The following is a 72,089-nucleotide window of genomic DNA, read 5'->3' on the forward strand; positions in this document are numbered from 1 at the left end:
GGTACTTCAATTATCGATTTCTTCTCAATTTATTCAAAGAGTTAATTGCACCAAAACTATTCGTTTAATTGTTAAATGACACGTCAAATCTAATGTAACTAAATTTAAAATGAAAATTTTAAATAAATAGTTATAGAATAACATTTAAAAGTAAAAAACTTAAAATAACAAAAACACTATAGTTTAAAGGTATTTTTACATTAAAGCAAAGTTATTTGAACAGAATCGAACTACTTGATTGGACCAATTAAACTAAAAACTAGTGACTAGGATCCGACATAGAAAAGCCTTGTATCTACGAAGAGAGCTTAAGATGGAAATACCAAAGGATGAATTCAGATTATCAAAATTTAATTAATTTACTTATATTACGTTATGTGTTAATCAGTGTGTCGTGTTTTGGCATCCATGCATGCTTCAAACAATTATCCCTAACCATAATTATAAAGGGAAAAGGAAAGGTATGGGAACACTGTTGAACACTGCAAGTGCATGTTGTCTAATTATATATGAAAGTGATGCTTCATCTATCTATTTTGCCTTTCGTTTGGGGGGTCGAAGGCAAAGGTGACCATTTAATTGTAGTAATTATTATCGTAATATTATTTATGATGGTGACTTCATCCCCTGTCATTGCAGCCAGGAAAAGCTTATCATCTTTTTATTTTTGGCACCGCACGAGTGAAATGATTTAAATGAACATATAGGATATATCAAAGAAAGAAGAAAATGGTCCCTAGGAAATAATCATTTTGAAGAACCCAAGAAGAATTATGCTTTTGATCCCCAAGCCACTTCGGATACATGAAAAGAAAATTAGGAAAATCATCTCAAATTTTATATTTAAAATTTATTAATAAAAATACCTTAATTCATCAATTTTAACTCTTATTTTTAGCATTATTTTTAATCAAAGTCAAGGCTTTAACTTTTAACTTTTATAAAACAAATTTAATGAACGAGTAAATACCAACTTTGATTTTATGTAGTTTTATATGTGAAAATTTGATTAGGATCAATTTTAAAACCACTAATAACATTATCAAATTAGCACTGCTTTTACGTTGATATATTGCATACAAGAGCTATTATATTAAACCAATATAAAAATAAATGTATTAATTTCTCTAAATGTTTACAATTTAATCAAAATCAAAGTTTCATTTATACATATGAAACCCACTTTAAGTTCACCAAATCGAGTATGTAATGAAACAAAGTTAAATTTTACCATTAGACCCTGTACTTGGCGTAATTGGTGAATTTAATACTTATACTTTAATTTGATCAATTTTAATTCTTTTACTTTTTGAGTTGGTCAATTTAAGTCATTGTATTTTTAAAATTTTTAAATTTTAGTCTTAACCAAACGATAGCAATTAAATGCTTGGTTAAATTCGCTATCGACCCTATTTATGCGTCTTAATTGCTACATTTTTTATTTTCTAAATTTTAATCTTAATGTAAATAACAGTTGGTAAATCCATTAACTAGTCTTTATTAGTAATATGTGTAATAGTAAACCGACATGGCATTATACATGTAATAATATGTTTAACACATCAAATTTTAAAATAACATAACTTATGAATTTAATAGCTACTATTCAATCAAGACTAAAATTTTAAAACTCTAAAAGTAGATAGACTGAAAACGATCAAATCAAAGTACAAGTACTAAATTCACAACTTATGCAAAGTACAAGATTTAATACTAGTATTTGACCTTTTAAAAACCTAATACACTCAAAATTGCAAAATAATATATAAGAAACCAAGTCGACTGAGTCTTAGTTTGGATGGTATTAATATTGTTGTCAGAGTAGGAGGTCATAGGTTCGAGTACGCGAAAACACATTTATCACCCTATTTAAGGGTGAGAAGAGGTTATGGGTAGTTCTAGGCCCATAGTATCATTTGAAAAATCATTTAACAATTGAGTTTAAATGTAATTACTTATAAAAATATACACATGTGATATTACACTTTTTAATTCTTAGGGAAAAGTAAGAATCAAATGTAACTACACTATGACTTTCCAAACACACATGTATGTTGTATAAGTTAAAGGAACGATTTTGATACTATAATAATATTATTTTAATTTTAGGATATGTATTATTGATTAAGTTTGACATCGTTGTTGCTACAACATTATGGTGAACATGGATTCAATCGTGCTTAATCTCATAATATCTATCACTTTAGGAATTATATATTATTTTACTAATATCATTGAAATAATTTAAAACTTTTACTAATTTCTCATATATTTTCACCTACTAAATATTTAATTAAATTATATATTTTTATACCAATTTAACTAAATTACATATTATATAGTATTGATTCTTTATTTAATCAAAGATAACTCAAAATGACAATGACTATATGTTAAATGTTAGAGATGATAGAGCCCACCAAATATGAATGCTAGAATAATTAAATAAAGTTGTATAGAATGATTATTTGTCTTGTTAATTTTATTAGTAATTGCATTTATCGACTATATTTTTGGGCCAACATATTACATATGCAATTCGATTTTTTTAACATTAATCTCATTATAGGTTCTTATCATATCTGCTCTTTTTTATACAACGTTTAAAACTACCTATAACCCCTCCCCAACCCTTCAATAATAAGATAATACACTTCAACACATTCGAACTCACGTCCTCCTACACCAACAACAATACCAATACTAATCAAACTAGGACTCAATTAACCACCCTTAATGCTTTTATTTTCTCAACAGAATCAAAATAAAAATTACCTCTAAAGCCAAACACCTAACTTGCAACAATAATGAAATATTGAAACCAACTTGTAAATGCCGAAATTGTTACCAAACCTTATATTTTGGGCCTTTAACCATTTTCACTTTGATTTGATTCTATTATAATTCTTCAAGGGTAATATAATCCGAGAATAGCCTTTTGCTAAAAGCCCTAACTTGTTCACTGTTTTTTTTTTTTTCTCTTTTAAATACCATTTGCAGTGTTTGAAGGATGGAACACAATGGGGGGAAGAGATCATAATCCATGTCAATTTCTTCTTTCTATTTTCTTTAACACTCTTTACATTCTTCACATACGTTTATCACTGTAAAAACCATTTTTTTGAGACAAAAGAAGTCATCTGTTTTTTTCTCTTTTTTTTGTAACATAACTGACACCCCCCGGCAAAACAGAAGAAAAGAATTTGCAGCTTTGTACAATACTAGTAGATCACTATATATATAAACACTCACTCAAATTTGAGAGGTTTGTTTGTTGCAAAAACATAGCTAGCCTTGGCTTGATGAACCATTAGTCCAAGTCATCCCCACATGCACATCATCTTCCCTTTAACCGCACCTTCAAATGCTTACTAATTTAGACCATACAGAAAGAGGACAGCCGTTTTTATTCACTTGCATACAATCTCAGGCTCAACTATATATAACAATTAAACTAGAGCAGGCAACTAGGGGCAGATATAAATAGACAGATTCTTACTGTATACTTCAAACTTCGCTCCCTTAAATTCTGCTCGAGCACACTAAAATACTAAGGTACCCAATGCAGGCAAATTGCAGAAAGCCAATTAGCGACCTCTGCCACGACCACGTCCACGCCCCCTACCCCGACCACGTCCCAAAGGCCGTCCTGAATAGATGATGGGCAAAATTAGTAGAAATGAGTAAATGATGCACACAAAAGTAACGAGTGTTGAGATCAAAATAATAGAAGAGTGAAATGTATAAATACCTGCAGCTGGCTTCTTAGGTTTAACTCTTGGTGTCTCCTCCACAAGCAAAGTTTCCAGATTCAAGCTGTCAGGGAGAATATAATAACGAATGTTGTTACCCCGGACACTCAGATGGTCAAGAGTAACGGGGTTTTTTCCCTTGAGCGTTAGTTTCACCATCTTCAAATGTGTATTCATGCTAACATCAACCCCTACAAGATTCCAGCAAAGCCACTTTTCACACAGTGCATTTAACAGAGAGAATAGCTGGAAAACATTATTAGAGAACGGAGGATGGACACTAAAACAGCTACATAACAAAAGTCTGAACACTATCTCTAGGTCATGTTAAAAATTTCAGTCGCCCAGCTAAAGCTTCCATCATTTTAACATGAAGAATCAAAACACAAAACATGGTACTTGTTAGCTGTTACACAATTTTCTGAGAAAAAAAATTGGCATATGTAACATTCTATGAGTCCACTATCAAAATGTGCTCATCCTTGATGTTGAATATTAGATCGAATCAAGCAAATGAAGCTTCTGCATGCTAGTATTTTCATATAGTTTTCCAACTACAAGCCTAGTGAAGTGGCAATAAAGAAAGAAAAAATAAAACAAAGAATCATGCCGATTTATATAAAGTTTTAAAAATTGACAATCAACGACATATATTCAATAAAAAGGAACAGCAGAGTGCAAAATAACACAATTAGTTTATGTGGAGATGAACTGAAAATGGGAAAAGCCCACAGTTCTTTTTCCTCACAATTTGAAGAGCCAATCACAATTAATGGTCCATAAGTTCGTATTAGTTCATTCTTAAAACACTAGTAGTGAAGGTATTTTCCTACTCCACGAGCGGAATTTAAAGACCATGAAATTTATTTATTTTAAATAATATGAGTAAGTCATTTATGTCACCATGCTAAGCCTACTAACAATGTGGATGAGATAATTTCTCTTAACCAAAATACGCAATATTTTGCCTCTTTCGGCAAATAAATGAATAGAATGCAAAAAAGGGATAAAAAAAAAAGTAATGGCAAAAGCAAATAAGAGCATCAATCGAGAACAGCCTATATATAAATTAGATTGATTCTCATTAAACCATTACGTATAAAAATCAAAACCTAGGGCTCATTGAAAAGCCCAAAGGAGAATAATGAAAACCATAAGCTTGAATTGAAAATGTATACTAAATAAAGAGAGATACGAACCTGTGATGGTGCCATGGACGACAGTTCCGTTCTTGAGCTCGATGGAGACAGTCTCGTTATTTAACTTCATTAAAAACCTTTTTTTTTTAAGTAATTATTTACATTAATTTTTTTTAATGAATGTTGCTTCTTAGTTGAAAATTAAAGAATAAAATAAAATGTTAAACAAAAAAGGAATGAAAAACAAGGAAGGATGATTACCTCACGAGCTTCATGTTTGAAAATTTTGAGCAGTGAAATGAGAGTAAAGCTCCAGAACTAAGCTCCAGAACTGAGTTTGATGGCGATTCAAATTTCAAATGCAAAACCCTTTCCTCGCCCCCCCCCCCCCTTTTTTTTTTTAAAGTACATTTTACTATTTAATTATTAGAAAAAAAAATGGGAAAGGCTCATTCATTGTTGCATGTAAATTTGGGCCTAAATATCTTGGCCCATATTTACCCCAATCATGCTTTAATTTTTATTTTATTTAAATCACTACACTCTTCAATAATAACATAAAGAATGAGTAAATATGAGGAACTTTTATTTTCCTAAAACGAAGTTGAAATATATTATAAAAATATTCAAAGTGAACAGAATTTTTAGATTTTAAATTTAAATTTTATTAGATTTAGATTTTTTTAATAATTAGTATTAGTTGAATTGATCATTCAATTACAAAAATAATCTAGTAAATTATATATTGATATAACTAGTTTTACAAGTCGATTGTGTGTTTTAATGAAATAATAATAAATTTGTGTAGTTATTTTAACATTTATATTATCTTTTACATATTTGTACGAAGAAAAGAATTCATGCATACCATCGATAGAGTTTGTAAGATTAAAATTGATCTTAAAAGGAGTGGATGGGAAAAAGGGCATGTCGTACCAATGAATAATTCTAAAGATATTTTTTCCGATTAATTTTTAAAAAATGGTTTTGAATTTTGTATTCAAAAGTTAGATCGAGTGAATAAATAGATAAAACTCTATGACCCCAATTATAAGAAAACAAAAGTAACAAACTCCTATCCAAAACGTAAATGATATAATAAATTATAAATTAAACGTTTATTTAATTATAATAAATTGAAATTTTTAAATAATATATTTATTTTTAATTAAAACTTAACAATAAACAAATAAGTAACAAATTCTAACCTTTAAAACGATAATTATTCTTGAAATTATAAATTAATAGTTTTTGAAATCTAAAAATATTCATGCCGAAGGTGGAACATTATCATTTCAAACTTCTATTTTTAATAAAATATAATATAATTTTTTTAAGCAATGTGTAATTGTCACATGTTGCAGTTTAAAGCTCATGACCATCGCACAAAATGCATTCAATAAAGGTCTATCGATTAGATGGGGATTATTAGACTCACGAGAGTTGGCCTAATTCGAAGAGCTATTGAAGAAGCCTGTTCATTTGAAGCCTAAATGGCCTAATGATTCAGATATGGAAAGATGGACTACATTAGTAAATAAGGGAACTAATCTTAGAAGATTGAAGGGAATTATATCTTATTAGATTTGATTTGATTATGTAAATATTGTAAATCCTTTGATTATAGGGATAGACTTAATCTCGTCCGTCAATGTAACTTGATCTAGACCGTCGATTTTGGGGGAGCTCAACTAGAAATAGAGAGTCTCCTCCGCACTTGTAGATCATTTCATTCTTTATTGTTTCTTGTATTCTTTTAGATAAAGTAATACAATCGAGAGCATTTACTCAAACACTTCTCGTGCATAGTTTTTGTTCTTTTGTGCCTTCTTTTAACTAGAGTTGCTTCTGCTATATATATAAATTGGTGTCTTAGAGGAATTTTTTGTGAATCCTCAATTATTTGGTGGTTAGACTGACTTAGGCGTGTTAACATCGAAAGGATCGTCTAAGTCCGCACGAATTGCAAAACTAAAGTTCTAGCCCGTGAAACAATAACTTGCAAATGAATTGACAAAATTGTATAATAAACATGTTAATTTAAATTATAAATGCAACCAAATTTAGTAAAAATATCATGGTAGTCCTTATATTTAAGGGCAGAATGTATTTCGACCATTCTACTGAAAAAATAAATAAATTAGTCCTAACACATTTCAAAATAAAAATAAATAAATTTGTTGAATTTTAATATTTTTACTTTTTTATTTTATTTTAATATTTTTAATTTTATAGAATTATTATTAGAAATTTTAAAAATCAAAATAATATTTTAATTATAATTAAGGGTTAAATTAATAATTAACCATTTAAATTAACATTCCACGCCATCTTTTAACAAATAAAATTTAACGAATGGGCTAATTTATATATTTCAAATGTATAAAGACTAATTTATCTATTTTTTAGTAAAAGAGTGGAAATACAATTTATTTAGAGTTACTATTACTTTTACCAACAAAATTTTGGTTTTGTAAAAGCAATTGCTTTATTTTAATAACATAAACTATGTTTACAGAGTTTTTTTTAAATATTCTTAATGTGACATAATTTTTTTACAAAATTTTTTATTTAATATCATTTTATTTTTAATTCTATTTAAAATATGTAATATTTAATTTGATTTTTATTTATTATTTTGAAATGCAAAAGCGTTTTCCAAAATTATGTTATAATATCAATATTGTGTATATATTAGTGGCATCTATACTGTTAGATCAAAATAAATAATTTTAATCTTTAGATTTAATATTTAATTTATTTCATTAAAATAAAAGGTTTAATGACAAATTTGGTCACTAACGTTTACATGTTTTGTCAAAATGGCCTTAATTGTATTTTTGAGTCTTTTTTGCTATCAACCTTTGTTCTCTTTTCAATATGCTTTTCTAATAAATTTAATGAAAATACCATTAAAAAAGTTAACAGGATGATGTAAAATTTCATATGTGGTATATTTTAATTAGATATAATTTACTATTTAGATAATCCAACAAGATAATTACATGTGGAAAATAATAAAATAAATAAACAAAATAATAAATTAAAAACTCTTAATTTAAAGAAAATAAATGTAATTATTTAAAACAAATTAACTTAGTAGAAAAACTTCTCAAGAAACAAACTTATGAAAGATTGAAACCTTTTGAAAGAATAAAAATTGAAACCTTTAATTTATTCATTAACTCTGTTAGAATAAGCGGATTGAAAAAGAAAAGAATAAAGGTTGATGGCCAAAAAGGTTCAAAATACAATTAGAATCATTTTACAAAACATGAAAATGTTAGTGGCAAAATTTATCATTAAGCCAAATAAAAAGCACAACATTCAATCTTTCCTTCTCTTTTTTTCTTTTAACCGTGTAATACAAGTTTTAAGTTGAAAAAATTGAGTAATCTCTTAGTTTCAAAAAAAATTTTAAGAAAAATATTGGAAGCAATTTTACAACGAGATTGAAAGCAATATCAAGACTACGCAATTTAGGTATTTGATATTTGAGATTTTTTTTTCTTGGTTGATGAAAACCCAAATATCTAAAGTGAAGTTCTCTACATTTTTTTCCAATGTAAAAATAGAATGTCGATAATGACAATAAAAGAGAGAAAAGAATAGAACATATAGATTTTACGTGGAAATCTTTTTGGGAAAAAACCACAGACAGAGAAGAAGAAAATTCACTATGTCGAATTCGAATGATTACAATGAGTATAGACCGCGTCTATTTATAGGTTTAGAAAATTTTATTCTAATCAACATCTAATAGAAGTAATGCAATAATGTTGAAACACCTTATTCAAATCAACATCAAACAGATGAAATAAACTTCTATACGGATTATTCTTGTGCAGCATGTACCATACAGCAGGGGCCGACCCCAGTCCAGTATCTTGCTTATTGGGGATCCACAATGGCCTGCGGCATTCGCTCTCGTGGATCCCCTTATCTTGACATTTGTATTTTATTTTAATAAGAATTCGGGTCACAACTCTAATATCTTACTTTCTATCCCGTTGTAAATTTGCTTCCAATTTTTTCTTCAAAAATAAAAATTAAACCTAAAGGTAAGATATTATCAAAATCGTTTTTTGTTTCTAAAACTTGCATTACACGGATAAAAAAGAAGATTAGGTGTTGTACTATTGTAGATTAAATCTTAAATCTAATACTTAGATTTATTCATTTTGATCTAAGGGCTGAAAACAGTTTGGTTCTCATCATTGTCGTTTTAAGAATTCTTACTATAGTTACCATCATTTTAATATCTAGTATTTCAAATATTAATTTTAAAGTGTTTTTAGAATTGTTTTAATTAAGTCAAAATGTTAAATATAAAAGAAATTAAAATGAAAATGAAAAGGTTAATCAATAAGTTGATTGCCATACAGGCATAAATTAAAGCCACTTTATATATAAAATAATTTTACATGGGAAATTTTAAAATGTAAAAGGATGAAAGATTGTGTTATGTATCAATATCCAAATTTTAAAAGGAAACAGATTTTAAATATAATAAATAAAAGCCTCTTTTATATATAAAAAGAAGTCTATATATAATAAAAATAACAAAAATAGAAATTAAAACCAAAACAGTCATTTTGTTGATCTCGGGTTACATTTTAGTCATTTATGTTTAAAATGTTACATTTTAGTCAATTACGTTAACATGTTGTAACATTTTAGTTACTAAGCCGTTAATTGCGTTAGCGGTGTAATATAAGTTGACGTGGCACGTTAAATCATCATTTCAAATAAAAATTATAGGTTAAATTGTATAATTGATCCCCATATTTTTTCTTTTTGAACAAATTTTTTTCTTTTATTTTTTTTAACTTTTCTTTTTTTTCCCATTCTGTTCTACTTCTCCCTCTGTTTTCTTCCCTTCTCCATCTTTTTTAACGCAATTTTTCTATATTTTCTATTTATTAAAACTTCTTTTATTTTTATGAAAAAAAAGACGCAAGCTGAAACCAAAATAAAACTTGCTCAGTATATTCTCACCCCACAATTACAAACTCTCATCGTCCATCATCCCTTTAACGAACCAATTTGGATCCTTCAGTGACCTAGTCCACAAGCTTGCCTCACTCAAAGATCTCGTTAGTCGTGACTTATAGCAGTCCACCCTCAATACAGTTTCTCGAGCATGTTCCCTTAACCTCCTAATCAATCCCCACCACCATCTTATCTATCTTACCTACAATATTATTGCCCTCTCAACACTACATTATTTCACGAATTCTTCAAACGGGCTATGCACTCTCAATGAATAAAATAATCATCATACAAAACTTACCATCAACTTTACCCAAACCGGTTTGGTTCTATGCTCCCTTTCTCTCTTCGGTTCATCCATGCTCGGGTTTCAATTAAGTTTGCTTGGAAATATCCAAAAAGTTTTAGATCAATTTTATCATTTGCTTAATTTTATTTGTCAAAAAATAAAAGAAAAGGAAAGCAAAAATCTGCTCTATTCTGTAAAAGATTGGAAACGGAAGAAATGTTTTGAATATAAAGAATTCAATCTATGTTTAGATTTGATTGAGCATATGGTTTTTTTATATTGATTAGTTAGATTCAATTTTAGTTTCAAAATTAGGTTATATTCAAATCAAGATTTAATTAACAATGATTGATATTTGATTTTTAGTGAAATTCAATTTAGGAATTATGTGAAAAACAAGGATATGGATTATTTGGTGGGCAAAGATTATGTTTCTACAGTGAAGAATATGAGAAGAGAGAAAAATAAAGGGAAAGAAGAAAAGGAAAATAAAGAAATAAAAAGAAAAAATTAAATTGTTCAAAAAAAATAAAAGTATAGGGTCTAGTTTTAACAAACGAAAATTTTTAATTTAAAATGATGATTTAACATGTTACGTCAGCTTACCGTTATGCCGTTAACGAAAATTAACGCTCAGTGACTAAAATGTTACAACATGATAACGTAAGTAGCTATAACGTAACATTTCAAATATAAGTGACTAAAATGTAACCTGAGACAAACAAAAGTGACTATTTTGGTAGTTTAACCTTATCCAAAATTTTTGAAGTTGAAATTTTGTTATTTACAAAAAAAAATTATTATAAATAAAATAGGGTTTTAAATGTAACAGCCTGATTTTTGGGTCTAGTCGGAATAGTGGTTTCGGGACCACAAATCCGACGAGAAAAATTTTATTTTTATGGTCTACAATTTCACGGAATGATTTCGTAAAAATTTCGTTCGAAAATTTTGAAGTTTGAGCTCTCAATTTATTTAAAAAGTCTAAATTGATATGCGATCCCGAAAATTATTACAGTAAGAGAGTAGGTATTCTTGATATAGTAAAACAAGAAAATTTCGAGGACGAAATTTATTTTAAAGGGGAGAGAAATGTAATACCCTGAAATTTTTTACAGTAATATATTATCTTTGATATAGTAAGGAAATAAAGTGACAAGTGATAAGTGGTAGCTTTAGCTACACTTATCTGATCAGTGACAAGTGACAAGTGACAAGTGATAAATGTGATCCGTGTAAGACCATGGCAGGGCTATGGCTTCAAAAAGTGCTAAGTGATCATACGCAAGACCATAGTTATACTATGGCAAAGTGGAAGTGAAGTACTCAATTTTCCGTAACGTTCCCTAATTTGATTAAGGATGGTAAGTGACAAATGGGCCCAAAAGAATTATAGTAAATGGATAAGTGGTAGTGAATTTATACCAGGATGATGAGTTGAATTGATGTTGTTATATAAGCTAAAGTGATATTTTCATTGCAAAAATTGAGAATTTCATAAATGTGTTAATGAATGGTATAATCAATAAACGTTGAGTTAAATGATAAATACGTATTAGTATTGAACTTAATGATTTGAATTGTGAACATGAGAAATTTTTTGAATTGAATGAAATGGAAATGAAGCATTGAATTATTAAGACTTGTGAATTGCATGAATATGTATCGGGTCTCGTAGGTCCTATTTATTATGAATATAATATTTTGAGGATATATTATGAAGAATTATAAAAGCATGTTAATAATTTGAAAGTTTTAATTTAGATGAAGTTTTATAACTCGGTTAAATACGTTTACAAGTGTATGTGTTCTGGTAATACCTCGTACCCTATTCTGGTATCGAATACGGGTAAGGGGTGTTACATTAAAACTATTTAAATAATTTCTGTATAACTCATTTTCCTAAATTTTATTAATATCAAATTGAAACAAGAATTAATTACAAACAACATTCTATCATATCTATTAATACCGTTATTAGACTAATATATTTTAATTTTAAGATGTAAATTTCGATTATCAAGTGCTAAAATTTTAAATTCCAAATGAAAATTAATTATAAACAGTAGTTCTAAATATATAAAGTAAATTTCATAACAAATAAATATTCATTTTACAAAACATAAGTCTATGTATTAATGTTGATTCAATTAGTAAGTTATTATTTGTTTGATTTAGTCCACTGCGCTTTTTAATTGTTTTAATCCCTTATACTTCTAATTTGTTCAATTTAGTTTCTGATTCAATTCTCATTTCTCCGTTTTTATCAGTCATCACTAGTTTGTATATATATATATATATATTACTATACACTTGTCAATCTTTTAACTTCACTTGTGGAGTCTACATTTTTTGGCAATGTACAAAATATTATTCTTTATTTAATACTTAGATAAAAAAATATCAAAATATTTTAAATTGAGAGCAAAAATTAAACCGTGAATTAATTTATTGTTGATGTATCAAAAAATTAAATATGGCATTTACCAAAATTTTAACTATGCTAGAATTTTTTTTTTTTGATGAGATAAACAAATAAGCAAATATTACATCAGATTAAGTTGATCAATCGCTCTCCTAGCTTTATATTGAATGAGAATTTCTGAGGCATCATGAAGACACTCGTCATAAACTTGGAGACCTGTCATCTTTTCTCAGCTCAATTTAGCCAAACAATCAGCAACACGATTATCTTTTTTGGGAACATGTCGAATCATTCAACGCCCTTCCGTATTCATGATCTTTTGGACTCTCCTGAAAATTGTAATGCCTGAATCTCCCAATAAATTATCTTGTACGGCTTGAGCTACTTCCAAATTATCAGTGTAAATCACAACTCGATTAAAACCATTACTAAACGAAATAATCATGCATTTTAAGAGGCGTTTATTTAAATAATGGATATAATACAGTACTATAAATAATGAATAAATTTATCTATTATTTTACTCAAAAAAAAATGAACCTATTCCATAATTGGCTTCTCCAAAACCAACGGTTAGTATAAGATTGTTGCAGTAGCAAATTATAGATTTGAAAGTGTATATCAACATCTCCCTGATTTATCGAATGCCGTCGACTTCAAACCTCGATTAGAATGTACAAATCCCCTGTTTTGTTTTTATTTGAACCCCCACCCCATCTCTGATCCACTCCCGTCGGCCCCACGCCTCTCATCGCTATCAACTACTTCCACCAAAACAACCGCACATTTCACGAGTCTACTTCATCTAACCCACCCGCTGCCCTAAGCCCGTTGCCGTTCCATCCCCATTTCTGCATTTGCTTATTGAATTTCTCTTCTTCTTTTTTTGGAAAATATTTGGTAGCTAGAGTAGAGTTTTTAGACTATATAGTTGATAAGTGTACTATAAGATCATGGTAAAATATTTTAAAAAAATTAAAACTTTTTGTAAAATGAAAAAAATATACTATTGGTATATCAAATACTAATTTTTTTCATTCAAAATATTATATTTTAATTTCACATTTTATTCTTATAATATAATTATTTAATTCAAATTAAAATTCTATCAACCCATTTGTGTATGAAAATTATGTATTTAAAATCTGACGATTAGTTTAATAATGACATATAATAAATAATGAAATGGATGGTTTGAAATAATAACATATAAAATGAAAAATAAATTAAATTATGTATAAAATGAAATTTAAATAAGTAAATACATGATATGAAGAATACTAAATGTGTTACAATTATTTATTACGGCATTATTATCAATTTTAATTAGTGTGGAGTTGACTTATAGCGCCAACTCAATACTAGATTTTATCACCCTCAATATTAAATTGTTTTATTTGAAAATTATCTAAAAGTATGAAAAGACTAAAATATCATTATAAAATATTAATTACCCTTTAAAATAAAAATATGTTAGTAATTTTATAATTGAATGGGTGTCAAGTTGACTTATGATATCAACTCGGTCAATTATTTTATATATAATATAAATATGCAATTGATGGAGGTAACAGAGTATGTATAATACAATTAAAATGTAATTATAATAAAGTTTTGATTTAATTTAGTGGTAAATTTAATATTTTATTAATGTACATAGCATGGGTTCAAATCTCACCACACCAACTCAGTTAAAACTTAAATAATAGTTTAAATAGATAAAATTTTAAAATGCAAATACCTTTAAACTATGTAAATATTTAAATTAATGATATTATAACTATAAAAATATTAAATTATTAGTTTTTACACACGAGTTTGATTATATATATTAATTAAAATATATTAAATTTATTTTATAAATTTGTATAAATTTAATTTTATTAATGTTATTATAAATAAATTTAAATTATTTTATTGCAAGTAAATTTCTAAATATTAAAAAAAATCTTTCTCTAAGTAAAAAGAAATACATACCTTTTGAATAAATATTTTACATCGAAAAAGAATACACAATGGATGATGACGTGAATGATTAATGATACATGTCTGTTTTAATTTATTTTTAATTTTTGTAATATTACCGCTAAGGCTGATCCTTGACGTGGACAACCTTACCCATCTGTTCACCATTACTGCTGGCTTGGCCACCACTTCTCTTGCCCGAGAACCTTCATCTCCTGGCCATTGTTGCTGCTGTTGGCATACTTTCACAGTTTCTAAACTTAAGGCCATTTCATGAGCTGTGCTAATTTAGTTGAGTTGTGTTTTCGTTGCTAACATTGAATGTTTGTGCAGGGTCCATGAATTCGATGGTGATTCTGATGCTAGCGCACAATCGGGTGACTCGGGAGAGGATGTCCCTTCAAATTTCCAAAACTAGGGAGGAAGTTACAACTAAATTCTTCTAGGAGGATAATACGGTGTTGGATTTGCTGTCTAATCATCTTTGATAGGACGAGATTTTTGTGATAGGACAAATATTATCCTTCATTTTTGTACAGGCCCATTTTGACCCAACAACCCAACAACCCACTTAAACAGAAACCCAAACACGAATCGCCTAATAGCAGACCCAAACATAAACCCAACAGCCTAACCCAAATACCAACCAAGCCCAAAAATAATTTGTCAAACTAGGGTTTCAGCTTTTCTGAAACCCTAGTACTGCCGCCGACCCTAGCCTAGCACCGCAGCCACCAACATCATTACCTGCCCCCTGCTACCGCCGCAACCACCACCAACAACTCCTCTGGCACCTGCAAAGGAGAGCACGCGCAACAACAAGTACAATAACAGTAGGAAAATTAAAAAAAAAAAGGGATGTAATCGGCTATAAGGGCCGAAACTATCAACTTTGTAAAGGGGGGGCTTTTCGGAAAAAAATTTGGAAGAAATAAAAAAGTTTTTAGAAGGTGATTTACTTCGATTTTTCCGACTTCTTTTTCTTATTTTCGTTCTATTTCAGTTTTCTATATTGTTTCTTTCTCTTTTCATTTTCATTAAATCAATATACATAAAAATATATAAAATAAAAACAAAAGGGAAAGGAGAATTTTACCTGATTTCGGCGGCGGAGGAGGAAGAACCGAAAGGTCTCTTCCATTTTTGACCCCTTTTCGCTTGGATTTCGGCATTTCTAGCCTCGAAGGTGAATCCTACTCGAAAAGGGGGACAAAATAGGCCGTTTTGGACTTTTCCGGCCACCGCGGACGGCGGCGCCGTCGCCGGCTACCGGCGCGGTGGTAGACGACCGGACCTTAGGCCGGAAATCAGATTGCCCCTAAAGGGCTTGAGAGAGTTTTTTTTTGAGTTTTTTTAAAGAAAAGTGAATAAAATGAGAAATCTGAAAAAAAAAATTGTTTTTATAGCGCCTGGAAACGACGCTGTTTTGGCTTGTTTCATCTGGCCCCAAAACGACGTCGTTTTACCCCATAACCCGCGCGTTGACCCGACCCAGGGGAGGATCTGCGTGTTTTCGCCAAATGGGTTATTTATGCGCGCAGTCTCTCTAATAATTAAGCGCATTGCAATTCGGTCCTTTTCGCTATTTCCTTTTATTTTTAATCTAGCCTTATAATTTTAATTTTATTTCAATCCGGCCCACTGCTGCGCTGCGTTTTGAGCCGGTCGGGTTATTTGTCCATTTGATCCCTTCCCTTTTGGCGCGCTTTGTAATTTAGTCCCTTTTATTTTGAATTTGCCCAGTATTTTTGCTTTTATTTTAATTTAGTCCTTTTTAGTAATTTATGACTGTGTTCATTATTTTAATGTTATTATCGTTATTGTTATTCATTGTTATTGGTTTTATTTCCCATTTATTTAGTCATTACAATCTTATTAATGCCTTAACTAACTTTTATTTATTTATTATTATTTTAGCTTTATTTTCATAATATATGTACATATACCTATGTATATTTTATGTATATGCATATGTCACGGGCCGCAGTTCAAAGCCCGTGACCAGCGCACCAAATGCATCCAATGGAGGTCTGTTGCTCAGATGGGGATCATTTGGCCCACAAGAACTAGCCCGATTCAAAAAGATATTGGAGAAGCCTGTCAGATTAAAGCCTGGTTGGCCCGATAGCAAAGAGATGGCAACTTAGGCTAATATGGTAACTAATCTTAGAAGATAGAGGGAATCATATCTTGTAAAGATTAGATTAGATTTGATAAGGCTTATCTTGTAAATCCCTAAAATTAAGGGATATGGTTAAATCTCATCCGTCGATGTAATTGTATCTTGACCGTCGGTTTTGGAGGAGCTCAACTATAAATAGAGAGCCTCCCCCTCATTTGTACTCATTCCATTGTATTCTGAATTCTTAAGAGTAATAAGAGTTCTGAGAGCATTTACTCAAACACCTTGTGTGCATTCTTTTCTGTGGCTTTCTGTTGTTCTTTGGCTTAGCTTCTTTTGGCACAATCGCTTCCGCTATACAAGTTGGTGCCTTGGAGGAGTTCTTAAGGAATCCTCATTCGAGTTAAGGCTGACTTAGGCGAGTTTGGACGAACGGATCGCCTAAGGCCGCACGGTTTGCGAGACGAAAGGTCTAGCCCCGTGACACATACACATATTTGTTTCTATATTTTATTTATATATACCTATATATATGTCTATACTTCATTTTCATAAATATATATATACACTTACATATACTTTATACTTTCAAAATATACCTTGTATATATTCTTTACATTTTACGACTAATATATACTTACACATATATACTTTTATATATTTAATGATTATTATATATGTATATATGTATGTACATACACTTACATAATTTTTAATGTATAATAATTCAAATATGTACACATACACATGTTTTTCATATTTTCATTGTTTTATATATATATGTGTGTGTTTATATATTTTATATTTGCATCATGTTGTTAATTTTGCTCATTTATTTGCATGTTTATTATTGTTTGGTCTCTTACTTTAGTTCCTAATTATTTGTTACCTTGCCCGTATGATTGTTTTTATTATTTATTGTTTTGCTTGTATCATTTTATTTACATTGACATCATTATCATTATTTTACATCCATTTTACTCGAATTTATCAAGAACAAAAATTTCAAAATAAAAGTAACACTCGGTATTTGGGATCTTCGAGAGAATCGAGCCATAACGTATTGGGTTCCGATTTTCTTTGTTGAATCTAAATAATCGAGATTACTTTTTTAAAAATAAATAAATAAAAGCTTATTATTGGGAATTCAATATGTCGTGTCCTAACGCATTGGATGTGACACGTTGTTTTTTTCGAGATGAGGATTTTCTTAAAAACAACCAACGCAATATTCAATGTTCGAAATGTTGAGAAATGGTGCCCTAACGTATTGGGTTGCGATTTCCTCATCTAACTCGAACAATTGAATATCCTTTTTTCAATTTTTATCTAGGAGTTTTTTATAAGCAACCTATTTTATACAAGTCATTTTTAAGAAAGGATCGTATTTTAAATTTCTTTAAAGTTTTTTTTTCGACATTAAGATATTAAGTAATCAATCTAGAAAAACGGTTGGGAGGTATAAACTGACAGGAAATGTATATATTTATTCATATATTATCATTATTATTAATATAATAAAATGATATGAAAGAAATCTAGCAAAGTCACGTGGACCAATTTTAAAAAATTATCAGCGTACACGTGATTCATGCTCTTTTGCCTTCACTTTTCACATGCATACTCTAAAGAATTGCAATATAAAAATATATTTTATAAACTATTTATAATTTCTATGTAATATACTCAAATATATCGATATAAATCGAATTAATAAAATAATTGTTTAAATAGATGATATATTATAATTATATTTTTATGTAAAAAATTCGACGGGTTTTTTTATTTTTTATTTTTGGTTTATTACTTAAAATGAAAAAAAAAGTCATAAAACGGACGGTGTCTAATGTCTCTGATCTATGCTATAATCATGTGACCGATGTCTGCCTGCGAAATGACAGCCACCCAATTATTAATTCTTAGTCTTTTAAAATATCAATTTAATTATTACATAATTACAATAACACCCTTCTTCTGAAACAAATCAACCATCTTCTAATAGAGGTGCTTATGAGCCGGGCCGGGCTTGGGCCGGGCCTGGCCCAGCCCGAAATATGGACCTAGAATTTTTCCCATGCCTGGCCCGGGAAAAAATTTATAAGCCCGGGCCCGGCCCGGCCTGTTTTTTTAAATAAATACCAAAATTTTATTTTAAAAATTAAAATAAAAATTTAAAAAAGTATTTTAAAAATATTTTAAAATTAAAAAAAATTTAAAAAGTATTTTAAAAAAATTTAAAATTTAAAAAATTTAATAAAAGTATTTTAAAATTAAAAAATAAAAAATAATAAAAATATTTATTATATTCAGGCCGGGCCCGGGCCAAAAAAGTTGTGCCCGAGGCCCGACCCGTTTTTTAATCGGGCCTCGATTTTTTACCCAAGCCCATATTTCGGGCGGGCCGTCGGGCAGGGCCGGGCCGCCCGGCCCATGAGCACCTCTATCTTCGAAGGTGAAGCTTGTAATTTTATCAAAAAATAATGGCAAATCCATTCCCGAGGTGTGATCGATTTCAGATCCTTTCCTCTTTCCACCTTAAAAATGCCACTCCACCTGCATCTTTTAGTAGCAATTAGAGTGAAATCGGGGCAAAACAAATGGTGAGCATGGCTGCCATCGGTGATTTGAGGTTGCCTTCTACAGCTTCGTTCAATGCTTCTTCAGTTTGTTCGAGCCGTAAGTCATCGGCTCCTCGGAGCTTGTCGTTCTCGGCGTCTGCTCTGTCCGGTGATAAACTTGTTTTCAAAATAGCCACTGGTTGTAGCCGAACGGAACGGACTGCTTCAATTGTTTCACCGAAAGCAGTTTCAGATTCCAAGAACTCGCAGACATGTCTTGACCCCGACGCTAGTCGAGTAAGTCTTAGCTTATCTCTCTGAATCTTTTGTCTGATCCGAAAGTGAGACTTTTTTCTTTTTTGTTGTTGTTGAAAATTGGAAATTTGATTGTTTTTGGCAGAGTGTTTTGGGGATTATTTTGGGAGGTGGAGCAGGGACAAGGCTATACCCACTAACAAAGAAGAGAGCTAAGCCGGCTGTTCCATTAGGAGCAAACTATAGGCTAATCGACATCCCTGTTAGCAATTGTTTGAACAGTAACATATCAAAAATCTACGTTCTGACTCAATTCAATTCTGCTTCTCTGAACCGCCACCTTTCCCGCGCTTATGCTAGCAACATGGGTGGCTACAAGAACGAAGGGTTCGTCGAGGTTCTTGCTGCTCAGCAGAGTCCTGAGAACCCGAACTGGTTCCAGGTTAGTTGCTACTGAAATGGGTTTTAAATTCTTTCTGGCTTTTTGGATTTTGATTTGTAAAATGATCTGTGTTTGATTATGCAGGGGACAGCGGATGCGGTGAGGCAGTATTTGTGGTTGTTTGAGGAGCATAATGTTTTGGAATTCTTGGTTCTTGCTGGGGACCATTTATATAGAATGGATTATGAAAGGTTTATTCAGGCGCACAGAGAGACTGATGCCGACATCACTGTAGCTGCATTGCCGATGGATGAAAAACGGGCTACTGCGTTTGGTTTAATGAAGATTGACGAAGAAGGACGAATCATCAAATTCGCTGAGAAACCAAAAGGCGACCAACTAAAAGCTATGCAGGTATCCTCCTTCAGTTGAGATTCAAACATGAAGTATTGAAGTTAGGAGCTGTTATTGTTTTTCTTCTAGTTCCAGTTCAAGGTCTAATTCTGGTTCTGATTTTGATGTTGTTGTTTTAGGTTGATACTACAATTTTAGGGCTTGATGATGAGAGAGCAAAAGAAATGCCTTTCATTGCTAGCATGGGCATATATGTTGTGAGTAAAGATGTGATGTTGAATCTTCTTCGAGACCAGTTTCCGGGAGCCAATGATTTTGGAAGTGAAATAATTCCAGGTGCTACTTCCATTGGGATGAGGGTAAGTATACTTTTCATAGATCCCTCCCTCTGAATGGCTTATGTGCAAAGTAAGGTAGTTTGTGTGTTTGCTTTTCAGTGTATGGTAACCAATCTTTTTTATCTTGTTTAAGATTGGCAATTGATATATATGGCATCTTATCTGGTACTTCTTTATTCACCAAGCCACTTCTGCAGCATTAGTAAGAATTTGAACAATCTTGAGATTGAATCCGGTCTTGTCTTGTTTCTAGCAATGAACAGTTTTGAACAATAAGATCATTGCCAAGATATACATTCATTTTGTGAGCAGTTTGAGTGAAATTGTACTCTCATTCATGGAGCATACCCTAGACTCTTACAGTAAGTTCATTATGTATGCTTGACCGAAGCTTCGGTGTTAGAATTTTTTGCATGACGGGGTCCATTTATCTTGTTACAATGATTTTTCTTCTAATCGCATAGAATTACTAATTTAGGAGGCCTAATTGCTTGTTAACCTATCCAGGTGCAAGCTTACCTGTATGATGGCTACTGGGAGGACATTGGTACGATTGAGGCATTTTATAACGCAAATCTGGGAATCACCAAAAAGCCAGTGCCAGATTTCAGGTATTTCTAGTTCATCAATGCATCCTCATTTGACTAGCTTGGTAATCTATTTAATTGCCTTAATGGTTTTGAACTTTCTGCCCAGCTTCTATGACCGTTCGTCTCCAATCTACACACAGCCTCGGTATTTGCCACCATCCAAAATGCTTGATGCTGATGTTACAGATAGTGTTATCGGTGAGGGTTGCGTTATTAAGGTGAGTTCCTTGGGGCTAGGTTGATAATCTGCTTGGGTTTTTTTCTAGTTGGAGATGGTTACTAAAGTTCACAGGCTAAATGGGAATTAGAGACTACTTTCAGTAGTTAATGGTCCGGATATTTTGGTTGATTGCAGAACTGTAAAATTCACCATTCTGTGGTTGGTCTTCGATCTTGCATCTCCGAGGGTGCAATCATAGAAGATACCTTACTGATGGGAGCAGATTATTATGAGGTAGCTTAACCTGGGAGTTAATATATATATATATATATATATACATTTTCAATCCGCGAGTCACCATGAGTAATCTGTATTTCCTCGATTGTCTCTCCAGACTGATGCAGACAGGAGGTTTTTGTCTGCAAAGGGCAGTGTTCCAATTGGTATAGGAAAGAATTCACATATCAAGAGAGCCATTATTGACAAGAATGCTCGAATTGGAGACAATGTGAAGGTAGGTCATGATTTTATCTTGTTAATTTCTTTTATGGTTTCAACAGAGTCTTGGAAAGAGAGATGAGTTTCACTGACCACTTGAGCCAAATTTGTGATGAAATTGTCGGTGGCAATAGTAAAAAAAAAAGAAGAAAAATACAAAGTTTTGCAGCAGTTATGATTGGAACTATTTGTTTAATGAATGTTTGGTATTTACAGATCATAAACAGTGAAAACGTGCAAGAAGCGGCAAGGGAAACCGATGGATATTTCATAAAGAGTGGGATTGTGACAGTAGTCAAGGATGCCTTGATTCCTAGTGGAACTGTAATCTGAGAAGATTGCATTATGATACAGCAAACCACCATTAGTGTTTCTAGATAGAGAAAGTAATGCAATAGCAATGTATATTTTGAGCTACTGCGGTATAATTATATTAATAAAATGAAATGGAGCCGATGATGGCCGGTAAACTATCAAAAGTCACTTTTGTTTAATACATATTTCATTTTAATCACATTTGTATAATTTAAAAATGGAAAACAAATGAGATAGAAAATGGAGGATAACAGATAAAGAAGTAGAAGAGAATGAAATAAAAAAGAAAAAAGAAAAAAAGTTAAAAGAATATAAAAAAATTAAATTGTTCAAAATGAAAAAATATGAGAATAAATTGTATTATTTAACCTAAAATTTTTATTTCAAAAGATGATTTAACGTGTCATATTAGTTTAGTGTTACACCGTTAATGATAATTAACGGTTCAATGAATAAAATGTTACAATACGTTAAAATAAATAATTAAAAATAATTTAAGTTAAATAGAAGTGAATATTTCAGTAAATAGACTGCAATTTAATGAATTCCAGGCTTTGGATGTTGGGTGTCTCTCGTACCCAAAATAACACCTGAATAAATTAAATTATATATTTGGATGTTATTTTGTGGAATTAATTACTATACTGTTTAAAAGCTACACAAATTTAAGAAAAATTCAATATCTTTTGCAAGTTTTTAACCAATTTATAAATTTTCATATTTGTATAATATAATAGTTATTTTTTCTCAATTATAATTCTATTAAATAATTGCTTTGTCTACAAATGATAAATTTATGAACTCAAGCGTTCGAATTAACAGTTATAAAAAATTATAAACTTTTTAATTAATTTATAAATATTTTATATTCATTTTTAGATACAATTGATTTAGGTTATTTAGACAACATAAATAAGATGTTTTGAGACTTGTTAAACTCTTTTTTCAAAGTTTGATTTTATAAAATTTTGAGATCTAATATGTTCTTAATATTTCTTTGTTCTTTAGTATCTGTATATCTTTTATTGAATTATAATTGTTTAAGTTTGTTGAATATTCAGCAAGATTTAATAAATTAGAATAATTAAATCTATAATTGTTTAATTCATTCTAATACTTGTTACAAACTGCAACATTGTGTATGTCGAAGTCCATGGTTTATGTGGTATAGATGTGTGATATAGCTTAAAGAAACCTCATTCAGGTGAATTTGTTGGTTAAATTAGATTTTTCTCATTCTTAGCTAAGTTAAACCTTGAACGTTAAGTTACAAGGTTATTGATTGGCAAGGGAAACAATTTCAAACAAGTTACCTCTTGATTATCAAATGGGTAAAATGAGATTGGGTGTTTAGCGTTGAGTCAGCAACTAAAACTAATTAATTAAAAGCATTGAAGATATTATTGCATCGATGATTGGATTTATGAATCAAATATGTAATAGGCCAATTTAGCCCGGGCCCAAACAGAAACCAAAAAAATAATAAAAATAAAAATTTACAAACCCAATTAAAAAGTCCAAAATACAACCTAACTTACAAGCCCAAACCCTGATAAGCCCCAAAACCTAAATTGTTTGCAGAAAAGATAGAAACCCTAGGGTTATTGCGCGTCGCCGCCTTCACTTTTGCCAAGGGCCACACCGAGGCTCGATGCCTCATCGCTAAAATCATCATTGCACGGCCAGGACACTGCAAAAAGAAAGAACAAGAACAGAACCAAGAACACGCAAAGAACAGTAGTAAAAACATTAAAAAATAGTGTAATGCATTCGGCTATAAAAGCCAAAAAAAAAAAAACTATGTACGATACACACGAAGCAATCAAAAAAAAATAACTTACAAAGAAAATTTTCAAAGGTGACTTCTTTATTTTTTTTTAGAAATAGGAAAAATGAAATTTTTTAAAACACTGTTTTATTTATATAGCCTTATAAAACGGCGTCTTTTGGGCTTAAGTTTTAGACGCCAAAACGGCGTCGTTTTGAAGCCGACCCGCCAACCCGACCCGACCCTAACAGGATTCGTGTGTTTTTTTTAAAAGAGGGTCTAATTGTTGGTTTAGTCCTTCCTCGTTTTTGCCACTTTTCAATTTTGTCCTGCTACTTATTATTCTTTTATTTTCACCCCTTTTGTTTTGTTTTTTGTGCGATTTAGTCCCTGGAACATTGTGGACCCGTTTAGGGGATGACACGTGTCCTGGGGCTTAGAATAATTACTCATTTGGTCCCTATCCTTTTTAGCACATTTTATTTTAGTCCTTTATTATGTTTTATTATTTTAATTTATTTATTTTATTATGGTTTGTACTTTTAATTTTGTTTAAATTATGATTCAGTCATTTATTTATTTAATTTCAACCATTTATAAAATTTATTTATTTATTCATTTATTTATTTATCCTTTATTATATTTAAAATTGATATTTTTTTTCCTTTTATTTGCACATTTGTTGCCCCCTTTCCTTTTTTTTTTTGTGATTTATGCTTTAAACTTTGCTTGAATCTCGATTTAATCCATATTTCGGTTAGCTTTGCTTCTTTATTACTACATCATTTATTTAGCATTTAAAATTTATATATTTTATTTTATTTTATCTTTGTTATTATCATTATTATTTTATTTATACATATTAGTACTATGGTAGTTATCACAACATAATTGTCGCTTAATTTTTGTTTTATTATCATTATAGATGCATATTAGTATAGCATTTCTTTGGTTTTATCTTCTTATTCTTCTTTATCTACTTATTTATTTATTCATTCGTTTATTTATCGTTTTAACATCATCATTTTATTATTTTATTTCACTCTCGCTCAATCACCATGTCATGTTCAAATATATCCACCCGTTTGCTAGGCCTAAACGTGTTAAAAATATATATATATATATATATATCATTTTTTTTTAAAAAGGGTCATATTCGTTCCACCTAACATGAAACATTTAAAACTAAGGTAATGTTCGTTATTTTTGAGATTCGAAGAGTCGTGCTCCTAATTTATGGGGTATGGCATCTTCTTAAAACTGAAATAACCGAATACCCTATTTAAAATAAAAAACAAAATTTAAGTAATGGTTAAATGGTGATTATTCTTGATTTCGAGAATTTGAGGCACCGTGTCCTAATTTACGGGGCATGATCTTCTCTTCTCGATTAACTTGAAATAAGGCATTTTCGTGAAAATTAATTTAGTTGAGCGATATTTTATCATGCAAAGAGGGATCGTATTTTAAATTTGCTTCGAATTTTCAATTTTTGACATCAAAACATTGAGTAACCAACTAGGTACCAATTTTGGGCGTTATAAGGGTGCTAATCCTTCATCGTACATAACCGGCTATCGAACCTACGTTCTTGGATTTCGTAGACTAAAAATTATCGTTTTAGGAAAATCTAATCTTTTATAAAGATGGTTAAAATTATTTGAGGTGACCCGATTACACCTAATAAAAAATATTGGTAGCGACTACATTTTAGTTCTTTGAAAAAATAAAAGTCAATTTCCAAAAAAGAGGTTTCGACAAAATAAAGATTTTATTGTTGGCTAAAGCTTTATTTGAATGATTTTTCCTCAACTTTTAATTATTGCTTTCTTTGACAAGTTTTTTTATTTTCTAAAACCCCCATTATGTTTATTTTTTTATTTTTATTTAAAAAATAAAGTTATTTTCAGACTCTATACTTATATACTAATTTATATTTTCAAGTAGATTTTTATTTTTATGTCTTGACAACCTAACCTAAAAGACATAAATAGCGTTAATCACTTTTGTTGTAGCAGCCCTTGTTTTTCCTTCTTGTAACACCCCTAATCACACGAGTAGTTGTGGCTGATGTTATTACAACATCTAGTTCCTGAGAATTTTCAAGAGCTAAGCCAGGTGTAGGATTGGACACAAGAGGATCAACAGAGCCATCCTTCAAATCCACATTATCAAAACGACCAATATTAGGTTCAACAATATTGGTCACAAAATTTTCAGCAGAATTATCAACAATTTCAGAAGTAGTTGAATCATGGGAAGTATCAAGCGGAACAATTAGGGGTGAACATTTGATTGAGTCGAGTCAAATTGAGTCAAAAAATTTTGAGTTAGTCGAGTTGACAAATCATATTTTAGCAACTGAACTTAATTTGAAATTTTTCCAAATCGAGTCAAAAAATTTCAAGCCAGGTCGAGTCGAGTTAGCGAATCCTATTATTTATACTCAATGTTGCTTTACATGGATTGATTATTTAACTAGATGAAGTATAATATTATTTAACTAGATAAACAATATAATGGTTTTGTCTTTTAACTTAATGGGTAAACATTTATCAAAACAACGTAGTTTAATGGTTTTGACTTTTAACTTTAAAAAAGGTGGTCATTTATCAAAATGATGTAATTTTACCTTTTCTTATTTAGATTTTCGGATAACTCGAATTGTGTAATTCATATTCGAGTTAAACTGAAAATTTTGATTTTTTTTATTCTAGTTGATCCGAATAACTCGGACTATTTAATTCAAATTTTGAATTTTTTATTAAGTTTTTCGAATCGAATCGAATCGGATTTTGCTCACCCTCTAGAAACAATATTAACTTGTTCGGTGACAACATCAATGAGAGAGTCCAAACCAACTTCAAAAACAGGGTCATTTTCTAAATGAGGTGGATGAGAAATCAATCGATCCATTTCTTATCGTCTTGGACATGGTTGTGTTGGAACATTTTCAAATATTTATAGTGTTCCAATAACTAGAAATGAAAGGGTATAATGTCTTTTGGTTATTGATCAAGAGTTATATCACTTGATTTTTGACAAGGAATTATAATTATACAAGTAATATTACTTGAATATTTATGAGATATCACCATAAACTTAGTTACCTAACATCATTTCTAAACAAACAACAACCAATAAACAATCAAATCACACAATAGATTAAGCACAAGAAATAGGGTTAAGAAAGCTTAATAATTTCTTGATGAATGTTTGAAAGAGAGGATTTAGGCAACAATGGAGGTTAGAAATACTATCGAGATCAAATTTTATGCTTTAAAAGAAAATGAAGTTGATATATATATTAAGAGCTTGAGATTAAAATGAAAATACAAGAGAGTTTTGATTACTAAATAGAAAATAAGACCAAGCTACAGTAAACTTAACTAACTAACTACCAACTTGACTAAAACCAGAAAAGTAACTAAAACCCTAGAGATAACTTGAAGAAGACAACTACAAAGCTAAAAAGATGAAAGAAAAATAAAGTAAAACAACCACCTTTCTTCTCAGCCAAAAGTGGTTTTTTATCTTATTACAACACAAGAAATTAGACCAAAATGCCCTTAAACGTCCAATTGATTGGAGTTGGTGTTGGATAAGAAATACTTCTATAGTCATGTTTTGTCTCGTCAGGCAGAGGTATTGTAATACCCCAAGCACTATCGCACTTGGAAGTCATGGGGGGTCTTGGGATTGCAATAACCATCCTTGGTATCGCGATATCACTGAAGTTTACCTCAATTGCTTTCACTTTAGCATTGTCATTGGTATCACAACCTCTATGGCTCAGTGTCGTGATACCCCTTTCTAAAGATGATTTCTTCACATTTGGGCCATTTCTGACTTCCTACACTAATTCAATTACATCGTTAGGTCCCCCATGACACGTTTGACCAATTTGGATCTCAAAAAGGGCATAAAACTCACAAAAACAATTTATTAGCAACAAAAACTAAAAATCAACAAAAGTAAAGAAAAGACAACTAGTTTGCTTGAAAATAAGCTCATTAAGCTCAATGGAGAGCCTAATTTGACATATCAAATTACAATAGATTAGTATGTGAGTGCTAGCACTATAAATAAATCCATTCTAAAATTAAAGTGCTAGGTACCCATAATGATAAGGGAAGGATGTGTAATGTACTCTTAATGGACCCATGACATAAATATGTTGGAGTGTTATAACTACAGGAACACTCTTGATGGGATCTACCATTGTGAGTGTGAAGTGTGGCTGCTTCTAGGAGCTCAAGGGCTTGGCTCTAACAACACTCATGAAAAGAGGACACAGACACATGGCCATAATAGTGTCCCTAGATACTATGCATTGATCGGTGTTGAAATCATTGAATGAGATGTGTTCAATTAATTAAATAGAATAGTTGGTTCAAAGATTAGTCTACCATGCAATTTCGATTAACTTTAACATGTTTTGACTAAGTGAAGGTTCAACCGTAAGACACATTCATTTATGCAAATTGATTTCCAGGATTATCAAAATCTAAAATATTTTAAAAACGAGGGAGATTGTAGAACATTTTCAAATTTTTATAGTGTTCTAATAACTATAAATGAAAGGGTGTAATGTCTTATGATTATTGATCAAGAGTTATATCACTTGATTTTTGACAAAGAATTATAATTATACAAATAATATTACTTGAATAGTTATGAGATATCAGTTGAATAATTATGTCTTTTTAAAGATGTGATTATTCAAAGACACCTATTAGAAGTTATGTCTTTAGGAAGAGACATGAGAGTTACTATAAATAGAAGTGGATTTCATTTTAAAGATGTACCAAAAATTCTCAAAAAGTTCTTTCTATTCTTCTTTCGTCTTTTACTATTATTAGATTGTTTTATAAAAAATTATTGCAGAAATTTTTATAGAAATTGATTTTCTTGTTATACTCTAATCAGTGCTTAGTGGACTATTACCGTCTGTGCAAAACGTAAATAGGCACCGGGTTTTATTGTATCCTCAAGATTCATTTGCTTGAAACTCATTTGCACACCGAGTATAGGTGGGGAAAAATAGAACCTTAAAGATAGTGGATTGATACACGTATTGAAATATTGTCCTATTGCTTCGTTTTTCTGTTTGAGTTTGTGTTTCGTTCATGTATTCAAGATTCACTGAAGTTTAACTTTATAGGTTTTACATCTTTCTATTTAATCAGGGTATTAAATACCTAAATTTCTAAGATTAAATCATTTTTGCTTTTCCCTCTCAATTTTTGGAAGGTAAAATATAAGGAAAATTTTCCCTCCAAAATTGAAATTTTCGAGCCATGAAACACCAAAACATAACCTTTAAGGTAAACTGACATCTAAGAGTGGCGTTTGGATCAAGTTTGAAACTCAACAAACAGTAACTGAGCTTCTTAAAGCTTTAAATGTGGCTAAATTAAGAGGTTTGGTGAAGAGTTCGACCAGTTGATGTTGAATAGACAAAATACTTGAATTCAACAATGACATTTTCAACAGGCTCTTGAATGAAATGGTGATGCAATTCCAAAGAGCACAACAACTACTGACATTAATGTATTCAACTTCAGTTGTTGATAAGGAAATTGAAGCTTGCTTCTTGCTATGCTATAAGGTACCAAGTTTGATCCCAAATAGAAGCATCCTCCATACGTGCTCCTTCTATCATCTACATTGCTTATTTACAATTCATGAAAATTAATTCTTCTACTGTTTATGGTTTCCCTTTTCATCTAAATGCTCTCTTTAAAACTGTAATGTGACTTACAACTACACCCAATACAAAAAATGAAAATAGAACTATTTGTAAGAAAGATAATTTTCCACAACAATATTAGTATAAAAAAGAAAAATAAATAGTTGTTTTTCTTTTTCACTATATGAATGGCTTTCGATAACTATTTGAGAAAAAAAAAAGAAAAACCAAAAGTTCCAGATTAAATTAATATCTAAAGCCTACAGCTCATGACCGGTCCTTTGATAATTTGGAAAATGAGATGAAAGCTTTTAAACTAGGCTTTATTTACAGTAATTTAGAGAATATATACATTTATGTGCGATGTACGGGTTATTTGTGTATATTTAAAATAATAATAATATTTGAAAAAAAAGTATATATTTACTTTAATCAATATTATTAAAACGTATCCTTACTTAAAATATATTTATACTTGTTCGGTTATAATTTACATTAATCTAATTCTACTCTATATTTATTTAAACTCGATTTATGATTGTATTATATTTGTATTCTAAAAGAATATAAAATAATTATTATTTTCTGCTAAAAATATTTTTCTAATATTACTTTCTTTTTACGTTTAATTCTATTTTTTTAAATTTATAATTTTGTAAGTTAAATTTGATATATAATCGTTTTAATTTTATTAGCTCAATATTTTAATAAAATTTTAAGAAAATTTATTTGGTACATTGTCAGAGAGCTTTTAGGATTAAGAGATTGACAAATGTTTATAGTAAAAATTTAAAATAAATATTTAAAAGAAAAGACGCATGACAATTTTTAAAGTTGATTGTGGAATAAAAAAGTAAACTACTCATGTATTAAATACTCATCCAATTTTAATAGGTTAGTATTTGGTATATTGACTGTGTGTGTTTTCAACTACATAAGCAAAATTAAAAATTGTTGTATGTCTCATTTCTTTTATATATATATATAGATATATATATTTAAGATTTTAGTGTACTCTATTAGACACTTGCCATTATCTCAACCCCGCATGTAGAGTTTAAAAATTTCAATGGCAGTGTACAAAATATTTTTTATTTTCAAAATATTAAGGATAATTATTTTATATACAAACAGTAGAGTTTTTACCTCCACAAATGAAGTTAATAGGTAGACAGTGTTATTAATTGATATTAAAATAATAATTAAAAAAAGATATAAATGAGACACATGATGGCCTCTTAACCTTAATTGTGAAGTTAGAAAATTTCGCCGCTAAGGAATCCAAGAGCACATGCAAAAGAGGCAAGCAAGGATCCCAACCCAAAAATTGGAAATTAACATTTCAAACCCTTTAAAAATTATTAAATTATAAATTTTTATATATGATAAAATTATATTTTGAAAAAAAAAATAATGTTTAGTCATTTTCAAATTTGGCCCATTCTAAAAAATTTTCTAGATTCACACCGTGTGTATCAAATAATTATCTATATATGAATTATAGTATTAACATTATTTAATATTTAAAATATTTTATAATCTTAAATATATTTTATTTTACTTCAACAAAGGAATTCATAAGGTTTTAAAACATTCATTCATTTGGTTGGTTGGTAATAATAAGAAGAACAATAAGCCTCAACTTTATCAAAAATTGGGCAAAAATAAAACTAATAAATAATTTTTAAGTTAGGTGGTCTTTACACATTAACTAATTAGTCGCTTATAGCTTTTAAAAAGGATAAAATAAAAGGGCAGATCTCAAATTTATACATGAATTTTGATTTGATAAATATATAAATGAATATTTTATTTTGATTCAACGGCGTATATTTAAAGAAATAAATGTATCAATTTTTTATATATTAGATAAATATAATTATTTTTATATACAATATTATGTAAATGCAAAATAGTTCTACATTGATAATTTATGTTAGTGATTTGTGAAAATTGAATCGAATGGAAATTTCATACATAAAATGAAAGTTTATATTATAATATTATACATTTGATCAAAGTTCATGTGCTATTTTGAGATTTATCTCAAAATAAAAATATATGTTGTGCGGAACTTCGGAAGCGTGTAAAAGAATAAGATTAATGTACTAAAAGATCACACTAAGTTCAATTCCCAGGAAAGAGAGGTGGATCACAAGGATCGCTTAAGTACCAGGTCTTTCCTAGCCAGAATATCTCTCAATTGTAATTTAATAGCACAATAAATCACTACAACCACACTCACAAAATATGCAGAATAATACCATAAAGAACACAAGAATTTTAACGAGGTTCAGCAAAATTTGCCTACGTCCTCTGGCACTACCAAATATATTTCACTCCAAAATACAAGTGAAAACTTACAAAGAGAGAGAGAACAACGCCTTCAGTAGAGAATGGCAAATATAGGATACAATGAATGAGAGATGGTTAGGCCTATTTATAATTGAGGTTCAGGGATCAACTTGTAAAGTTACTATACAATTAGGGACCAAATATTACAAATATCTCAGATTTCTTATGCCAATATTTTGATACTCATATCTTTGACTTTCCATAATATGGATGACTGCCAATAATATAATTTCGCACTTATTTGGTTGTTTTGCAGGGAGAAAAAAATGTTAGCAGAAGAAAGTTAAAAGAGAAAAAAGCTAAACTTGGAATTCTTGAAGCTAAAAATTGTAGACTGTCTTCGGTTGAATGGTGAAGAGTTTGATAGGTCATAGGAGAGGAAATTTGATTCAAACCATCGTACGTTTGAACGTTACTTGATTCACAAGTTAAAAAACTGCCATTACCCGAATCAAATTGAAGTATAATTTTTATTTAATTTATAAAATTTTAATTATGAAGTAAAAATAAATATTTTATATTTTAAGTAGTGAAAATAACGTAAAAATATTCTATATTTTTAAAAAAAGTATTATATAAGAGTTCTTGATTCTCTTTTATTTAATTGAAAAACTATATTTATGTACTAATATTTATGAAAAAACCTTTAAAACCACCAAAATATAAAACAAAAGTCATTTTATCAAAATAAAATTTAAAAATATAATATTTAAAATTAGCATGAAAAAGAAACGATAATTGAATTATCACAAATGATTTAAAAAATTCAAAAAGAAAAACTTGATCAATCTGAAATTAATTCAACCCTAAAACTTAATATTCCGGAATAACGACTTAACATCATATTTAAGGATTGAGCTTAACTAACTTCAAATTCAATGAGACTTAACATCACTATAGAAAAAACAAAACAGAAAAAAGGGAAGGCATTGGAGGGGGGAAGTCGTCCGTAGAGTGTTGAATGGGGGGTAAGGAAATGGCGAATAAATGTGTTTCATTTCCACTCCAATCATATAATAAGGTTTCGTCTTCTTGTATTCCTAAGTTTGATTCATTTTATTACAAACTGTAAACAATGAAGAGTCCTTACTATCATTATATCCTCTCTACTAATTTTATCATTGATGAGCTCATGGCCTCCTTTAGTTCAACCAAGAATTCCCCACTTCTCAGCTATCAAAGCTTTTTATAATCTATATATCCTTTGATTCCTTTCCCTTTCCTTTTTTTTTTTTTCATTTATTATATATGCATGCATGCAAAGTCGTTCCTCCTTAGCCTAATTTTCTTATACGTAGTATTATTGCTGGTGATTGAAACAAAGCATATAGAGTAGACCCATGGGTCGGGTCACCCGGCTTAGCTCAAAGGTTCATCTAAAAAGTGAGAGGGTTTGGATAAAAATATAAGCTCAAAAATTGGGCTTGGGTGCAAAAATAAGACCCGTTTAGAAAACGAGTCAGGCCTCGAGTGAGGCTTTTTTGGCCCCCGAGCCCAACTCGACCCGAATATGCAAAAAAAAAGGCTGCTATTTTTTTTAATTATTTTCTTGCTATTTTTTTACTGTTTTGTTGTTATATTTTTGTTGTTTTTCACTATTTTGCTATTTCATTATTCTATTGCTACTATTTTGTTGATATTGTATAACTCTTGTTTTATTGTTAATTTTGTTAATATTTTAGAGACTTTTGCTTGTTAAATTGCACCTATGTTAATGTTATTTAAATATAAATGTTTTTTAATTTATTTTTAATTTGTTGAGAAATATTTATTTTAACATTTTTAATATTTTTTGATGTATTATATTTTTAATATATATATAAATAATATAAAAAATAATTTAAACCTGAATTTTAACATTTTTATCCGAGCAACCTTAAGTAAAATTCTAAACCAATTTTTTAGGCTGAGCCCAGGCCTAACAAAATTTTAGTTGGCCGACCTATGGACATATCTTAAATGATGGTCCTATGATTTGATACAAAAATTATATTAACCTATTTACATAAATTAATGTTTGAAATAAAGTGCATGTTATTGGTTATAATTAATGGTTTGGATGATGTGTATTAATGACAGTCCGTCGAAGAATGGCCGCCCTATGCTCCAAAATCAAGTCCAGAGAGGGGACATGACCCGATTATTCATGTGCACAATTTTGATGAAGGCGATGATTTTTCAGCAATAGTTAGAACACTTGTAAATGTTAATTTTGAACGGTTGGATTAGTCATGTAATTAGTTTTGAATGGCTGGTACTACCATCTCCGCAACAGCTGACCCATCACAAATACTTTGTACACTTCCAATGTCCTATCGAGTAATCAGAGGCCATTCATAGATTCTAGGAAATGCTAAATTTCATATTTACTAAGTTCCTCAAAATATTACAACATTGTAGCAACTTTCTCCATAACCTAAGGCAAAAGAGGTTATCAAGTTTATAGAACAATTACCTCTACTTTTCAACATACCAACCACCAATCTGTTTTAGTGAGATAGTTGCACCAAAATGGACATATTAACATCTACAAACATCACCTTATTTCTTCAATGCAATCAGTACCCCCTTGTTACTTTTTGGGTCCTCTTTGGCCATAATCTTCTTCCATTTATCCTTAAGGTCAACAGGCAGACGATTTGTGCCGAAAACATTATGACCAAATTCCAAAATTTTCCTCCAGGGGATGTTTTTGTTCATTGTCAATGAAAATCTCTGCACTCCCTCCTGCCAACACAAACATATGGCAGTCAAGAAAAGAAACTGATGTAACAAAGATAATTCTTTGAGTTATGCTAGCATGTACATCCCAATTCAGTGTAGTCCCACGTAGGGCACAGCAAATCTAGTAAAGCACCTCTGAGTGACCATGTGCCTGTAAAGGCAAAAAAGGCCGAAGAGAGGCATGCCTCAACTGTTCAAGATATTCAATACCGATTCTCAACCATTGTTACAATACAGCAATATCATTTTGTTAGTCATCAGCGCTATTCAGAAAACTATACTTGTGTCTATGTGCCTGTCTGAAGCTGACAAGTTTAAAAAGTTCATTATTTAACGGGGTCTACATTGCGATCTTGAATTGAGGTGAGACATCCTATTTTACTAGGTTAGGGAAGGATGTAAGTGGGGAATCTTACAAAATATTAAACACATCATAGAAAATCTATCGGTTAGCCAAGCAGTAACTAAGATGATCAATGAAAGTTTATGCTTCAAATACAATGAAATAAAGGAAACAGGAATGTAGCATAAATCAAGCTGAATCGATCCGAAAAGTTAATATGTACATGCTAACAAATAAAGAATTTAAAAAAGGGATGTTTGTAGTGTTCATAACCATATACCTTCAGTATATCTTCCTCTTCAACTGTCCAATGTAGTCTTCTACGTTTTACATTACCCAATATTGGGGTCCTGCTGCAATTTAGATTGAAAAACAAGGTAATTTCAGTATAATGATAGTCAACAAAAAACCACAGCATGAACTACGATCTAGCAACAAATATACCATGCACAACATGGTTCCTTTTAGCATGTTACCTTAACCACAATGTAAAACCCCAAACAACTTACATTCGCTTGGTTAACTCTTGGCATTGAACAGAGTTTTTTGCTGCTGTAGCTTTTCCTTGTTGGTTTGTATTCTCATCCTTTGCACTGATACTTGGTTGGAAGGATGACTTCTTTGGTGAATCAACTTTCCGAGGTCTTGCCCTCTGAGCTGTATGTTTGATGCGCATTTGACGCACTAGAGGTGTCCCAGTATCCAAATCAGGTAATAGAAACTCAAAACTTTCAATTGTGGGAACCTTAGGTGTAGCATCTTCGGTTATTAGTGCCATAGCATTTCCCACTGCGTTTGGCAACATTGGCTCTTCCTTCCCACTCTTCCCTTGGTTGTCTTCCAGTACACCTGTAAGGTTAGAAGTCCCTTTAGTTGATAAACAAAGTGCATCATTCACAATTTCAAAATGGTTTGGGTGATATGGTGGTTTACACCAGGGATCCTCATCACCTCCATCATTTTCACTATCAGAAGTATTTTCTTCATCCTCCTCTTGTAGCACATGTCCATCCACAACATTGTTGTCAAACCCATGAGCTTTGGAGATATTTTCATCATCAGAATTTACCTTGCCTACAGACTCAACGCACATGTTTTGCTCCTGATTATAAAGTATTGTTTCATTAGCATCATTGTTCAGCCTATTTCCACACTTACCAGCTTTTTTTTCCTCTGCCATTGTTGATAGACTTGCCGCTTTCATGTTTTCTGCTCCAGTTTCCAGCTTCTCTTCATTTCCACCATCCCACTTGAAATGCATAAACTTTGACAATTCCCTCTTCGCCAACATGGCTCTCTTTCTCAATTCCTCGGTCCTTGCTACTTCTCGCTTGTACCAACAATAAGGACAGTAGAATTTACCAGTATCATCAAATTGAGGTTCAATATTCATGCACATCTTATGTATAGAAATTGAGCAGCCATTTTCACTGCAAACCAAGACCTGACCGCTTCTCCCATTGCAGCTGTAACCAAACTCTCCTCCTAACAAATCTGTTATCATACAGTTCACTCCTGCGGATTCATCCACCTTCTCAACAAAATTTTGAACTACAACATTATCATCCTTATCCTTCATATCAACATCATCAGGAATCACATCATTATCATAATGACCAGAAACGCCTCCGGCAGTGCCATCATCATCACCCTCCTCATCTTCATCTTCACCATCAAAGTCATCGTCTTTACCAACATCATCATTATTATTAACATTATCTTGATTAAAACCAGCATCCTCTGATAATCCGTTATCATTGCCATCTATATGATATTCTTCATTAGCTTCATCCTCATCCCCCTTATCAACATCATCAGGAATCACATCATTATCATAATGGCCAGAAATGCCTCCGCCACTGCCATCACCATCACCATCAGCCTCCTCCTCATCTTCATCATCAAATTCATCGTCCTTACCACCAACATCATCATCATTATTAACTTTATCTTGATTAAAACCGGCATCCTCTGATACTCCGGAATCATTGCCATTTATACGACATTCTTCATCCTGTACCAAAATGTTTTTTAAAAAATGCGGAAATAAGTCATATTATGCTGACATTTCGAAAACACGCAGATGACTTTCACTTTCACATCCACACTTTGACGGTACATAGAAAAAGACATCAACTCTTAGGCTTTACTTGGCAAGGTGAAAGAATTGAAACTTCCAAAAATTGAAAGCGGAGAAAAGTGGATGGACATAAATTATAGCGCTAAAGTTTATATAAATATTCGATCTTAAACAGGAGTATAACACAACAAATAATACGAACGCAATAAGAATACACAAATTCTCAGGCTCCAAAGGAAAATAAAAACTATTAAGTGAAGTAAAACAAGAAAAGAGATCTCGCAATTGTTTGCTTTGATGTTGTGGATTCCAGAGAAACAAACAGAAAGCATGAGAAAGAAAAAAGAGGAAAGAGAAAGGTACCTGATAGAGGAGTGGGAAGTTTGAAGGAGGTATGGGATCGATAGCTCTGCCCTTAACGGCACGAGATTTTGTTTTCATTTTTTTTTCTCAAAGTAAGGTTTTCTTCGGCTCACCGTTTGGTTTATTTTTAAGATTTTGAATCCTTAAAAGAAAAAGATGAATCGCTGATTCACTAGCGTATGGAAATTTTTCTAGGATTTTCACTTTTGAGTGGGAAAATTGGGGTCCGTTTGAGAGGGAAAATGAAAGCTGAGCCTCATTATATATGGCTCAATTTATGTACAAATTTCTCCAAGTCCAGCCCACATTTTTTTTGGACCGACTAAGCTTCTTTTTGTTTCTTTCTATAAACATTTGAATTTATTGAGTGAAGAAATATTATTTTTTAATGTGAAATATAACACATTAGCTTTAATTTTATAAAATTATATATATAATTTTAATTTAATTTAATTTTCATAAATTATTGACACTATTTCTAATTTATTAATATTTTACTGTTTATTATTTTCTAAAATGTTTATAATTAAATAAAGAATAAATTTTCTTATATATAATTGAAATCAAAATCAAAATTTCAGTATATAATTATTAAATCAAACTTCATGTATCACATAACATATTGAATTAAAATTTATATGTAAAATTGAGATTTTATCGGTTGATTAATGTTTTTTAGGTTTTTCTATTAAAAGGAAAGCATTTTAGATTTGTATATTTATTAGATTACTTTATATATAGTATGAGTGAAAAAAAAATGTCTCATGCTTATAATGTGAAAGTGTTTGATGTAATGGTAAGTCACATTGCATTTTTATAAAGAGACACATGTTCGAATATTGAAAATCACATTGTTGGGAGGGGCAACCACGAACCCTACAGTGTACCAAATAGTAATTAACCCAAACATTTAAACATTTTAAAATTAGGTCAAAATAATAATAATATTTATAATGCACTAATAAAAAGTCACACCAATAAATTTAACAAAATAAAATTAACAAAGATTAAAAGTTAGACTTAAATTTTGAAATCTAAAAATAAGGAGACTAAATTCCTATTTTTAAGAAACTACAGGGATTATATGCACATCATAACCTATTATTGTCACCCCTCCCAATTTGTTATACTTTTATTTTTAGAATTTAGTCCTCTATTTTTAGATTTTAAAATTTAGATCCAATTGTTAACGTTACTATTTTTTATTAAATTTATTGGTATGACCTTTTGGAATAAAAATACTCACTTGATAGTAATATAACATAAAAATGACATCATAATAAATTTAAATTTAACAAAATTTTCAACATTATTAAAAGTTATAATTAAATTCTAAAATATAAAATAGAGAAACTAAATTCTTGAACTAAATTTTAAAATTATAAAAAAATTACTACATATTTTAACCAAATCTCAATTAAAGGTTATTTCACTAATTGAATTTAATGTAATTCTTAGGAAATTCATTTTTAATACTCGAAGAGCATGAAATAAACCAGGGTAAGACTCTGAAATAACAAGATTAAAGCGTCAGTTTAGGAAGACAAAAAGCCCATTCAGTCCTCCTTGAAAGCTATATTCCCAAGATGTCCTACAAACTGCCCTCAACTCTACGGCGAGTGACATCATCAACCCAAGGTCTAAGGCTCTTGTCATCTATTAAAATAATCTTTCATCTTTTTCTTGCGTCTAAGTTATTCAAATATATTTTTAACTTATTAATGTTAACGACTATAAAATTTTATACTGATAATTTTTCTTAATTGCTACTCGGTTAAATATGCCTAATGAAGGCTATTTATATAACTAAACTTACCTTTTAATTGATTTATAATGCTAATATTAATTAATCAATAATTGGTATATAAAATCTCTTCTCTGTTATATGGTTACAATAATTAATTCAATTCAAATTAAAACTCAATTTTACATCAATCTTTTATTTAACTGAGTTATCGTATTTAGATTATAAATTTTAACTATTAAATCTAATTTATTAAATTATAACTTGAGGTATCATAATTATTATCCTAATATTTTACCTCAACATTTTTAACTATTGAATCTAAATTAAATCATAATTTTTTAACAATGAGAATGAAAATATCATTATTTGCATTTTTATCACATTACTTTACGTTAAATTTTTAACTATTAAATTTAAATTAAATTATAATTATTTTAATAATAATTCATTATTTTAAAATTTCAATTTAGTAATACGATAAAAGAATCTAACTTAAAAGTTTCTTCAAATTGTTCTTTTATATATATTGTAGATGAGTAATTTTTTTCCTTCAAAATTTTAAAATTAAATATTATAGTTCTATAATATTGATTATGTGGGTGACACAAATAAAATAATCTAGATTTTATCATACCTACCTATGTGAAAGAAGAACATAATATTAAATTTATATTTATAAAAATTTGTGTATGTAGGTGAAATGGTAAATTGCCTATGATTAAACACTTTTTAGACTCAAGTTCAATCATTAGACCTTACATTTTAGTTATTTTATTTAAATATTTCATATAAAAATAATAAAAGGCGAAAAACACGATTATATTAGTATTACAGTCTTTTCTAAAAGAAGGCTTTTAAGTAATTTCCTAATGAATTGGTTTTGAGTTAAGTCGTAACACTAAACTCAATAAAGCACTTTATATAAGTATTAGAAATTGATTACACATGTATGCATGTGAAAACTACATAGTTAAAACATAGGATTTATTTAAAATAACATAAATAAATAATGAAATGTATGGTTTGAAACTAATTAACAATGATAATGCATGCAATATGTATGATATTAAAAAGAAAAAAGATTAAATTGTGAGTATTACAGAATTTAAACACGTAAACACATTAAATAAAGAATATTAAATGCATTACAATTGTTTACCACGGTATTGTCATCAATCTTGAGTTGATGTCAAGTTAGCTTGTGACACTATCACAATCAATAACATTATCAATACTAGTATACCTATCACACGCATATACATGTGAAAATACATACTTAAAATACAATTAAAATTTAAATATTATATTAAAATATAATTTTGGTTTAGTGGTAAATTAATATTTTATTGTTGTGTATAGCATGAGTTCTAATCCAACAATGTGCACTTTTTTTATTTTTTAATAAAAGACTAAAGTACCCTTAACTTATTTTAAATACAGATGGTCATTTTGTAATTTTCCTAACTAAATTGGTGCCCGATTGATTCGTGATACCACATTAGTCAAGTATTTTATTAATAGTATAAATATACAATTGATAGTGATAACAAAGGGTGCATAATAAAATTAAAATGTATTAGTAAATCAAAATAAAGTATTGGTTGAGTGATAAATTTGAAGTTTTTCTAATGCAATAAGTTTAAATCCCATCATATGTATATTTTTATTTTTAAAATTAAAAGACAAAAGTACCCTCAAATAATATAACTTGTTTTAATATAGAAGGTCATTTTATAATTTCCCTAACTCAATTGGTGTCGGTTGACTCATGACACCAATTCAACCATGAACTTTATTAATAGTACAGTTATACAATTGAGAAAGTAATAAATCGTATGTAGTAATTTAAAAACATATGAAAATAATAAAATGAAACTTTAGTTGAATGGTAAATTTAAGATCTTATTAATTTAATTAGCATGAATTCAGCTCCAATTATATGCATTTTATTGGTTTTATTAAAACTAAAAGACTAAATTGTGCATAGTGATTTAAAAACATATGAAAATAATAAAATGAAACTTTAGTTTAATGGTAAATTTAAGATCTTATTAATTTAATTAGCATGAGTTCAAATCCTATTATATGCATATTTTTATTGGTTTTATTAAAATAAAAATACTAAAGTACCCTCAAATAATATAACTTATTTTAATTACGAAAGGTCATTTTGTAATTTCTCTAATCGAGTTGGTGCTCAGTTGACTCGTAACACCAACACAGTTAAGATTTTATACAACTGATGAAAGTAATAAATTGTGCCTATTAAAATAAAAGCATATGAAAAATAATAAAATGAAACTTTTGTTGAATAGTAATTTTAAGATTTTACTAATTTAATTGGCATATGTTCAAATCCTACAATACGCATATTTTTATCGGTTTTGTTAAAATAAAGACTAAAGTATCAAAAATAATATAATTTATTTTAATTATGTAATGTCATCTTTGTAATTTCTCTAACTAAGTTGGTGCTCGGTTGACTCGTAACACCAACTTAATTAGAGATTTTATTAATAGTATAGATAATAATAGTATAAATAGATATAGATACACAAATTAGTTGGGAGAAAATATTTTATGTTAGTAGTTAACTTTTTAAGTTTGCCCATGAATTATTTTTTGTGTATTGGTAAAAATTTGTTTATAAATCCATTAAAGTCAAGTTCAATTCCTAGATATTTTAATTTTAGTTATTTTATTTAAAAACCATATAAAAGTATGAAAAGACAAAAAACGATCAAAATAATAATAGTAATCTTTTAATAAAGGGGTATAGTAGTAATTTCTTAACCGAGTTGATACTCGGTTAACCCGTGACACCAACTCAGTCAAGGGTTATAATATAATAACAAAAAATCCTATTACACGCATATGCATGTGAAAACCACTAATTTAGAACATAAATGAGTGTTTTAAAATAACATACAATAGATAATGAAATATATGGTTTGAAACTCAATTAATAACATTATTAATACATACAATTAATGGAGATAATAAATTGTGTAAATTGAAATAAATATATGTAAAACATATTAAAATGAAGCTTTGGTTGAGTGGTAAATTTAAGGTTTTATCAATCCAATTTAATTTGGATTTAAATCCTACAATATGCATATTTTTATTTGCTTTTGTAAAAGTAGTTAAAATTGTGAACGAATAATTTATTCTGGGGATAATATAATTTTTTACTTCTGAACTTGGCAACTAGGTTCGTTTTGATATTTGTACTTTTTTTTGTCCACTCTAACACTCGAAGTTGACAATTAGATTCATTTCGGTCATTGGATTTGAATTTCATTAAGATTTGATGATGTGACTAGTGTTACTAGAATAAAACTGAATCAGTCGATCGAACTAATTGTATTGAGAACTGATTGGTATAGCGGTCCAAACAAAGAGATTGAATCAATTGAATTAGAAACTGCTTGAAATTGATAAAAAAAAATTAGAAAATTAGAACAAAAATTAGCAGTTGAACATGTTGAACCAATTTAATAATTTCTTTTTATAATTTTTAGATTCCTATGAATTTTTAATTAATTATTTAATTATTATTGGTCTAACGGTCGAATCAGTTGAATCGGAAACTAGTGGTTTGACCGTTCAACCATCGGTAAGGTATTAAAATAATGGATGTGGCACTCTAATATTGCACAATGTCATCACCAGATTATTTTTATATATATTTTAAAAAATCAAGATGTGATACAATCTTAGATGACATATCACCGAACTTTTATATTTTTCAACTCCAGATACAAAACTGGACCTAATTGTCAAGTTCAAGTGCCAAAATAAACAAAAAAAAAAAGTAAAGATATTAAAGGGGCAAAAAATTATATTATCCCCCTTCTTTTAATTCTTCACGAATTTTGAGTGTTTTGTTTAATTAAAAACAAGTTCTAAAAAATGATTTTTGGAAAATGAATTGATTTTCTAATGTTTGGATGTTATGCGTAAAATAGTTTTTGCTGTATGACAAACTTTGTTAAAATTATTTTTGAAAGTTGTTTTAATTAAACAAACACAATATAAATTACATTAGTTACGAAATATTATAGAAGCATTCCCTTGACAATTGACATCTATTTTATAATAAGATAATAGCTTATATAGACTTAATAATAACCAATGCCTAATTAAAATTAAGTAAAAATTAATATATAACATATATAAAGAGTGGATAGTATCACATTAAAACGGAAGGCATAAACAAAGCTAAGCAGAACTTAAGTAAATACTCATATTTATATTATTAAAATATTTATATTTTATACTATAAAAGATTCGTTACTAATATTTATAATTGATAATGTATTTATTAAAATATTAATATAAAATATATTTCAATAAAAATATTTAGAATATCATTTAAAATTTTAAATTAATTTTAAATTTATTACTAAAACTATAATATCAAATATTTTATTAAAATAATAAATTAAATTAATTATAAATATGTATATTTCGATGATACTGAAAATTAATATTTGGTATCCATATTTTTAAATTTTAAATAATTTAAAAATAAATTTAAAATTTATTATTATAATATTTAACTTGAGTTAATTTTATATAAAAATCTTACTCGTATGAGAATTTTTCTCGAAAAATAATTTACACTTTTCAAAAGGGAAGACAATTTTAAAAAAATTAGACTTATTTTCAGCTAACCAAAAGTCATTTTCCTTAACAAAATTATTTACATAGAGAAATGCAAAAAAAAAATCATTTTCTATGAAAACAAAGACACCTCTAATTTCATTAGAAATATTTAAGAATTATAAAATTACTTCTCTATCCTATTTCAACTATCTTAACTTGATTTTTATGTCATTTATCAAACTAGTGGGGATTTTAGCATTAAAATTTTGATATCTAACTAAAAATTTTAAAATTATAAGGGTTTAATGAGAACTTTTAAAAAGTGGGGTCTAATTAAATTTTCAAAACTTTGGAAACTTAATGAGAATTTATAAAATTTTGAAGGACTTAATTGAGATTTTAAAATAAAAATAAAAATAAAATAAAAGCCCGACCTTTAATTCAATCGATGTTCGATTAATTCCGACATCAACTCAATCAATAATTTAAATAATAAAAGATAAATATTTATATAATCTATATTATATATTAAGCCCTAAATAAGTTAGTAACACGAGTCAATTAGACATCAATTTAATTGAGTAATGACTAAAATATCATTTAAAATTTTTTATAGTTTTATATAAAATCTAGAAAAATAAATAAGCATAATAAGATTTGAATTTAAATTATTAAAATTTTTACTATCTCAATATCATCATTTCAAGTAAAATCACAATTGGATCTTATATAATATTTTTTTACTAATTTGTTTCATAAAAAAATTCACCTAATCTAGTTATATTTTGAGTTAATTCATAACATAAAAATATTTACTTTGCCGATTGAGTCTTAACTCGATTGGCATGGACATTGTTGTCAATGCAGGAGAGTTCGAATGTGTTGAAGCAGATTGTCCTCCTATTTTTGAGCCGAGAGGGATTCTCGACAAAACAAAAATTTACATAAGTATGTAGTTTAGACTTTGGATTAATTTCTCAAAATTACCAAAAACTATTCATTTTCTTTCCAAATTGGATGAAGAAAATTTGGCACTAAGAAAAAGATAGTATTTGAAGAAAGGAAGAATTGGGTAATCTTTTCTGTCTAGTAAAAGATGGGGGGGGGGGGTTTACTCTTATTAATGACCATTGAGTCATCATCAACGGCAGTTTCAAATGCCAAATCCACACTTAAACCACACCTGGACTCTGTAATTAAGTAGAAAAAACCAAACCCCGAACAACTTCTTCTTCCACGTTGCGCCTCTCATCCCATGCACCTCACTCACCAAACTAAACGCATACCTTTCCCTTTTCTTGCTGACTCACTGCACCACCACTTCGGCCCACCGTACACGTCACATGCTCCGCCACCAACGTCAGCATTGGCACCCACCTGGAACGTAAGTTTATCCCTCCTCCCTTCCCTTCCCCTCGATTTCCTCTCCCTTGGTTGAATTAGTTCAAAAGTCTCCCTTCCACTATTCCGCAGTTTCACTCTTTTTCTCTTTTACCAATATCAAGATAATTACAAATCAGCCGTTGTGTCTAACTTTGGATTGTTGTTCTTAACTTTTTATTTATTACTCTAATTTCTCTCTGTTTATTGCTGTTTAGTCCTGTGGCCCCCACAGTTACTGTGGGGTCCACAGCTTTTTCTTCTTGTTTTGTGGGGGTAATGTCATGTTTTATTGCCATGTTTTTGTTTATTTCCCTGTTCTATATCTTGGGTAGCCTTGTTTTCTTGTTGCAAATTAACCTGCAACAACACTGTAAGACAGTGTTGTTTAGGAAAAAAAGCAGGAGCTAGAGTTGTAGGCTGACTTGTAGAGTGGAAGTGAAAGAGTGATTCGATGATGGAAAACAACGTTGTGAATCAAAATCCTGGTGAGTTTAAAAGGACGGAAAAAGGAAAAGAAGCAGTGGCTGGTCATGAAGGTGATGTGAATGGGGATAACCAAGGTGACCACCACCAAATTCAGGGCGGTGGTCATAACACATTGCTTGCTTTGCAAGAAACTCAGGGACCTTCTATCCCTGTTGAGATTAATGATGATCAGGTTGTTAATAACGAGGTGGTGGTAAAGGAGAAACCTATCCTCATGGTGACTAATGAGATTAAACCTCGCCTTCGATGGACTTATGAACTCCATGCTTATTTCGTTGATGCTGTCAACAAGCTTGGTGGTCCTCAAAGTCAGTGTTCATTCCCCCCCACTTATTCTCTACTTCATTGTCTCCAAAATGTTAGATCAGTTGATAATGGATAAAACATGTGAATACTTGAATGACTGCATCATGTTCATCTTTGTTGATGTGTAGTAGGCACAAGAGAGTCACTCATAAAATAGCTTGATTTTTTCCCCTCTATAACAATCTGAAATAACCTGCATGTTGTTTTAAGTGTTAACATGTCCAAGGGGGGATTGTTTCATATATTCATCCATTTCTAACATGCATCTAGCACCCCAGGCTGCCTTAGTGGTTTTAGATTTTATGTTGAATGCTTGAATTCCCCTCTAGCTGCATTTTTCTCGCTCAAACTTCTAAGATTTTTCTTTTCCATAATTTTTTTTGTATTATATGCTTGTTTGTTTGGGAAGTAAGTTCGGTTGGCTTGCTGTTAGCATGTGTTACTACTTTCCATCAAATCTAAGGGTGTTTAAATTATTTAATACTGGAATTCTTTGATCCTTATTTAGAGAAATGGACCTCCTCTAATTTTTTGTCTTCAGACGAAATTCATATGTTCCAAGCATTCAAAGATGCAGCAATCCATATTAAAATTTTCCCCTCATATAGTTTCTTGTTTTCTTTAACTGCATGTTGCTAGGTTCCTTTCTTTGTTTGAGTATATGTAATTATTATCTTGCTTAAGCTTCTAATCTTGAGCAGGTACGGTCAAACGAAATCATCTATGACAGATGGTTTTCTGCCTTCTCTTCTCCCTTTGTGTAAATTCGTATCATTCCCATTGCTTACCTTTGCCTGCTTAAAAGAAACTAATGTTCTTTTGATAATGCCAAATAAGATTGGCTCAAAAGTGACATTCTTTTGATCATATAGGTTTTGTAGTGCCTTTCTACCTTTCTATGCAGATGTGTTAAATTAGATTGAGTTAACGGAAATCTAGGTATTTTGTATAGCTTCTTGATGGCTGCTGATGAAATATTTGTCGATTAGCAACTGTATTATAAATGTTAAATTGGTAGGCGGGTGAGTGGGCGTGCACGCATGCACACGCACATATATATATTTGCTGAACTGTTACATTTCGTTCTAGGAATATTGTTGAACACTGCCAGATGTTTTTAGAAAGGTGGCCAACCTGCATTTTGTCGTGCTCTTTTTGGATACGTTTCCGTTTAATGCTTTACGTCATTCCCTAACGGTTTTACTTAGCATCGATGATGTATGATGAAGAAAAGACTTCTTCAATAATGTTTTTGATGATACCAACTGCAAGTTTGTCGGCTTGTATACCGTTACACAGATGTTTGATGACTTTGGATTTGTTCCCATTATTCTAACTGTTGACGTTACCGAAAAATAGAGCATCTCTACAAGCCTGCAGATGGGAACAAATGCAAGTTTATGCGTGTTTTATTGTTAGACCTGTTTTCTATTAGCTGAAAGTTTGACCTTGCAATAAGGTGTGAGCTCCATTTGTAAGTAACTTTTGTTCTACGAATGAACCATTACATGATGCCATGGATAGAACTGAATGAAAGACCATTCTTTAATCAAATACAGAATATATGTGAAATTATAGAAAGAGAATTACGAGAGGATGTAAACCTTAATTGTTCGATGACAACCACCTAGCCTTTCACCTCTTCTTAACTACTAGTTTATTGCTTTTATGGTCGTTGTTTGTGTAATTGCTTATATGTAATTTCCATATTCTTTTGTGATTTAAATTTGGATCCTGTTCAGGCTCTTTCGTAAGTTGCTACTAGAGAATTTCATGCTTGTTTCTTCCTTTTTGGATGACATGTGTTACCGGGTAGTCCTCATGCATGAACTGAACTTTGGCTTGTGCTTTCTGGTCTCCGAAACTCAACTATGTATATATTTTTTCTCAATAGTACTGAATTCTTAGAGTTACTGTGGGGCTCTGCCGTTGCTGCTGGTAAGCTACCTTGCACCTGAAGTAACTGTTAATTATCCATAGAACTGACCATAAATCTTATTTGCAGAAGCAACACCGAAGACTATTCTGGACCTGATGGATTTAGATGGACTCAATCTTTACCATGTTAAGAGTCATTTACAAGTAAGTTTTTATATTTAACTTACGCATTTCCATTTTAGCCTTTAAAACCAACTTTCCTTATGAGGGTTTATCATTTATTCCCCTAATGTTGCTGAATTCCAGAAATTTAGACTGGGAAAATTTTGGGTGAAGGAGTGGCAGGACACATCCAAAAATGGTAGGTCTTTTTATATCTACCCGCTTTCATTCTTAATGTTATATTAAACATGCGAATTGATTCATTTTATTGTGTTCTTATTTAACAACTTGTTCGATATCCGTTCTTTCCAAAGACCATCTTTTAATTAGGAAACGGTAACAATTTGGATGTTTTCTAGCACCCCAACTTTCTAAGATGGGAACATTTCATTCACTGGTATTTGTATTATAGTAGCACTTTAGATTGTATGTACAATTATAGAAGCCTAAGTGGAAAATTTCAATGGCTCTTCACTTTAGATTGTATGTACAATTATGAGTGAGAGGCTTTTATGATATTTCTCGGCCTTATTTCCGTTGCTCTATGGTTCACTTTGTGCATCAGCTGACATGTAATAGAAAAAATTTCTGGTGCATTATATGAAATTTCAGGATAATCTGTTCCACCTTTGAATGTGACGGAAAGCAAAACAAATTGAACTCAAACACATGAAGGAATATCTTATTTTTATTTAGACTGATGTTTGAACTTAGATGAGCAACTTGTGAATGACATGTTGGTATTCAAGCTGATCATGTGTTCTAAAAACGGCAGTTTCTCAACAGCAAGGAGGCGCGCGGAGCCTCAGAGCTTTGAACTCACCATCTCAGAACAAGGAGCCTAACAGGTTTAATTTGCTTATCTGCTTAGCTGGTTTAAGATTTTTATTCTCTATTGTGGCTTATTGGCATACATTATGCAGGAGAGCTAAAGCTAAAAGAAATCGAGGACCCAAAAATGAACCTCGTGGAAGACTCTATATGCAACTTCAGGCGAGTTTGTTTAGGAAATTTATAATCATCTTGTAGATATTGAAATTTCAATTGTTTTAACTTAAATCCCTTTTGGGAAGTCTTAGATTAGATGTTCTTTGTTTGTTTTTTATGCTTTTGGCCAACTAGATATATTTGTTCAGCATCCAAAGCAATGATTTTGCAGGCCCAGAAGCATTTTCTATGGTATATGGAATCACAAAGGACAAATCTAAACACTGCACTGGCCAATCATCATTTAGGCGGTGCAGCTACTGGAAATGCATTTCCCTATGGGCAAGGGCAATCCTCGTCTGGTTTAGGAACATTCGCAACAATGCCTGGCCCATCTGATTTCGGAACGGTGGCTGCATCACCACAGTTTTATGTTAACCAGCAGAACGCCTGTCCTCCTACATATGATGCACCGACAGGCCAAGCCAATCCCTGCCTTCAAGAGGTTCCACCTTCCGGACATCAGCCTCAAACCTCTCTTTACCCTGCACCTGAAAGCTTGTCGACTCCAAATGGCTATCCTGCAAGTTCGTATCAGGAAACTTCGCCTGTGCTTCCTGGCAGTGAGACAGAAGATGAGGACCTGATAGAAGCCCTTCTGAATTGGGAGGATAATGAACCAATCAACCTCGATGCTAGCTTTAACTTTGACAATCTTCATGGTTGCATTAACTATAACGATCTCCAAGATTGGTTGAAGTAGGACAAGGTTCAAGGTTTCCGTAGCACCGTTCAAAAAAAAGAAAACTGTACTGAAAAAACCCAGTTTATGTTTCTAAGGGCTTTCCATCCTTGCATAAGACTGAAATAACTGTTAAGTCTGAAACTCTTGCTGCATTTCCTTAATAGTATTTTCCCTTGTTAAAGTGGCTTGAATTGCTTATGATACATACGCTGAGAATGATAAATGGCGCCAAAAGTTGGCTGCTCATTGAAAATCTATGAAGCTAAAAGAAAACCATGTATTTCGGGTCAAAAGCCCAAGGTACTGTTAACTTTTTGGTAGATGATATCATTTTCTGCTGAAGTGCGAGTTGGATTTGAATTGTAATATCTCGAAAATTACTACAGTCTACAGTAAGAAAGTAGGTATCCTTGATATAGTAAAATAAGGAAATAAAGTGACAAAAAGGGAAATTTTGAGTTATGTCAACATTGAGAAGCATATTATGACATATTAATACAAGAAATGATTAAATTGCAAAAGTGAAAAAGTTTTGTTGCCTAAGAGTAAATACTCAAAATTTGAGGGGTTAAAGTATAAATATAAAAAGTTAAAGGACTAATAGTAAAAATATTTTAAGGGTAGAATAATCTAGAAATCAAGGAAAATGGATGAATTAGGACCAAATTGAAAAGGTGAAGAATTTTGAGGGACTAAATCGTAATTTTATCAAATTAATTGATGATTCAAGAATGAAATTTTAAAGATTATGAAGGGCAAAATGGTCAACTAGAAGAGAGAGAAATCTAGAAGATAATGATGATGTTGGAGATATTTTAGATTAATTAATTAAATAAATATTAGTTTATTAATATTTTAATTCGGTTTTAAATAATATTTTATTAATTTATTAGTATTTTATTTAGTATATATAAGAAAAGGAAGATGAAGAATCATCCATCCCGCCATCTTTCCATGCATTTCACGTTAGAAGGGAAGAGAAGAAAGAAAATTTTGCTTTCTTTACAATTTGGTCTTTCTACTAAAAATTTATCATTTTCACCTAGAAATCAAAAGAATTTCCATATCCCTCAAGAGAGAAAGATAACAAGGAGACTATGGAAAGCTAAAATATCAAGTTAGATTCAAGAAATAGAAATTGGAGAGAGAGAAAATCAAGTTAAAGATTGAAATTAATATGACAAGGTAAGAACATCAAGATTTCAATATATTTTTAAGTTTGATATTATTGAAAAGTATGGAAATGATGTTATAATATAGTTTTCTTATATAAGGTCTTATGTTCATGATATATTAGTGAAGGGAAATAAGTGAAAGTGATGAGAAATATTATAGAGAAAGGGAATAAGGAGTTATAAACTTAGTAATCAACATCTTTCACTAAAACAGTTTTGGACAGCAGCAGTAGGTTAACTTTGAAAAATCACTATAAATCGTGAAAATCGAATTAGAGGATGAGAAATATATGGAATTAAATATTATCGAGTCTAGTTTCTTATAGAAGAAACGTGTAAGTAATGAAATTGTAAATCATGAGATATAATAAATTTTGTGAGACAAGGTCAGAATGAATTCGGGTTCCTCTGTTCTGACTTTGAAAAATCATAAAAAATTTGAGAAAAATAATTAGGGGTTAAAATTTACATGCTTAAAATAATTAATGAGTCTATTTTAATATAAATAAATGGTAACATCATATAAATCCTGTACGAGGAGGTAATTAATTTTAGTGAAAAAGGGTCAAAACTGTCAGACAACAGAATATAGATGATTTTAAAGAATAAACTGTACTTATTTGTTAAACCAAAAATTCTGAAAATTTTATGGTAATAACATATGTGAGTCTAGTTTCATATAAAATTAACGGATCTCAATTTGGAGTTCTGTAGCTTAAGATATAATTAATTTAGTGACTATGACTCAAGTAAACAGCTTGTTATGAGTAAACAAGTAAATAGTGGTATTATGTATATATCAAGGATGTGGAATGGAGTGGAGGAGGAAAATATATGTAAATATTCAGCTAATATGAGTTTATCTTAAAATAGCTTATTTACATGTTATATGTTCAGGGACTAAATTGAATAAAAGTAAATTTTAGGGTAATTTTGTAAAATATCAAAAATAACCAAATTGCATGAAATGAATTGTTTTATTGTTTAAGTTAATAAATTGAATGAAATATTAACTTAGATCAAGATCGGGTAGAAAATTGAGGGAAATGAAAAACTACCAAAATGCCCCTATATCTTGGTATTTCTGCAAATTAACCTGGTAAGTTCGTATGAACTATATTCCGTACAATTTTGATTAAAGTGAATGTTATTTGGTGATGAATAATATATATGTATATGTGTTAGTATTGAACTGAATTTAGAAAATTGAATGGAATAAGAAATATGTGTTAGTATTGAATTGAAATTTGATTCGTGAATGAAAAAGTGAATTTGATATTGAAAGTAACTCTTGGAATGAATGTGAAATTGAATTGAGAATTGAAAACCCTATTAACTAATCGGGCTGAGTCGGATATAGTTAGCATGCCATAAGATTGGAAGAGTACGGGAATTTATCGGCTTTATCGATCAGACACTTTATGTGTCGTACATCAGACACTTTATGTGTCATATTTCAAGCACCTCGTGTGTCGTATTTCAGGCACCTCGTGTGTTGTATCAGGCACTTATGTGTCGTATACTGATCAGGTACTATGTACCGTTTTAGGCACAGTGTGTCGTACTGGTGTGTTTGGTTGGAATCCACGTATCTGCCAAAGCCCGAATCTGTTAATAGGGGTAATTAAATGAAAAGTTAAATCGAACGAAATGAAACAGTTGAGCTATTGAAAGAAACGTGATTGTGGAATATAATTTGAAAATGTGAAATGAAAACATGAACTAAAAATTTATGAGATAAATAATGGCTCAATGTGATAGTATATGATATTAACTAATAAAAGCCAAATTGAATAGTTATTGGTAATATATTATCGAATTTAATACTCATTTTAGATTGAACGCGGAATTGAGTACAATTATTCTGTGGCAAAGGATGAATTGTCGGATAATACCATAATTGGGTTGTGACACTACAAATGTAAGACCATGGCATAGCCATGGTAATGCATGTGTAAGACCCTAGTTGGACTATGGCATAAAAAGAACGATGTATTCATATCCGTAAGCCGTTCTTCGATTCAATAAGAAATGGTAAGAGACTTATGTGTTTGAATTGAAAGATTTATAGATTATTATTGATATCGATCTGAAGGAAGTGTGCTTATTGATTATATTGTATTTGACAAAAGAAATTATGAAGTATTAGAGTTATTTAAAATCCTACTAAGCTTGGGATAATATGTTTAAATGATACTGTGGAATTATTCACCTTGTGAGTTGATGAATATAGCTTCATGAGTGTTGTGATATCAATATTAGGTTATCCTTGATATGTATAGATTTTATATTTTAAATGAGCTAGTTTGATTAAAGACTACACGAGCTTACTAAGCATTCATTGCTTATGTATTTGTTTTTATTTACCCTACAGATTATTGGAAGCTCGATTGGGTTGGAAGCTTGTCGGAGATATATCACACTATCAATTGGTTATATCGGTATGTTCGAATGATTAGATTTTGGATATAGTGGCATGTATAGGTATTTTGTTTAATAATGGCCTATTTCCATTCACATGAGCAGAGACACGGGCATGTGTCCCCTACTTCTAAGAAAAATTTTGAAAGTTGAAAAATGACCGTATTTAATTTGTGAACTCCAGTAATGCTCCGTAACCCTGTTCCAATGACGGATTCGGGTTAGGGGTGTTACATGAATATCAGAAATTTTGATATTGAGCTGGTAGTTTCAGGCTTCACGACGGTGAATCTGGATTCATTATATTCGTGAGGGGGAGCTTACTAGGATTTCAAGGGCATTGAAGCAGGAAGACGATGCCTCAAAGGAGCTTAAATTGTATGTTCCAAAGGGGTGTCCTTTTCGTTTTCTGACGGGATGGGTTGAGCACACGGATTTTTCTGAGTTTGTCAAGGAAAAGTGGAGTTTTAATGGTTGTATGACAAATTCGCTTTCTCATTTTACGAATCAAATCAAAAGTTGAAATTAAATCAAATCAAAATATCTAAGGTGACACATTTCCTGGAAATTTCAAGGGCCCCAACGAGTTAGATTCTTCATTCGGCTTGTTTTCAAACATCGATTGCTTACCAAGGAGGAAATGGTTCGCTGGGGCTGAGGTCATAATTCGACTTGTGGGGTTTGTGGTCATGTTTCCAAAGATGTTATCCATGTTCTTAGGGACTTATTGTAGCAAGGAATATTTGAGATATTTTAATTCCAGTTGAATGGTATACCAAGATCTATTCAAGTAGTTTGCAGTAATGACTTGTTTTAAACATGCAGATTCAACAGGATTGGTGCTTGGGAGATGTGGACTGTCAATGTCTTTTTGGGATTATTGCGTGGTGCCTTTGGAAGAATCACAATCTCTTCATTTTTCAAGGGATTACCTAAAATGCTAATGAAATTATCAATGTGTCATACAGTTGGGCAAGGCAATATGTCTCTCTTAATAGGAGCACATCGATTATGTCACAAGGTATGTCATCATGTCTTCATTTAGATGGCAATTGGGCATGTTTGAATACGGATGGGTCTATCATGAATGACGTTGGATTTGTTGCGGCGGAAGGAATAGCGAGAAATTGAGATAGGGAGTGGATTTTGGGCTTTAATAGATATTTGGGGAATTGCTCTGTTTTTTATGCTGAGTTGTGGGGCATCTTGGATGACTTGGTTCTCTGAATTGATCGTGGTTGTGACGGCGTTTTCATTCAAACTGATAATCTTGAGATAGTTAAAGCTATTCAGGAGATGCCTTCAAATGGTTCTAATTCTGCTTTGATCAGAAGAATTCATCAGCTGCTGACGCGGATGGGTCACAAGCACATTCGGCACATCTCTAGAGAGGACAACCAGGATGCTGATAGATTGGTTAAACTAGCTCAACATAGAACATATGATTTATACTTGTATGAGGTCTCTCCGCTAGGGGGGACGATTTAGACTATGTAATTAGTTTAAGTACTCTTTTTGTCACAAAAAAAAAAACCCATAAATTTCCGTATACTTAGTAAATTTAAAATTTAGTTAGGATTTTCATTTCTCTTTTTTCACTTCTACTTTTAAGAATTTAGTCTTACATATTTCAAAATTTAAATCCAATTATTAATATTGTTAAAATTATTTTATTAAATTCAAATTTATTATAAAATATTTTTTAATTACATAGCTACCAAGTAAGTTTTTATTATTATTTCAAAATAGCACACCAACAAATTTAACAAAAATAAATGTTAACAATTAGATCTAAATTTTAAAATCTAAAAAATAGAGGGACTAAATTCTTAAAAACAAAAATATATAGACTAAATTAGACTTGATCATGGGCCAGGCTGTGTTAGGGTCGAGTTGGTGCAAATTTTTAGGCCCAACCCAAAAAATAGGCCTAAATTTTACTCAAGCCTGGCCCAAATAAAAAATGCTAAACTCGAACCTGTCTCAGCCCGCCCAAAATAATTTTTTTAGATTATTTTTTATATAAAAATAAATTTTAAAAATATAAAAAATCAAATACACTAAAACATTAAAATAAATGTTATATAGTATTCAAACAAGAAAACAAGAAATATATATTATCCAAATAATAACAACAAAATAGTAGCAATATAATAACAAGATAATAGCGAAACAACTGCAAAACAACTAATTCAGGCCCGGCTGGGCTTGAGCTAAAAAAAATCTATCAAGACCCAGCCCATTGCCCATTTAGAAAACAAACATTTTTTTTTGTCTAAGTCATTTTTCAAATCTATATTTTTGCTCAAACTTTTCTACTTTTCAAGCGAGCCTTCGAACGAATAACAATCAGATCTATGCAGAGAGAATGAAGGAAATTTAAACAAAGAAATTAAATTGTATATTCTTAACCCCATTATTATGGTTGGTCCTTTTATGAGCCCAAGAAGTAATAAAAGGCCCATGGTCCATGGCTGTGATCTTAGAAAGTAAATGTTTCTATTTGATTAAAAATATGAGAGAAAATACAAGATTTCACGTCCAACAAACTACAACTTCCTACATGTAATCCAAACAAAAACTCGTAACTAGTAATCAGACTTTTAAATCTATCAGGTCCTACACTCAACCACCACCAAAATTAACATATAATTTTGAATGATTTTGAGTGTCTCTTTGATAAGTGTAACATGATTAGCTACCAATGGCAACTTCACCGATATATCATACTCTTACAAGCCTATGTCTTTTCCACCAGTTGATGAAGATCACCAAATGAAACTTTTAGTCGATCTTGACGGAGGAGAAGAGATAATGGACAAAATAGAATGATGTGATGAAGCCAATGGTGCCCGTTGACAGCATTATCGCAATCGCCATGATCATTGAGTACCCGAGATAAAGAATAGCTGACACAGGACCACTCAAACTTTGTAGGTCAAAGACCAAGTAATTAATGGAGTAGAGGAACACATAGAGTGATACTGAACCCGAAGCAAAGAAAGCCTTCCACCACCATCGCCAGTCCTCGACACAAAGATGCATGTAGGTAAGGACCACTGACACTTCGGCACAAACGGTGATCAGTAGTAGAAGAACTATAAGCAAGAAACCAAACACGTAATAAAACCTGCCAAGCCAGATGCTAGATAGGATGAAGAAGAGTTCAATGAAAAGGGTTCCAAATGGAAGGGTCCCAGCACCAAGAACAAGAAGCCATGATGGATATTTGCGTGCAGGAATCTCCCGAGGAATCTGGTTAGTTCTTACAGGATACTGAATAGCTTCAGCTCTGGTCCCTATGAATCCTCCAATGAGAGTCAGAGGCACAGAAATGCAGAACCAGAGAGATAAAAGTACAAAATACAGGGAAATGGGGATTGCACCAGTACTTTTACTGCCCCACAGAATAAAATTCAATACCGTAAGGATAACAAAGACAATTCCAGGAAAGAAGCACGCAACGGACCACGAAACAGACCTCCATCCTTCTGAAGTTCCCTTCAGAGTTCTCCAGAGACGTACAGCAACATACCCAGCCACAATACCCAGGAAAAGATAAAGAATAATCATCCCTGTCAGTAGCATTCCTCGTGAAGCTGGTGACATGAAACCGAAGGCAGCAAAAACTATAGTGACAGCTGCCATTCCCATAATCTGAACTCCATCTCCAATCATCACGCAGAGAAGCTTTGGACAATCTGGTTCTCTGAAGACATCTCCTACAACAAGCTTCCACCCAGAAAGCTCCTCATTCATTTGTGCTTGAGCTTCTTTGTCCAGTTCCTCGTACCTTGTCAAATCCCTCCTCACAGTCCTCAAGAAGATGACAAACACAATACCAGCAAGGAAAGTGATCACCATTAGAGAATTTAGAATTGAGAACCAGTGCACGCGTGCCCCTTCCATCTTCAAATAAGCATCCCACCGAGATGGCCATCTAATATCACTTTTAACGAATTCAACCTCGTAAGTAAAAGAGATCCTTTCTTGTTCCCTTATTAGCTGCGACTTGCCGAGCCCCAAGGGGCAGTTCACAGAGGAGACTTTGTCATACATGTGAAGTTTAGTCATGGCTTTTGGATCATATTTAACACTGCACGGAACCACCTCGAAACCAACAATCTCAAAACCAGAAGCTTTCTTCTTATCAGCTTTGGGAAACACAGCCATCCCATCTTCCCCGGTTCCAATTATCTCCACACCACTTCCCTCATACTCATGAACCAAAACCTTGAACTTGAGATGATTGATTATGTAATCATCATTACTGTTTGGTGGAGAATAACCAACCGGGAATCCAGTCCACTGAATGTTAACCCCGTTCTGTTTTGCAATCCTCATCACTGGCAAATTGTCTAGAATCATATTCACTTGATACAAATCACGAGTCCTCTGTTTCAAAAGCTTAACCTCGTGCTCATTCAAGGGGCTGGTGGTGCAAAGGTAGAGAGACTCATTCACATTCATTCGAAACCTATAAGGGGAGTTATCAATCTGATCTCCCATGAGAAGTTCACCAAGATTCTCGGCACTTTTCTTTACTCCACCAAGAGGCTTGCAGTAAGGGAGACTGTAATAACTAAAAGGGAGCTCGGTTTCAATGGAAGTCAAGGAATTAACTTTGGCAAATATAGTATCCTTAGTCGAATACGTGTGCATGTAACTTCCCGGAAGGTAAAACCCATCACAAATATGAGCAAACAGAAGCAGTAACAGAAAAACCCAGCAAACTCCAGGCATCTTTCTTTCTGGGAAAACCATCGTAATAGCAAATCTTGCAGTATACGCTCGAACCTAAGCTACAGTAACCCGAGGCACCCAAGATACAAATAAGTCTACACCAAAGAAATATTCAACGATCGGTTGCCATGCAAAATTTATCCCTAACTTAACATTAACACCAAAAATAAAAAGCCCCAGATGCCAGCGTATACAATAATTTCATTACATCAAACATTAAAAGCAGCAGATCCCTATAGCAAAATGCAAAATACTTTATAAAAAATAGCTATTTCAACAAAAACTTCTCAAAGAAGTGTTCATAAAGAAAGATCACACTACTGAACAGATTACGAAATGGTAGATCATATATAGAAAAAAAACCCATTAAAGTAAAAGGACGGATAAACAAGAAGATTGGAAGAAGAACCTGAGACAGATCTAGGGTGGTTGAAGTTCGATAGGAAATGAAACTGATGAAATATTGGATCCTTGGACACCACGGAAAACGCGTGGGAACGAAGCAGAGCCCTATGGGTTTAACTTTTCCTTTTCCTTGGTAATGGTTAAAGCTACCGGGATTCTTGCGAGTATTTTCAAGAGATTAAATCGGAGATTAGGGTCATGTGTAGACAGAAAAGAAAATTTTGGCCAATGAAAGTTGTGATAAGAGTAACAGAGCCGTGGACTCGACTCTTTAATTTTCACCGCTACTACCGTAACTCCAGTTAGATCTGCCTTGGTTGAGTTTACCGTTTTTATTTGTTTACAATATTTTATTTTATTATTTAATCTATACATATAATAAACTACTGAGTTAATTGGTACTAAGATAATTAAACCGTTAACTTATAATTTAAATTTCCTAAAAACCAAGGCATTGATATATGCTTTTTTAATTTAATTGCTCACCTTTTTAACAATAAATTTGTTATATATATATTTGTAAGTTCTTATACGTGTCACTAATAAGTGAATTACATTACAACCATAAGCATCAGACAATACTATAGCATACTCTCGCTGAGCCACCTCTGTTAGATGCACATGGAGCTTTGAGCTCATTGATGATTCGACTATCCTAAAAGTCACATCTTTAACCTATAATGTTATAACTCTGTTGTCAACAAATTTAATTTGTATGAATTTTCTTTGTCTCTTATATCTAAATCCAATCATAATACCAGAGTAGGGATGAAGAAACCACTTATAGACACTTAGAACTCTCCTCTCCAACCATCCTTAAGCCTGTCCATCTAATTTCCTTATACATCCCTTGATCCATAATGAACCGCAACCATCAGTCGTCTACTCTTCTCTGTTGATTTTATTTAAATATAATAATTTTTTTAGTTCTCTAATTTTATCAAAAGAATCATTTAAACTTTCTATTTAATTTTTTTTATATCATTTCAAAATGGACTTTTTAATACATAAATTACCGTATTTAACACAGCCATGCCCCCTAATATGTTCCATGTCTTCTAGAGATAAAATAATGACACATGTATTAGCATTAATTATTACTAAAACAAGTTATTGAATAAAAAAATGTTAAATTTGATGGAAAGGTATCTATATTTAAAATAGTAAGTAGTTTAGTTACATCCTTATAATGCAATTCAATTCAAAGGTCGGCCAACTGTCAAATAATCTCTGTCTTTCTCTACGACATACCATCATTTGTTTGCCTTTAAACATTTGTCACCACCTGGGGGAAAAAAGCTTAATATATATATATACACACGTGTGTCTGTGAATTAGAAAATGGGTTTACCAATCATCATTTATTGTTTAAGTTTAATTAATAAGAATAAAATGCACTAATTTTCGAAATAAAATAAAATAAAAATGCACGATTTTATTTTCTTTCGATATGAATAGTGAGATTATTCTTCACTTTAAATCCCTCTTTGAAGAAGTTTTTTTTTCCATCCTAGAGGAATACAATTATTTGAGATTGATCTTAAACTTTGATATTGACAATATAATAAAAATTTAATTTCTCTTTTAAATTGTTTTATGATAATATCTATTAAAATTAAAATGATGGTGGTTTAAGTTTTTCTTTTGAAGAGTTGTAATTTGTTTGGTGAGGAAAGTTTCACGATTTTAGAAGCTTTATTCTTCTAATGGTAAGGTGTATAATAGGTGACTAGGTTTGCTATATCTTATGAGACGACAAGTAATAAGATTTTTTTTTATCAGGAGAGCAATTTGGCCTATGCTTCAATCTTTGTTATTTAATTTTGACTGTTGGATCTGATGTTCTAAGTGTATTATATTCGTCTATACACACTTGTAATTTTTTTGAATAGATTGGTTAATAAAATAATTCATGAATTACATTAATATACTTTGTATAATGTCCTCACGTTGTTTTTGCATGCAAAGTAAAATAGAAGCAAATATTGCCTCATTGGTTGTCTAATGTTTAACTAATACTAAGTAGTATTGTGCAGTCGAATCGTAATACAAAAAGATAACTTATATTAGTAGACAAACCTAAACATGCCATTAGTCTAATCGAAAATGAGAAAATCGATTAAAAGACTAATATACCGTCTATCAAGTTCAATTAAAGAAGATGCTTTGTCTTGGGCATCGAAGCCAATGACTCCTAAAAGATAGGGACATCGATGTGACTGATTAGACCCAAGAAGAATAGATCCTGAATTCGTTTATGGATTTATTCACTTGTGACATTCATAGTGTAACATACCTAAATCCTGACTTATGTCACACGACCAATCACACGCCTGTGTGCTAGGCCGTGTGGATAATTTAATTTTTAAAAAGTAGGTGCAGGGGACACATGCCCGTGTGGCCAAGCCGTGTGTCACACACGGTTGAGACACATGCCCGTGTGTCTACCCGTGTGGATGAAAATGTCAGTTTCAAGGCCACTTCTCTCACTTAATTAGTCTTCCACCTACAACCACATTTAAGCACATTCACCAACCAATCCAAGACATTTAAACCAAGCCAAAACCCATTTCTTATGCATGATATATCATGACATTGATTTAAATATCCAACTTACTCAATTGAACATGTTCTTACTTAAGCATATTTAAACCTATAATACCAATCACGCACACTTACATATCAAACATAGTATAACCTCATACATATACATTAACCATACTATCACAAGCCATTCCAATGGCTAGTTACAACCAAAACATGTCATCAATTTTGCCTAACTTAGCCTATACATGGTATACATGCCATTATACCAAAATAAGTTTGCTATTTGTACCAAAATGAGCTGAATGATAGTGTGATGATGCTCCTACCGATTTTCAACCTTTATGAGCTTTCGAGCACTATAAAACAGAGGAAAATAAATAGAGTAAGCATATAATGCTTAGTAAGTTCGTATAACAAGAAATTTACTTACCAATCATATTCATTTAAAATAAGCACTCATAGTACATCCAAACTAATAAAATCAATAGCCTAAACACATACAAATCTTCATCAAGCATGTTAGTCATGAATTCCAAGTACTTTTCATGTAACAAAGACGAGCTCATCATAATGCAATTTCATATACATATGCTTTCCTCATCATATATTCATATAACTTTTACATTTAAAAACAATTCATCTCAAATTAAGATTATCCCATATCGAAACTTTGCCTGCTGAATTTATTTGAAATTTCAATGGATACACCAATAGTACACTTGAAGTGTACGAAACTGAAATCCGTCAATTCATATTTAGGAGTGCTCCATAGAGCACATAATCGGGAAGCATACTCTCGAGCCATATAACGGGAAGCTCATATGAGCCATGTAACGGGAAGCTCTAGATAGTCATATATCGGGAAGTTTAAGCGAGCCATATCGGGAAGCTCTGAAGAGCCATTAATCAGGAAGCCCACAAAGAGCCTTTAATCGGGAAGCTCACGAAGAGCCATATAATAGGACACTCATAAGAGCTGTGGTGTGCCCACAACACATGCAGTATCACAACAGATCGAGATGCTCCAAAGAGCTATTAACGGGAAGCTCGCAAGAACCATATAACAGAAAGCTCGAGAGGGCTTATATGGGATACTATTTTGAGCTATGGTGTGACTGCAACATATGTAAGACCACAACCAATAGAAGAAACTTGTATCCATCAATTTTCATTTGTTAAAACGGGATTTAACACTTATCGGGCATTATCGGATATTCGATCAATTTCATATACATGAAAATTACATAATTCACATATGCAACATTTAATTCAAATACATAAATGTACACAATTTAGTTACATGATGTAACAGCCCAATATTGACCCTAATTGGATATAGTGGTTTCGGGACCACAAATCTGAGTTAGAAAAATATTTTAATATTATTTTGTGTGTTTATTATGTGTAAATTTGATTGTGTGAAATTTTCGTGTTTTAATTTCGTCTTTTAAGTGTCTGATTTAATAAAAGGGCTTAATCACATAAAATGAAAATTTAGGGGTTAAATATAAAAGCACCTAATTGTCGTTGTCTTTTTAAATGGGAGGATTTATGATGCAATAAGACCATAAAGTAGATAGTGGGTGGCATATGACATAATTGACCTTAATAAATATGTTATATATTTATTATAATAAGGTTAATTTAGTTAATTGTTAAATTAAACATTATAATTAAAAATAAATGATGAAAAGATGAATGTTTTCATCTTTTCTTAGTCGAATGTTAAGCATGAAGAACCCAACTATGGCTTTCTAAATTTTGGCACTTTCATAGCTTGATTAAGGTTAGTTTTGTTTCGGTTTTTGATAATTTTGACGTTTTTGAGATCGTTACTTTGTGTACTACAAGACCCATGCTTTAATTTTAGAATTTGACGGTAATTTTGAGATATGCCATTGATGAATGTTTAAGCTTTTCGATAGTTGATGAGGAAATATGAAAGATGGGTGAAAGATTAATATGTTTTGTCTTTGAATTTTTTGTGAAATTGAGTAATTAGGGTTAAAATGTGAAATTAAATTTTTGAGGGACTAAAATATGAAATAAATGAAATGTGAGGACTTGTATAAACAATAGGTACATTCGACCTTTGTATGGTGTGAACAAATTTTGTGTATTTTGTGTTTTATCCAATAGGGACTAAATTGTAAAAAGTGTAAATGTCAGGGGCAAAATGGTAATTTACCCATTTAAGTGTTTTTGGATTAAATTGAATGTAATTATATTTAAACTAGCTTATTTTGAATATATTTAGATCAAGACCCGAAGAAAACGGAGTTGGATCGGGGAAAAACTAAAGTTGTCGATTAATCGTCTGGTTTCGACTTTTCACCGTCCGAGGTAAGTCTATTAGCAATTTAAAAGTTATTAAATCAATATTTATACATTTATATCGATTGTATACTTGATGAGTTGTAATTAAATGTTTATAATTTGAAGTATAAGTATAAATTTTATATAAGTATTTGATAGTTTGAATATACAAGTATAATCTTGTATAAGTTCATGAGTTAAATTATAGGTTTAAATTTTATATAAGTAAAGGTGAGATTCGGATAGGCATGTATATATATGAAAATCTCTTGTAATGAAATTAGGTAAGAAATTATACATGTATATGATAGATTCAAAAATATATGTAATAGCTTGAATAAACCTTGATTTTGGATAAAGGTATGAATATGTATATGTATATATATTTATAATTATATACATAATGATAGAATATATATACATATGTGTATATATATATATATATAGTTTTTGAATTTAGTGGAAGTATGAATGTTGTATATGTATAAATTCTTGGTTTTAATCCAAGGTAAGTATGATATATACATATATATGTATATTAGGTCCAAATATATGTATATAAATATATATATATATGTATAAACTCTTAGATTTGATTAAGATATGTAACTTATATTTGTATATGTGACTTGGTAATTATATATATATGTTATATTTGAATGATCGGTATACATACATGTATATGATTTTATAGTGAATTTAGGTATGACAATTATATAAGGTTACATGAGGTTCGATTATGCTAATATACAAGTATATATTCATGTAAAGTTCTTGAATAGCATTGAAAGTATGAAATTATTAATTGGATTATTAAAAGATGATCGAATATATGATATTAGTAGTAGATTAATGCATTAAGTTATATATATATAGGTTTGGATGTATAATTAAATTATTGAGCTGGAATTGATGTTTGAACTTTATAAATCTATGCTATTTAAATATATAGTTTATAAATTATTGAGCTGAATTTTATGTGGATTCTATATACAAATATGAGATACAACTTCTGTGAATTGAGATTTTTTTAAAGCTTAGTACCAATCAGATTAATTGCCGGTGAAATGTTTCGGACTTTACATCTAGCGGGCTAAGTGCCGGTGATCTGAATCAAGCTATAAGCCTAGCAGGCTAAGTGTCGGTGATCTGAATCAGGCTATAAGCCTAGCAGGCTAAGTGCCTGTGAACTGAATTAGGCTATAAGCCTAACAGGTGAAGTGCCAGTGAATCTGTTTAAATTAAGTGATTATATGCATTGGGTATATATATATATATATATATATATATATGATTTTGGTTATATGTAATGGATAAATATATGAACATTTGTTTCAATGTATTTGATGAGCATATAAACGTTCGGATCTTTGTGATTAGTGAGTATGTACATATATTGGTTGTCATGAAATTGTTGGATATATATATGTATGCATTCGACATATGTGGATTATAAGTATATATGTGCATTCGGCACTTGTAGTTGATAAGTATAAATATATGCTTTTGGCATATGTATTTGAAAAATCATATATATAAATGCAATCGATGAAGTGCAAACGATAAGTACACTAGCAATCAGAGATGCAGTTAATGATTATGTTTGTAACTTGATTATATGCATATAATGTATATACATATGTTCGTTTATGTGTATTAGTTAAATATACATTCTTTTAGTTTTAAACAAAATGACTTAAGATAACAATGTTTGAATAGTAATTATATTTGATATTTGTAATCTCAATAAATTTACTTAAGAAATGATATGATTCTTTTATATGTATTTTAGATATGCTATAGACTTACTAAGCTATAAAAGCTTACTTTGTTTGTTTTCGTCCAATTGTTTTATAGATAAAAACCAAGCTGCAGACTCGGGGATCGTCAGTAAAGATCATCACTCTATCTACTGTCTCGGTATTGAAATGTTTAAAATTTAACTTATGGCATTTATAGGCTAGATAATGTTTTGGAAGTCGTACTTTGATGTACTGTATATATAATTAATAGCCATACGAAAATAACTTATTTTCTTATGGTTTAACTGGATTGAAATGTTATGTTTTGTTTTAAAAAGGTTAAAGTAGAATTTATAATTATACTTACTTAAAATTTGACTAAGCTTAATATATATATATATATATATATATATATATATATATATAAACAATGTTTATATTTTGATTTGGAAATAGTTGATTTAAACCTGTATTCAAACGATTTGCATATAAATGTTAAATTATTGAATTCCACTGAGTGTCTTTATTGAGTTGTGTTTTGTTCGATAATTCCTCGTAACCCTAATTTGTCGACGGATACGGGTTAGGGGTGTTACACATGAACTTACCTCGATACTTGTTCGTATACAAGAATCTACTAATCCGATACTTTTTGTTTTCCTCGATCCAATTTCGTATTTGGTCTTTCGGATCTATATAAATGAATTTAATCATCAATTTATTACATTTCACATTCAAATCAACCTAATCCACATCTTAGGCAAAAGTACCATTTTGCCCCTATACTTTTGATTAATTCTAATTTTGTCCCTAGGCTCGAAAAATGAAATTCATGCAATTCAATCCTTAGTCCAAGCCTAGCTGAATTTTTGTATAACATTTACAGCTCATGTATTTCATAAAAATAAGAAATTTTTCCATGAATTTTGCATCTTTACAATTTAGTCCCTAAATCACAATTTCATCAAAATTCACTTTACAAAAGTTGTTTATCTATCAACAACCTTTCGTTTTCTACCATAAATTTCAAAATTCCAGCATATTCATCCATGGAAAAACTTTGATTCTTTGATAACTTTTCAAATTAATCCCCAAAATAGATAGATTAGGTTATTATAATATCGAAAATATAAAAATTACTAAAAACGAGACTTGAATACTCACCTAATTTGGCCCAACAAGTTTTCTCTTTCTCCAAGCTCTCAAACTAGGGTTTCCATGGCTTTTTAATTGGGAAAGATGATATAAAATGATGATATTAGATATTTATTTTATTTATCATCTTTTATTTATTTCAATTTCCAATTTAGTCATTTTCTTTTTCTAATTTTCCATGGATGAATCGTCAAAAATATCTACTAACTTCTCTTAATGGTATAATTGCTATATAAGGACCTCAAATTTTGAATTCTATAGTTATTTGCTACCTATAGCTACTAGAATTCAACTTTTACATTTTATGCAATTTGGTCCTTTCCTCCTAATTAAATATAAAATCGATAAAATTCTCTTATCAAAATTTTCATATGTCTTTCTTATCATAATGCAGATTATGCAATATTATCAAAATAAATTTTCTTTCTGACTCAAATTTGTGGTCTCGAAACGACAATTCCGATTTCACTGAAAACAGGCTGTTATAGTGTAATGGTTACCATGAGATAAAATATGATTATATTGGGAGGACGAATATTGTCTCAAAGAGATTAAGGATATCCTGTGAGGGTAGCACACTTATGACAAGGTCATTGGACAAGAGCTCAGTCGTGATACTATAGTGGAATAACTTTGTAATTAAATGAGTTTATAATTAATAGGCGAAAAGCTGAAACTTAATTATAAGCCATTTGAGCCCTAATCACATATGTCTAATCGGTCCCTCTGTTAGCTCGTTGAAACCATAAATGAATTGCATGTTGAATCAAATGAACTTAAATGGAAAGAAATGGTGAAAATGGAGAAATGAGAAACATTTGGAAATGATTATGGTTTTCTCGAAAATGAAAATGAAACTAGAGAAATGGAATCATTTGGAAATTAATGTGGTTTTCTCCAAAACCAAAATGAAAATGACATGTAAATGAATTTATGTTTTTTGAATTAAATGAAATTAAAAAATGGAAATAAATCATTTGGTCATAGAAATATAGAAATATTAAATATATTTTCTCATAAATTCTTTTACGATAAAGTCGTCATGATTTTATGATTTTAACAGAATTAGAATTAGGTTGAGAATATTATTTAATTGGAAATATATTGAGATGTTTATTTTGGGAAATAAAAAACAAATATCAAGTTGGATAGAATTATAAAGTACCATGTTAAAATCCAGAAAGTACTTGTATTTGGACCCGATATGGGAGAGGCCCAAAAGCCCCTCATGTTAATGAGGGGGCCAACAAACCCTAGTATTATTAACTAGTGTTGTCGCCCTCTATACTCCTAAATAGACTAGGAGTTCGTTTTCATAGTTGACATAAACATCTACAATTCAACAAAGGTTCTACTTCCTCTCCCTATAAATAGATGACATCGGTAGGGTAAAATACACAACTTCAAGATATTGTTACTCTGCTCGAAAATAGAGAGAATTTATTCTGAACTATTAAATCTATTTTCTAGAATAACAATTTCTGTTAGTTTTTATTTGAGAAGAGAATTTTCGTTTTCACATTAAAGGTTAAGAAAACTATTTCTAGTTCTATGTTTGATTCGAATCATTCGATCTTACATTCGAAGTAGTTTGTGGTACGAGAATTGTGGAGAAGGGCATTAGGTTGAAAGCCATGAACAACAATGATTTGTCTAGTTGAAAACATAGGTGCAAATTCGATAATTGATTTATTTCTATAAATATTACAAATCGATTTAGTTTTCAAAAAATATATTTTCCGCTGTGCAAGAAAACTATTTACAAACTGGATTTTTTTCCAACACCATAGCCTATCCTCCTTAGGCTCCGATCTATCTTATCTATTTGTCGCAAATAACTTAGATCACTCTGGGCAATCTCGCAACTTATGCAACCCACAACACAAGAAGCACTCTGCTAGTTTCTTCTCATATCTCTTGGCCCTCTTGGCTTTGACACCCTTCATGATTGAACCAAGCTTCATGGACGCTTCTTTTGACTCATCATCTCCTTTAATGGCAGAAAACAAGATCTCTTGGGACAATTCCTTACCATATGCGGGCCGTTGCAAATGAAGCATTTTATCTCATTTCCCTTCTCCTTCAGAATGTTGTTAGTTTTCCACTTCCTATTTCGTGGTTTTCCGTTGCCACTGTTGCCACTATTATGTTGTCATACTCTCTATGTCCTTTTTCATCTTCCTTACCATTGTCCTTCCATTTGGCTTGGAAGACTCAAACTTGTCTTTCCTCGAAACAAGTTCAATTAAGGGTTCCTCTACAGTCATGGCTTCGGTAAGTTCCTAGACTCCTCAACGTTGAAAATCTTGCTTCACCCATGGTTTCAACCCATCCATGAAGGAGAAAAACGTTGCCTCGCTCAAATTAAAAATCTGGAGCATTAGTTCACTAAACTCCCTAACTGTGCCTCGTTTGTAAGCTAATACAAATTTTCTCGAGCCTCGTTCTCGACATATCTGAGTAAAACTGTACCTTGAATTTCATTTGGAACTCCTCCCAAATCTCAATTACGGTTCATCCACGCTTCTCATCCGTGGACTTACGACGTTATCATAACAAAGCAACATTAGTGAAATACATAGCAACAATGTTTACCTTAGTAGCATTGTCCATGATGCCTTTGGCACATAAGTATTGCTCCATTCTCCACAATAAGTTGTTCACATCTTTTGTGGTCCTTGTCCCTACAAACTCTTTCAGCTTCGGTACATCTATCTCACGATTGAGTGTTGCACCCAATACTCTTTTTCTCATGATGGCTTAACACACGACAAGCTCTTCTCGAACTCCTTGATTCTCGTGTTTAAAGCCCTCATCGTGGCCATTGTTTCCTCCTTCAAAGCTATCATCATGGCCTCGAGAGCATCGTTCCTCACTGTTAGCTTATGATCGGTAGAATTGATCCCACATTGCATCGTTTCCATATTGGAATCGAGAGACTCCAACACAAATTCCTTGTGCTGCACCTCTAATGAGTGTAGCCCCTCGGCAGTGCGTCCCTTGACTTCCTCGAGTGTCTCCCTCATATCCCCTACTGACTCCTCAAGATTGACCACTCGTCTTTCCAAAGACGACAACATGTCCTTCGATCGGCTTGCTTTCCTAGCCCTTCCGTGGGTCTCTATTGGCTTAATTTGATCGATAAATTTTTTTATCATCTAGATCGACGCCTTCACAATCTTAGCTCTGATACCAATTGTCACGGGGCCTAGACCTTTCGTCTTACAATCCATGCGGTCTTAAGCGATTTCTTTGCTTCAAATTCGCCTAAGTCAGCCTAACTCTCACAAAGTGAGAATGTTCGATAGAAATTCTCCAAGGCACTGAAAACTAAAGCGGAAGTAACTTAAAGATAAAAGAAAGCTCAAAAGAACAGAATAGCCACAAAAAACAACAACAACACACAATGTGTTTGAGTAAATGCTCTCAGTATATTCTTTAACCAAAGAATAAAATACAATGGATGATAACAAATGAGGAGGAGTAACTCTATTTATAGTTGAGCTCCCCCAAATCCAATGGTACAACAACCTTTACATTGACGGACGAGATTGAAGCATATCTACAATTAAGGGATTTGCATAAACCCCATGATTACAAAATCAAATCTTATCATATTACAAATTTTTTAAGATTACTTTCCCTATTTACCAAGGTAGCCCTAGTTTTCCATAAGTGTTTCGCTGGGCCACCGCCTTGTTCTTTGAATCAGGCTTGTTCAAGTAGGTCAAATGAGTCTCATTTAATAGATTGTCCTCCATAAGGCATTCTTGGTACAATGATCACGGACATTGAATCACGGCCCATGACACTAGTGCCTTTAAAAATTTATGGGAGAAATTATTTTTATTGCTAATTATATTCTCAATAGAGTACCACAAAATCAATCCTTGAAAACATCTTATGAAATTTGGAAAAGTTATAAACTAAATTTGAGTTATTTTAAAGTGCGGAGTTGTTTCCAAATGTTAGAAAACCAAAACTTGATATAAAAGACTCTAGGAGTGGAGGTTATGCAATTTGAAGAGCTAAATAATAAATTTATAATTAAATCATTAGATATCATCTTTCATATAAACACATTTTTCTTGAAAATAAGTCATAAACGATGAGATGAATTCTTGATGACTTCTTTCATAACTATCTAATTGTTTCAAAACCACATAAAGATATAAGTTAATAATCTGGAAATTGTTAATATTATCAAAATGCTACTAAGTAAATGTAATTCTCGGCATCGGGTTCACAAAAATTTCAAATGACAATTTTATAGACAAATTTCATTATGTTGATTTTTTAAAAACATATGAACTTTTCGATTGTGCTCTCCTAGTGATCTAAAAGTATATTTATTTAATAAAAAAAATATTAGGATGTGGAACAAAAAGATAAGCAAGCATCATGGGTAATTGCAACTGGCTTGACATTGCTTATGCTACAGAGGTGATTTTAGATTTACAAGTAAATTAAACTTAAAGAACTGGAACACAATTAATCATGTGATGAGATATTTACAGAGTTATATAGGTGTATATATATATTATATATATCATTCAGCAACAGAGATGAAAAAGAAACTCATGATATTACAGTGGCATTAACAAAGTCTATTTCAGTTCTTTCTCGCAGATTACAGAATAAATTTACACATGTCAAGAAAGGAGCAGAAAGGGATTTGGCAATGGAGCTTTTAGCCGGGGGGATAGTTCCATGGACCAAATATAGGCACTTTCATCTAATGGAACTTGAGGTTAGTCAAGACATTGTTGTTGAAAGGGTCAGCCAAGTGATCCAACAGGTTCTGGTATGGTCCTACACCTGTCACGAGCCCTTGTATGAAGTAACCCAAGATTGCCAACATTGCCAATCTCCCATTCTTCACTTCTTTCAGCTTCAAATCCTTCAATGACTTCTCATCTTTCCCAAAACCAAGTGGGTTAAACAGTGGTCCTCCAGGGTATGCCGGCTCACCAGACCCTCCAAGGTACTTCTCGAACCCCAAGAAATATTGTTTCCCCATCGAACCTGGTTTGGCCCAGTCTTGGAACCTTCTGTGCTCTGCAAATCCCATGAGTGCCATCTCGAACACAAACAAAGTGTAAGGGTCTGCCCAATAGCTGTATGTTCCTGCTGGTGGGATCACACCGGTTCTAAACCAAGGGAGGGCTGTTTCTGCTGGGATAAGACCGGCCTTCCCAAGTATTTCAGGGGCAATCGCACCTACTGCACCCAACATAGCATAACGCCCGTTGATGATCTCACCGTAGGCTAGCCATTTAGGCTCGATGAACCCTCCTGGACCTTCAGGGTCTGAGAGTCCCAAGGGGTCAAATCCATAATCACCTGGAAGGCTGTTAAACAGAAAAATCAGATCACTCGTAGAGATGGCCCTAAATTACATGTATGATTGCATCTGTTAACATTTACCTGCCATCCAAGTATGAAAGGCTTTGTTTAGATGCAAACCATAAAGGTCTATCAGCTCCTTGCTGAAAAATGCCACATTAACAAAGGTCATCATCAGAACGTAATCCCAACAACCAAAACATAAAACAATAGTAGATCATGGTAAGAATGAGACCTTAACGGGTGGAGTCGAAGCTGCCTTAACAACAAAGGATCCTTTCCTTGAAGACCCAATTTGTCGTTTAGCTCCAAGAATCTGCCTTGCAGTCTCCACTGAGTAGGTAAGAGACGATGATACAAGTGCTTGTGTTGCCATCTTCTACAATTTGCTTTGTTTTTTGGGGGTGATGGTGGAGCTGGTTCGAAAGAGTAGTCTGAGAGTCCCGCCTTCAATGAAACTAAGGCAGGAAATAAGGGTCAATCTAAGCCACTACTTGGGGGGCCTAAAAATCCTGGTGGGGGGATGAAATGATAG

At 31.1% G+C, this 72,089-nt stretch overlaps 6 protein-coding genes across 11 annotated transcripts; 2 read left to right on the forward strand and 4 right to left on the reverse strand.

Moving 5' to 3' along the window:
- Positions 1-3,210: 3,210 nt before the first annotated feature.
- Positions 3,211-5,279, reverse strand: LOC105803385 (small nuclear ribonucleoprotein SmD1a). Its single transcript, XM_012635535.2, has 4 exons — positions 5,153-5,279; positions 4,952-5,028; positions 3,752-3,943; positions 3,211-3,649 (listed from the first exon to the last, which is right to left on the reverse strand). The coding sequence occupies exons 1-4, from the start codon at positions 5,164-5,166 to the stop codon at positions 3,588-3,590; spliced, it is 345 nt and encodes a 114-aa protein (XP_012490989.1). The 5' UTR covers positions 5,167-5,279; the 3' UTR covers positions 3,211-3,587.
- A 13,913-nt stretch (positions 5,280-19,192) lies between these two features.
- On the forward strand, positions 19,193-22,298 carry LOC105803384 (glucose-1-phosphate adenylyltransferase small subunit, chloroplastic/amyloplastic). Its single transcript, XM_012635534.2, has 9 exons — positions 19,193-19,539; positions 19,643-19,939; positions 20,024-20,293; positions 20,413-20,592; positions 21,079-21,182; positions 21,268-21,379; positions 21,517-21,615; positions 21,716-21,835; positions 22,036-22,298. The coding sequence occupies exons 1-9, from the start codon at positions 19,282-19,284 to the stop codon at positions 22,150-22,152; spliced, it is 1,557 nt and encodes a 518-aa protein (XP_012490988.1). The 5' UTR covers positions 19,193-19,281; the 3' UTR covers positions 22,153-22,298.
- Positions 22,299-34,290: 11,992 nt separating this feature from the next.
- Positions 34,291-37,676, reverse strand: LOC105803382 (uncharacterized). 3 transcript variants are annotated; one of them, XM_052623186.1, is made up of 6 exons: positions 37,460-37,676; positions 36,175-37,030; positions 35,968-36,090; positions 35,526-35,865; positions 35,297-35,369; positions 34,291-34,676 (listed from the first exon to the last, which is right to left on the reverse strand). In XM_052623186.1, the coding sequence occupies exons 1-6, from the start codon at positions 37,535-37,537 to the stop codon at positions 34,491-34,493; spliced, it is 1,656 nt and encodes a 551-aa protein (XP_052479146.1). In that variant the 5' UTR covers positions 37,538-37,676; the 3' UTR covers positions 34,291-34,490. The 3 variants fall into 3 exon arrangements, with proteins under 3 accessions (XP_052479146.1, XP_012490985.2, XP_052479145.1); XM_012635531.2 differs by lacking the exon at positions 35,968-36,090; XM_052623185.1 differs by having other exon boundaries at positions 35,968-37,030.
- Positions 37,677-44,940: 7,264 nt separating this feature from the next.
- On the forward strand, positions 44,941-49,881 carry LOC105803380 (myb family transcription factor PHL8). Its single transcript, XM_012635529.2, has 7 exons — positions 44,941-45,009; positions 45,123-45,201; positions 47,998-48,074; positions 48,177-48,231; positions 48,808-48,880; positions 48,956-49,025; positions 49,192-49,881. Exons 1-7 carry the CDS (start codon positions 44,941-44,943, stop codon positions 49,720-49,722), a joined length of 954 nt encoding a protein of 317 aa, XP_012490983.2. The 3' UTR covers positions 49,723-49,881.
- Positions 49,882-55,782: 5,901 nt separating this feature from the next.
- LOC105803379 (transmembrane 9 superfamily member 12) lies at positions 55,783-58,699 on the reverse strand. Of its 4 annotated transcripts, none has more exons than XM_052623727.1 (2): positions 58,453-58,699; positions 55,783-58,097 (listed from the first exon to the last, which is right to left on the reverse strand). In XM_052623727.1, the coding sequence occupies exon 2, from the start codon at positions 58,062-58,064 to the stop codon at positions 56,085-56,087; it is 1,980 nt and encodes a 659-aa protein (XP_052479687.1). In that variant the 5' UTR covers positions 58,065-58,097; positions 58,453-58,699; the 3' UTR covers positions 55,783-56,084. The 4 variants fall into 4 exon arrangements, with proteins under 4 accessions (XP_052479687.1, XP_012490981.2, XP_012490980.2 ...); XM_012635527.2 differs by having other exon boundaries at positions 55,783-58,102; XM_012635526.2 differs by having other exon boundaries at positions 55,783-58,138.
- A 12,075-nt stretch (positions 58,700-70,774) lies between these two features.
- LOC105803378 (photosystem I chlorophyll a/b-binding protein 3-1, chloroplastic) lies at positions 70,775-72,043 on the reverse strand. Its single transcript, XM_012635525.2, has 3 exons — positions 71,790-72,043; positions 71,636-71,697; positions 70,775-71,559 (listed from the first exon to the last, which is right to left on the reverse strand). The coding sequence occupies exons 1-3, from the start codon at positions 71,928-71,930 to the stop codon at positions 70,944-70,946; spliced, it is 819 nt and encodes a 272-aa protein (XP_012490979.1). The 5' UTR covers positions 71,931-72,043; the 3' UTR covers positions 70,775-70,943.
- Between the last annotated feature and the right edge of the window lie 46 nt (positions 72,044-72,089).

The sequence above is a fragment of the Gossypium raimondii genome, chromosome 11, assembly GCF_025698545.1.
Source record: "Gossypium raimondii isolate GPD5lz chromosome 11, ASM2569854v1, whole genome shotgun sequence".
In the NCBI taxonomy this organism is placed as follows: domain Eukaryota; kingdom Viridiplantae; phylum Streptophyta; class Magnoliopsida; order Malvales; family Malvaceae; genus Gossypium; species Gossypium raimondii.

Bases quoted from the DNA above. Each gene is read 5' to 3' on its own strand.
- LOC105803378 (XM_012635525.2), bottom strand. From the start codon at position 71,930: ATGGCAACACAAGCACTTGTATCATCGTCTCTTACCTACTCAGTGGAG. The intron at 71,698-71,789 runs GTCTCATTCTTA...GGCATTTTTCAG, and splicing joins CTTCGACTCCACCCGTTAAG to CAAGGAGCTGATAGACCTTT. The intron at 71,560-71,635 runs GTAAATGTTAAC...TCTGTTTAACAG, and splicing joins CTTTCATACTTGGATGGCAG to CCTTCCAGGTGATTATGGAT.
- LOC105803379 (XM_052623727.1), bottom strand. From the start codon at position 58,064: ATGGTTTTCCCAGAAAGAAAGATGCCTGGAGTTTGCTGGGTTTTTCTG.
- LOC105803380 (XM_012635529.2), top strand. From the start codon at position 44,941: ATGACCATTGAGTCATCATCAACGGCAGTTTCAAATGCCAAATCCACA. The intron at 48,075-48,176 runs GTAAGTTTTTAT...GCTGAATTCCAG, and splicing joins ATGTTAAGAGTCATTTACAA to AAATTTAGACTGGGAAAATT. The intron at 48,232-48,807 runs GTAGGTCTTTTT...TAAAAACGGCAG, and splicing joins GCAGGACACATCCAAAAATG to TTTCTCAACAGCAAGGAGGC.
- LOC105803382 (XM_052623185.1), bottom strand. From the start codon at position 37,537: ATGAAAACAAAATCTCGTGCCGTTAAGGGCAGAGCTATCGATCCCATA. The intron at 37,031-37,459 runs GTACCTTTCTCT...ATTTTGGTACAG, and splicing joins ACTTCCCACTCCTCTATCAG to GATGAAGAATGTCGTATAAA. The intron at 34,677-35,296 runs GTATATGGTTAT...TTGTGTTGGCAG, and splicing joins AAGAGGAAGATATACTGAAG to GAGGGAGTGCAGAGATTTTC.
- LOC105803385 (XM_012635535.2), bottom strand. The intron at 3,944-4,951 runs GTTCGTATCTCT...GGAATCTTGTAG, and splicing joins CGTCCATGGCACCATCACAG to GGGTTGATGTTAGCATGAAT. The intron at 3,650-3,751 runs GTATTTATACAT...TCATCTATTCAG, and splicing joins ACCTAAGAAGCCAGCTGCAG to GACGGCCTTTGGGACGTGGT.
- LOC105803384 (XM_012635534.2), top strand. From the start codon at position 19,282: ATGGTGAGCATGGCTGCCATCGGTGATTTGAGGTTGCCTTCTACAGCT. The intron at 21,183-21,267 runs GTATTTCTAGTT...CTTTCTGCCCAG, and splicing joins AAGCCAGTGCCAGATTTCAG to CTTCTATGACCGTTCGTCTC. The intron at 21,380-21,516 runs GTGAGTTCCTTG...GGTTGATTGCAG, and splicing joins GTGAGGGTTGCGTTATTAAG to AACTGTAAAATTCACCATTC.